Genomic DNA, 72,089 nt, shown 5'->3' with positions numbered 1-72,089 from the left:
CCAGCCACAGCACGGCCAAAGGTATTTAGAGAGGACAGTTGTGTATCAATGATAACTTCATCATTACATGTAGGACCTAATGGAGCACGTCGTTGTCGTGAAGAAGATGAAGAAATGCCAATTTGTACAGGTAGGGAAAAATAGCCAATAGCAGCACACTGATAGTTCTGAGGGTGTACATTGGTTGCATATTTGTCAAAAAAGAACCACATGTTAGGGTCCTTTAGTTGCCAGCCAGAATAAATGGATCCAGTATCAGTCATATCAGAAGCGTTAAAAATAGGAAAATTATCAGGATACATTTCAGGCACAATATTAGGCCCATACAAAGAAGAATTAAAGGTTCCCCAGAGCCAATAATAATCAGTACAATAACTATAATTCCCTACTTTCGATAAAAGAGCCTTGATAGTACAGTGGACTACGCACCCTGTTATTAACACAGCTGCCTGCAATTTCTGCTGGTTCGAATCTCTCCAAGGCTCAAGGTTGACTCAGCCTTCCATCCTTTCTAAGGTAGGTGAAATGAGGACCCAGTTTGTGGGGGCAATAAGCTGACTTTGTATAAAATATACAAAAGTATGAAGGCTATTGCTTAACGCATTGTAAGCCGCCCTGAGTCTCCGGAGAAGGGCGGCATATAAATCAAAATTAAAAAAAAAAAAATGCGTTGAGCCTTAGCATAATCATTCCAATTGTTAAACCAAGTATGGCGAGCATAACAGCAAAAACATAAACCTTTAGTAAAGTGATTAGTACGAAGATAATGCCAACGAACAGAATTAAGTTGCATTGGCGGCTTAGAAAACAACCAAGAATAATGAATGGTTTGCAGCTGTGAAACAATAAAGGAAGAAGAAGATATTAAATCAGGTATGAAAGCAACTTGACCCAAAGCCATAGGAGGCTCATAATACAGGGTTACATTAGTACCGTGAACCAAAAACATATATTGAGCATGACGAACCCAGAGATTAGAACTAAATTGTATAGGCTGAGTGTCATGCAAAGCAGTAACAGAATCAAAAGAAGATAAGAGAATACAAAAAAGAATTGTGACAGAATTAGCTGTAATAATAGCAAAAACAGCAGCAACTAGATTTTCAGGAGTCTGAGGTAGATCAGCTTGAACCAATTGCTGTTGAGCTTGGTATGTTGTGGCCTTCACTTGCCCCCATGTGATTGGAGAGGGTCGTTGATGTTTCGGAAGACGGACCTCTGTTTTGAGATCCAGATTGAAGTTGGGAATTGGGTTGTGCAGACCCTGATACCAAGCCATGATAAGGTTGAATGTGCTGAGCAGGGATCCACAAAGGTTGGCGAGTCTGGGGGAGTTCAACCGCCACGTAACCACATCCCCAAGTAATTAGATGAACAGGTCCCTGCCACTCAGGATTAGGAGCAAGGCGGTACTTCACTAGCGGTCTTGTCAGTGGTTCTATTGCACGAAAATGAACATTAACAGGAACATCTGAAAAGGAATCTACAAGAGTTAAATAATTCCAAGTAAACAAAGCAACAGATAATAAATGTTGAATTTTTCGCAAATGGTAAGGACCAGTCTCATTCTGCAGCTGTCTCTGCAAAAAGGACTTAAAAGTTCGATGGGCACGTTCCACAATAGCTTGTCCTTGAGAATTATAGGGAATGCCATGGACTAAAGTTATTTCCCATTGCTGACAGAAAAGACTAAAGTCTTTACTGATATATGCAGGACCATTGTCAGTTTTAATTTGAACAGGGCGGCCCATGATTGAAATAGCGGCTAAACAATGAGTAGTGACATCCTGAGCCCACTCGTGACGGGATGCAGTAACCCAAAGAAAATGAGAATGGGTATCAATGATAACATGCAATTTATCATATGGCTTGAAAAGGGAAAATTGTGTTACATCCATTTGCCAAATTTGATTGGCAGAGGTACCCCTAGGGTTGACCCCACTAGGGAATGGAATGGCTGACTGTTGGCAGGAGGGACATGCTCGTACAATATCCTGAGCCTGTGCCAAAGGAATATGAAACTGTTTTGCCAAAGATTTTGCATTTTGATGAAAATATGAATGACTGGTCACCGGATCAGAAAATAAAGAAGCAATTTCCTTAAGCGATTCATCTGCAATGCGGTTACCTTCAGTAAGGGCATTGTTAAAAGGAGTATGACTGCAAATATGCTCCACATATAAAGGATATTGTCGATTTTCCAAATGATGCTTAAGAGACAAAAACAAAGCTAGCAAATTTATATCTAATGACAATGCACAATAAGAAAATGGCAAAGATTGCATAACTAAATAGACATAATGTGTATCAACTACAAGATTAATTGGTTGCATAGGGAACAGTTGTAAAGCTAATATAACAGCTGCAAGTTCAGCCCGCTGGGCGGAAGTTTGAATTGACATGAATTTTGAATGCCATTGAGAATGAGCGTGCCAGACCACCACCCCTCTTTTTGGTGAACCATCTGTAAAAATTGTCAGAGCATCAATAAAAGGGGTACGGACAAAAATAGTAGAAAAAGATGGGTTTAGAGTAGTAGCAACCATAATTCTAGGATCTTTTGGTAATGAATATAAAACTTCTCCAATATAATTGGAGAAGGCAATCTGATAACTTTCAGATATCATCATAAGATGATCATGTTCAATCTTTGTACGAGTGAAGGCAATGCCTATCAAATCTTGTCCAATCAGTTGCAAAGCACGCTTTCGGCCTTTTATAATCAATTCTTCTAAAGCAGACTGGTAAGGATAAATGTTTCTAGGTGGAGTAGCAGATAAATTTAACCACTCATGAATAGCTATTTTTAATGTACTCTTAATGGTATATAAACACCCAGTAAGCAATGGAGAAGTAGGAAGAATAGCTAAGCGTAGTCCTGCTTCTATTGACTCAATTCAGTCAACATATTGTTGCTTAACTTTGTCCAAGATGAACTGTAAGCACCTTTTTTGATCATTCATCAAATGAACTGTATCACCAGGGGATTGTGCTCCTTTTAAGGGTTGGAATAAAGGTAACATATCACCAGTTGTTATACAAAAGAAAGGCCTAGCCCAGTTAATAATGCCTAGCAACTTTTGCCATTGAACTAAAGTATAAGATTTTTGTACCTTTAAGTCAGGCAATACTGGAATAGAAGAAGCTTTCAGTAACCTATGACCCAAGTATAGGTAAGGTTCAGTTTTCTGAACTTTGTCATCTGCAATAAACAACCCCTTCTGTGCAACAATAGTTTTTAATTCCTGCAGAAGGGCTATAGAATCAAACTGAGGAGCAGCTATTAAGATATCATCCATGTAATGATAAACCAAATAAGATGGAAATTTCTCACGAAATGGCTGAAGTGCAGTGTCCACAAAATGCTGGCACAAAGCAGGAGAATTAAGCATGCTCTGTGGTAAAACACACCAATGATATCGTTTGGTTGGCATGCTATTATTAAAAACAGGAACAGTAAAAGCAAATTTTTCTTTATCCTGTGGTTGAAGCGGAATAGTAAAGAAACAATCTTTTAAATCAACAACCAACAATTGTTAAAAATTAGGAATTAAATTAGGATTAGGAAGACCACATTGCAAAGGACCCATTGGCTGAATACATTCATTAATTTTTCTGAGATCATGTAATAATCTCCATTTCCCACTTTTCTTTTTAATAACAAAAACAGGAGTATTCCAGGGGCTAGTAGAGGGTTCAATATGACCAGCAGCTAATTGTTCCTGAACAAGTTGCTGTAAAGCAAATAATTTTTCCACTGAAAGAGGCCATTGCTCCACCCACACGGGGGCAGTAGAGAGCCACTTAAGGGGAAGAGCCATCATCCAAAATCAATTGAGCATTTAAAAAAGTAAGTAAATCACGACCCCAAATATTAGTATGAATATCCAAAATATAAGGTTGCAGGGCAAAGGACTTACCAGCTGCTGTGGAGAATTGAATATCACGCACACTCTGCCAGGCCGGAGTTGAACCACCTACACCCGATAAAGAAGAAACTGACTTCTTAGGCCATTGGACAGGCCACTGTAAAGATGAAATAACAGTAACATCGGCTCCAGTATCAAGCAACCCTTGAAAAGGTTGCTTATTCAAATAGAGAGTCAACAAAGGACGAAAGGAAGTAACAGACTGAAGAAAAGCCACAGAAGGAGAGGTAGAACCAAAACCAGCATCCCCACATGCCCCTGTGCCAGGACATGGGACTTGATAGGGAAGCAAAAGTAATTGAGCAATAGAACATTGAGCAGGAAGAGTTTGAGGAACGTTCACCCAAGCCTGAATAAAAAGAGTTCCAGTGTAATCAGAATCAATAACACCAGGGACTACAAAGCATCCCTTTTTATGAGCTGAAGATCGAGGCAAGATAAGACCCACTAAACCAGAGGGAAGAGGGCCTTTAAATTGAGAAGAAATTAATTTTACTTCCAAAGGAAATTTAAATTCCACAGATTCCTGAGTTATTAAATCGAGCCCAGCACTACCTGCTGTGGCTGGGACTGCAGAAGAGAGGCTGTGGGGGGAGGCATTACTACTGGAAAGGCACTCTTTTGGCTCTGGGTGGGTGCCACACCCATTGGCAAGTTTCCCGACCGAAAACGGCACTGATTAGCCCAATGATATCCTTTTTTACAAATTGGGCATTTTTTAGAAGGGCGATTTTGAGAGGCTGCAGGAGTTGAGCGTCAGTCCTTTTGAAAATGTCCAGGTTTACCACATTTAAAGCAATTGCCAGCAGGACGTTGCCCTTTTTGTATAGCAGCAGCTAAAAGATGTATTTTATAAGTTTGAGAACCAATATCCTGGCAGACCCACAGCATGTCAGCCAAAGTATAACGATTGGTAGCTTTTAAGAGCTGCAAGGCTCGCTTACAATCAGTATTGGCATTTTCAATAGCTAATTGCTGAAGAAGTTCCCCTGCAGCTTCCTGATGGTCAAATTGTTGACGAATAGCTTTAGACAATCTCTCTACAAAATCAGCATAGGGCTCACTAGCCCCCTGTCTAATGTTGGAAAAATTTGCTCATGGTTCCCCAGCCTGAGGTACCTTTAAAAAGGCACGAAATGCACATTCAGAAACAATAGTTAAGGTGGCTGGGGGAAGCCCAGTTTGGGCAGGAATTGTAGCAAATTGACCTGAGCCAAAGAGTTGTTCCACCGTGTATGCTCCTCCACCCCCCAGAGCAGCAGCCTGAGCATGTCTCATAAATTCACTTTCCCAAACAACATATTGCATTGAAGTTAAAATCATTCAGAAAACTTGCTTCCAATCTTCAGGAACCATAGTATATCCATTTTTTATTCCTTCTACCAAGCCTCTGGCGAAATTGCCACTGATGCCATACTCTGTAATAGCCTTTTTTAGTTCTCTTAGAATTTGATAAGGTAATCCTTCCCATTCTGCAATCTGCTGTCCTGCCAATTGGCCCTGGCCCTGATGATATTGAACAGGACATACAGACAATAATTCAGCAAGTTCTGCCCCAGGCATGGAAGAATCCCGTTTACAGTTTTCCACCATTTTTTGAAAAGAGGACTGAACAGCAGAGTTAGAAAGTTTAGTAATCTGACCTGTGTCATTAGGAGCCGAAGGAGACAGATAGTCAGGGGAGGAAGGGGGACAGATAACAGCATTAGAGTAACATGGAGGTGGAGAAGTTAAAAGAGACAGTTCAGTATTTCCAAATTTTTCCACTGCATATCTACATAAATGCCATACATGCAAAATCTCTACCTTAGCTCTTGGCTCAGCATGTAAAACCTTCCCAATTCTTTCCCAATCAGATAATCTTAAAGACCCCTTTTCAGGATACCATAAACACTGATTTGCAATCTCCTGGACCAGCCTTATGAGACTACGTTGTGACACATCAGTGTGATTTTTCTTAAGTAAATAGCTTAATTCTTCAGCATGCTTTCTTTGTTCCTCAGAAAGTGAAGACCCCATAACTTACAGAAACCTTTAAAAGGTTGAAGAAACCACGAGTACTTACAGAAACCTTTAAAAGGTTGAAAATACCACACGGGTTGAAGGTGCACCAAATCCTTGCCGGATGAAGTAGGGGTCCCTTGTTCAAGCGCCACTTGTAGAGACCACACACAAAGGTTGAGGATATATGTGGTAACTTTATTGTCTTACATAGTGACATTATATAGTTTGTTACTACAAGTTACAGCAGTACTTGGCAGCATCTCATTGGCTCACAGAATCTTTTAGGTAACTAGAACCATCACGTTTTGCCTAAGCACTTATAATGTTATCTAGGGTTAACACACATCCCACTTCCTATCCTCCTGCTCCTCTTGTTTATAGAGTTAGGGTCTAATGCCATTTCCTGGCGCCTACATGTGAGTAACCTTCCTTATCTGAGGTTTGCCATCCAAGATAAGGAAACAGTCCTGCACATAGCAGACTACAGGCTCCTACATGATATGGAGGGGGAAGATAAAAATAAACAGAATGGAAGTGATGTTAATATGAGTTCAGCATCATAGAAGGCTCCATTTTTAAGAATAACTGGCTTTTAATGTTTCCTTTTTATATAAGCAACTATAAATGGTTCATCATACTTACTCAGTAATGTATCCAAGTAATTCATTTTTTTTGACAGAATTTATGACAAATTTAGCTAAGACTGGCATTAAGAACAGAAGCTGGGTAGATACTAATATGCATGCAGATATCAGAAAGATGATCATAATATCATAATGGGCTGGCCAGGCAAAAGGATACTTATATATTGGATTCTTTGGTCCTTCTAGTACAGTGGTTCTCAACCTTCCTAATGCTGCGACCCTTTAATACAGTTCCTCATGTTGTGGTGACCCCCAACCATAAAATTATTCCTAAAACCATTGAAAAAATGTGTTTTCCGATGGTCTTAGGTGACCCCTGTGAAAGGGTCATTCGACCCCCAAAGGGGTCCCGACCCACAGGTTGAGAACCACTGTTCTAGTAGATGGACGATGGTGGTGTTGACTGTGGCCTTGAGATCCTTGGGTGAATAGAGAGTAGGTAGCCCTCGACTTACCACCACAATTGAGTCCAAAATTTCTGTTGCTAAGTGAAACATTTGTTAAGTGAGTTTTGCCCCATTGTACAACCTTTCTTGCCACAGTTGTTAAATGAATCACTGCAGTCATTATGTTAGTAACATGGTTGTTAAGTGAATCTGACTTCCCCATTGACTTTGCTTGCCACAAGGTTACAAAAGGTGATCACATGATCCCAGGATGCTGTGACCATCATAAATATGAGTCAGTTGCCAAGTGTTTGATTTTTGATCACGTGACCATGAGGATAATGCAACGGTCATAAGTGTGAAACAGTCATAAATCACATTTTTCAGGGCCGTTGTAACTTTGAATGTTCACTAAATGAACTGTTGTAAGTCGAGGACTACCTGTAGACTCTCTTTTGACTTTCAGAATCTGAATCAGAATAGAGCTGGAAGCAGTGGTGAAATCCGAACCGGTTTGCTACTGGTTCGCTGGCTGCGCATGCACGCTGCGTGCGAAAAGGAGGCTTGGAAAGGTAAGTAGAAGCAAGGGGGGGATCAGCTGTGGTGCGCGATTTAACTTCGTTAGAAAGCAGGATTTCCTGCTTTCTAGCAAAGCTAAAGCCCGCTGCACAGCTGACCCCCCCCGCTGTTCTACTTACCTTCCCAAGCCTCCTATTGCCGCATGCTGCGCACACGCGCATGCGCACTACATGCCAAAAGGAGGCTTGGGAAGGTAAGTAGAACAGTGAGGAGGGGGAATCAGCTGTGCAGTGCAGTTTAGCTTTGCTAGAAAGCAGGATTTCCTGCTTTCTAGCAAAGCTAAACCCCACTGCACAGCTGATCGTCAGAAATACCGGTTCGGAGGAACCGGTAGCTTTTTTTAACTACTGGTTCGCCTGAACCGGTAGTTTTTATCACTACCGTTTCACCTAAACCAGAGCGAACCAGTAGCATTTCACCCCTGGCTGGAAGGGACCTTGGAGGTCTTCTAGTCCAACCCCCTGCTCAAGCAGGAGACCCTACACTATTTCAGACAGGTGGCTGTCCAGTCTCTTCTTAAAAACCTCCAGTGATAAAGCACCCACAACTTCTGAAGGCAAGCTGTTCCACTGGTTAATTGTTCTCACTGTTAGGAAGTTTCTCCTTAATTCCAGGTTGCTTCTCTTAATTAAAATGCCATATATCATTTTGAACAGAATACAGGATGGAAGAAGCGACAGGAATGGCTCCAACTGGTGCACAGCAGCGCTCAGCCAGGGTGAACTTTGGCTGTTCGCCACCGATCAAAGCTCAAGATGCCTAATTTTCAGCAGCTGCAGTCGCTTCCCCACATCGTACAACAAAGCACAAAAAAATGAGCAGAGATGGCTTTCAAAAGAGAAATGGATAAAGTCAATCCTTCTGCAGAAAGGATAAAGCCCAAATCCCATTGCATAGGCCAGGAAGCTTCAGAAATAAAATGCTATTTGGACAAGGGCGCTCTCTAAACCATCTGTCTAACTGAAATGGGATTAGGAAACCATTTTTTGCTATATTTTGCAAATCTAGGCTTGCATTAGGAGCTTTAAACATAGTACATAGAATAACAGGGTTGGAAGGGACCTTGGAGGTCTTCTAATCCAACCCCTTGCTCAAGCAGGAAAATCTATATGATTTTGGACAAATGGCTGTCCAATCTCTTCTTATAAACTTCCAGTGTTGGAGCATTCACAACTTTTGGAGGAAAGTTGTTCAACTGGTTGATTGTTCTCACAGTCAGAAAATGTCTCCTTAGTTCTAGGTTGCTTCTCTCCTTGATTAGTTTTCATCCATTGTTTCTTGTCCTGCCCTCAGGTGCTTTGGAAAATAAATTGACCACCTCCTTTTTGTGGCAGCCGCTGAAATACTTGAATACTGCTATCATGTCCTCCCTGTCCTTTTTTTCTCTAGGTTAGCCATACCCAGTTCCTGCAACTGTTCTTCATATGTTTTAGTCTCTAGGCCTGTGATGGCAAACCTATGGCACGCAGCACCCTCTCTGTGGGCATGCGAGCCGTCGCCCCAGTTCAGTTCCACCGTGCATGTGCGCACGCCTCCCGTTGGCCAGCTGGTCTTCGGGTCTCTGCCGCGCATGCATGGGGGGCTGTGCGCTCATGCACTGGGGGTGTGTGGTGTGGGGGGGCAAGTGCGCATGCACAGGGGGCACATGCGGGGGCCGTGAGCACATTGCATTTTGGGTGTTCGGGCACGCGCGCATGCTTTGGGCACTCAGTCTGGAAAAGGTTAGCCATCACTGCTCTAGGCCTTTAATCATTCTTTTTTTTTTATTGAAAAAGTTTTTCAAATACAAATTTTTCCCCCCTTTTCTTCCCCCCTCCTCCCTAACCCCCCCTCACCCTCCCCTCCCCCGGTGGCTTCTCCAAAATAAAACCCAGATTAATAACAGATTATATAATACTTTACCATCCTTTTACACCACCCCCCATATGCTAACCATTTCTTTCTAACAATATTATTATCTCCCCCTATACTATACATTTCAGAGCAACATTCAGCTGTAAAATTATATAATAAATCCTAATTTGGCAATTTCAACTCATAATCCACCCATATCCACCCAAAAAAAAAAAAATTTTTTAATTGGGTGAATTTTATGGGTAACGGGGTTTTAAATTGGAGAAGCCTAAGATAATTTAATTTTGTTTTAATGTATTTTAATATTTGTATTATGTGTTTTTAATTTTGGCTGTTCACCGCCCCGAGTCCTTCGGGAGAGGGGGCGGTATAAAAATTTAATAAATAAATAAATAAATAAATAAATAAATATCCTCCTCCCCCATACATATATCTCTTAATTCAGGTCTTTTACGTATATTAATATAACATAACATCCCTTTTCCTAAACTAAACAATCAGTAAACTAACCCAACTCCACCCATTTTCCTACAGGTCTACCATACATAATATTTTTAATATTTTTACTCTTCTGCCCACACCACTAAAAAAAAAACATTTCCATATGTAAATAAAATCCTCAAATGACTTTAAGCTTGTAATCCATATGGTATCTTCTATAATGTCTTTCATCTGGATTGTTAATTCGATCACCCATATTAGGGTAACATCAAATTCTAGTTCCAACAGCATGTTCAGTATCTTCAATTACCATCTGCCCCCATCAATAATAAATGTTTTCGTATATAAAAAACCACCCGAGTGACTTTATATTTATATTCCATATAGTGTCTTCTGTAATGTCTTCCATCTAGATTATTAATTCCAACCACCGCGTTAGGGTAACAACCAGATCTTCTGCATGCCCCAATCCCATAATTCTCTTGCCTTGTAGCTCAGCATAAACGTAATCCATTTGTCAAAGAGTCCAAAAAAGAAAGTTCCAATCCACTCAATTTAAGGCCATCTTCCACATCCCAAAAGTACAGCACTGCAGAGATCTGTCACTCTCCTCAAAATAATATAAACCAATACTTTGCCTCAACTATATTTTCATGTATTCAATCGTCTCTTAAGTAACTGTCATTACACTGTTGTTTAGTCTAAAATTTTTTATTTTTGTAGGACCTGCTTCTTCTTTTCTTAACTTTTTGTGGTTTAGATCTCCATCCTAGTTTCCTTTCTATAAATTGTATATCAACTGATTGATTTCCATGCTGGTCTGTAACTTGATAAGTCATCACATTAGAATCCAAAGCTGCCTCTCTTGTATTTATAGGTAATCCAATCTCTGAAGGAGAATCCAAAAGCGGCTCGTCCAGAAAGGCCTCTGTAACTTGTTGTTTTTCCGTTACCTCCACCTTCATCTGCTTAGCCTGAATTTCAATCTCTTGTTGATTTTGCTTTTCTTTATTCCCCTCGTGTGTTATACATGGAGATGTTGAACCCATTTTAAGAACCTTATAGTAAAATTCTTCCGCTTTTTCAACAGTATTTAGTTGATATCTTTCTCCTTGATATCTCAATATTATACCAACTGGAACATCCCACCTAAATGGGATGTTTTGTTTCTTTAGCTCGGTCACCAAAAATCCAAAATCCTTTCTATCTTTTAAGATCTTGGGCGGCAGCTCTGTAAATCTTCCTTCCATGCATTTCAAGAGTGGAGTTAAAAGACTTTTGCACAATGTCATTTCTTATTTCTTTATCAGCAAAGTAAATCACCACATCTCTAGGCAACTGCCTTTGCTTCGCCACCCAAGAATTAACTCTGTAGGCCTTGTCAATCTTGCAGGATACCTCTTCAGAACTAACCTTTAAAATCCCAGCCAGAACTTCAGCAGACACCTTTCTCAAATCTTCTCTTTTATTTTCCTGTATTCCCCTAATTCTAACCGCAAATTCCATGAATCTGAACTGCATTATTGTGGCTTCATTTTCAATCCTTTGTTTTATATTATCTACACTGTGAGTCTTGTAATCAGCTTCCTTTATTTTTTTAAACTCTACTTCTGGGCTTTTTTCTTGAATCATTATTAAATCATTTTCAATTCTTTGTATTTTATTATCCAAATTATAAATCTTATCATCAACTTCCTTCATTTTAGACTCTATTTTTGAATTTATAACTTCATCCATCTTCATAATTACTTCTAAGAAACTGTTCATATGTTGCTTCAGAATATCATACTTTTGTTGAACCAACTCTTTAATTTCCTGTCTAAAATTTTCAAGGTTCTGCTTCACAGTCTTATCATGTCTTACCATCTCCTCCAGTACAAATTTCTTTAGGTCTGAGACGCCATTCTTCTGCATCTGCAAGCTCACAACTTGTTCATGTGATTTATAAATGGGGGAGCCCCCCCCCACAGCTTGGTTATCTGGCTTTGTCAGTTTTAGCGCCATCCTGCCACACAAACAGATTTTTTTTTTCCTTTTAAAGAAAAAGACTTCTCTCCAAACAATATCAATAACAAATCTCTAAGAAGGAAGAAGCATGAAATAAGAATTTTTCTCTTCACTTCTAACCAGCACTTTTGTTAGATACTTTGTAACGTAATAAACTATTCAAACGGAAGGACTTTCGCTTTCAGCTTTTCTCAAGCCTTGGCCAGTCGCCATTTTAAACTCTCTTTTTTCCTCCTTTCACTCTTCTTTACTTTTAAAATCAGTCTTGGGGTTAGAAATACTTGCAGTTTAGGATCCCAGATCCGGATTTCATCCTGCTAATTCAGATGATCTGTTAGTTTCGTTAATTGGTCCGGTCCCATCGCCTGGCTCTGCAAGAAGCAGAGTTCTCCCGAAGCCCGGAGCAGCGGCGAGCGGAAATAGGGAGCCACAACCTGCTTCGTCCCCAAGAGTAAAAAAGAACTCTGGGGACTTTGCAGAGGGCTCTACCTGCCCTCGCCGGCTCTATCTCACATTTCCTTTAGGAAATGGAGTTTTTTGAGCCGCCTTTCAGCTGTAAAGGCGGCTCTTTACGGGCGACGGGGCTGGCGGTCTCAAAAGACCGTCTGACGGCGACGGAAGCCAAACCGGAAGCCGGCCTTTAATCATTCTTGTTGCTCTACTTTGCACTTTTCCCAAAGTCTCAACATCTTTTTTGTAATGTGGTGACCAAAACTGGATGCAGTATTCCAGGTGTGATCTTACTAAGGATTTATAAAGCGGTACTAATACTTTCTAAAACAGTTGCTTTTTCCACATGCTGTGTTCAGGCCAGGTCTTTCTGTATACAGGTAATCCTCGATTTACAACCATTGTTTTAGTGACTGTTCAAAGTTACAGCAGCATAAAAAATGAGACTTATGACCATTTTTCCTACTTATGACCATTGCAACATCACCTGGTCACATGCTTAAAATTCAGAGGCTTGGCAACTGATTCATATTTATGATGGTTGCAATATCCTGGGGTCATGTGATAACCTTTTGCGACCTTCTGACAAGCAAAGTCAATGGGAAAGCCTAATCCTCTTAAAAATCATGTTACTAACTTTACAACTGCAGTGATTCACTTGACACCAATGGTAAGAAAGGACGTAAAATGAGGAAAAACTCACTTAGCTGTCTTGCTTAGCAATAGAAAATTTGGGCTCAATTATGGTTGTAAGTCGAGGACTACCCTTTATTCTAGAAACACTCCAGTTACTTTATTCCATGGGGAAAGAGATTTTTTTCATTTATTTATTTATTTTACTTCAAATTTATATACCGCCCTTCTCCCTAGGGACTCAGGGCGGTGTACAGCCAAGTAAAAACACATAAATACATAATACATAATACATAAATAAAGAACAGATTAAAAGGAAATATCTCAATTTGGCCCAAAATTTAAAAAGACAAATGAATTTAAAATCATTTAAAAGGATTTGTTAGGCCAGCCTGGCTTGTTGGAAAAGGAAAGTTTTAAGGGCACGGCGGAAGGCACGGAGATCTTGGATTCTCCTTATCTCTGGGGGCAGTTGATTCCAGAGGGTGGGAGCCCCCACAGAGAAGGCCCTCCCCCTGGGGGTCACCAGCCTGCATTGCTTGGCTGATGGCACCCCGAGGATTACAGGGAAAGAAGTAACATTTCTGAAACCTCTTACCATTTTAAAATTTTGTTACATATACTGTATACCAACACCAAAAAAGAAGATGTTTAAAAGCAACAAACAACTGAAATGTTTCAACAGGATACCAGAAGGGTATGATTAATCACTCTCTAAGAATGATTAATGGAATTTTACATTAGGATTAAGAGGCACAGAACACTGAATCTAGAAGATGCAGCATTGGAAAAAGGTAGAAATTAAAAAATGAGAAATATTTCCCTTCTCTACCAAGAAATTTTTATTAACGTGGGAGAAACTTATAACTTTCTGGCATTTCATGATGCCCCTCTGAACATATTTCAGCTCTAACAGCTTCTCCCAAAAGACAAAAACTACTTTCATCCTTCTCCTCCCCAACCCCTTGTCTTCTTACCTTGTATTTTTGACGTCTGAGTTTCTCCATCAGATCAAACTTCTCTGATTCTAGATGATGGATCCAATTGTGGAGCTCCTTGGCCTTTTCCCTGGAGACACAGGAAATATGATTCTCCGGTAATACCACAGCACCCTTCAGCCTAGGTCTCCTATCCACCCCACCGTAGGAATGCGATCACAGAGTTCTCCTCTGGGTCCCACCTCATCTGTTGCTCACTTAAGTTCTCTATGTTCAAAGGTTTTCGTCACTCTGCTAAGATCCAGATCTTCATTTCTTGACCAGTCTGCTGTTTTCCACATTTTTGCTCTGCTTGAAAAACAGAATAACAGAGTTGGAAGTGACCTTGATGGTCTTCTAGTCCAACCCCCTGCTCAAGCAGGAAACCCTATACAATTTCAGACAAATTGTTGTCCAATCTCTTCTTAAATACTTCCAGTGTTGGAGCATCCACAACTTCTGAAGGCAAGCTGTTCCACTGGATAATAACTGTCAGGAAATTTTTCCTTAGTTCTAGGTTGCTTCTCTCTTTGGTTAGTTTCCATCCATTGCTTCTTGTCCTGCCCTCAGGTGCTTTGGAGAATAGCTTGACTCCCTCTTCTTTGTGGCAGCCCCTTAGATATTGGAACACTGCTATCATGTCACCTCTAATCCTTCTTTTCATTAAACTAGACATACCCAATTCCTGCAACCATTCTTCATATGTTTTTTAGCCTCTTCTCTGCACTCTTTCTAGAGTCTCAACATCTTTTTTTCTATCGTGGCAACCAAAACTGGATGCAGTATTCTGTTAGTTTATTTGAGAATCACCCAGCACATATTCAAAGAATTTATTTTTTTATTTATTTACCAAAAATTTATATCCCGCCCTTCTCCCTAAGGACTCAGGGCGGCGAACACAAGATAAAAACATACAATAATAAAAGATCAAAATGATTAAAACCCAGTTAAAACAATGACAATTGAAATAAGAAAAACCCAAGGATCAAGGTCAACCCATTTGTTGAAACAGCCAGGTCTTTAAGTCCCGACGGAAGGAGCGGAGATCAGGCGCCATCCGAAGCTCGGTGGGTAACTCGTTCCAGAGGACAGGGGCATCTGGTTGAGCAGGATTCATAATATAGAAAAAAGTTCTTTATCTACAAAATACAAAAACATGATACAAACAACACCCAAGCATCTCTTACAACGTGATAGAGAGAAAAACGAACTCTGAACACAGAATAGCTAAGACACACCCAGACTAAAGCCAGCTCACATGGCTCTCACAGCAAATACTGTGTCTCAGTCAAAAAACAGTTCCCATTGGCTGGATCGTTGCCATGGCTATTCCTGTTCATAAATTCTTTATACACTGACATATTCCAGGTATGGTCTTACCAAGACATTATAATGTGGTATTAACGCTTCACCTGTCTTGATTCTATCCCTCTATAGAACAAAAAGGAACAAACCAGAACGGTCCAGAATAATGTCAGCTTGGGTGTAATGCTGGACAGGCTGCTTTCTAGGCGAGCGAGTCCAATGCCTTGGCTAACTCCTCTCCAGCTACCTGCCTTGCTCTGCCACCAGCCTCCTGGGATGAGAGCAAACCATGTCTAGGCATGCATTTCCTCTTTCTCCTTTTACTTGCTACCAGTGCCTGCCCAAGACTGCTAATCTACTGTTAAAGATGCTGTTTGGGGACCCTAATGAACTGAAGCATTAGAGCTATGGGATTCCAAACTTGCAGCAGCACCATTGAGAAGAGACCAAGTCAGACTTCCGGTTGGACTTCCAGCAATATCAGAAGCCTGGTCCATGAGCTGTGCGGCCGGCGCCGAGCTTTCCCTGTCAGAGGGTCTGAATCAGGACCATAGCCACTCCGGAGGAGTGGCAAAGCAAAGGGGGACCGCTTAGCAGGTAGAGGGGAGCCGCATCTCCCCTCCCTGACCTGGAAAGCCCCCTCAGCCAACAGCAAGGAACAGTGGCAACAAAACATGGCTGCCATGAAGCCGAAGACGACCAGAATACACAAGACTGAGCAGGAGAAGAGAAAGTGAGTGGCTTGTGAACTGGGCAAAAGAATAATTCTTTTTTGAAAGTATCCCCAAGAAATACGAGGGGGAAGCATACTGGGACTATTTGCTAGCGGCGGAATAAGCACACTTATAGAGAAAAAAAAGTTATAAGTTATATAAAAAAGAAACTTTTTAAAGGAAACTAAGTTAAAAAATTAAACTCTCAAAGTGAAGACGTGACACTGAAAGGTATTTTTTTAAAAAAATACTGGAATTTGATTTGGAATTTGTTCTTATTTTACTACTATTAAATTTTATTACGCCCACCTATTGGATTTACAATTTAAAATAATTAAAATTGGATTATCAACATTACACAGAGAGGCAAGACCAAGTTGAATTAGGAGCACCATCTGCTGCTAAGAGGAGAACTGTGCACCTATGGGATCTTTACTTTTGTTGGATTATAAAGAATTACTTTAAATTTATTTTAAACTTCAAAATTACAAAACTGTTGAATAAATAAAAGTGATTGGAAGGGACGTGGATGACCCCCCGGATGTTTTAGTTTTGTTTTTTTTTTAAACTGGACTGACTGTAAAATGGAAATAAGTGGAGATAACGATATGGAGCTGATTTACTAAGACATTAAGGATTTTATAAAAGAACAACGTAAGGAGATGATGGAACTATCTGGCTGTATGGATCGTATAGAGCAAAAACTGGAAAATATAATACAAGGAATAACAAGTAAAGACCAGGACGATGAGGAAAGAATGGAAACACCCAAAAGAGAGGAGGAGAATGCAGAATTGGGAAATGAAAAAGAAGAAGAAAACAACAAGAAGACATTAGTAAAATGGAGGGTGAATAAGGGATTAGAGCAGAAAAAACAAATCTTAGAAGATGTGAAAAGGAAATGGGAGGAACAGAAAGATAGCGGGGGAGAAGAAAAAGGAGTTAGAATAAGTAGTCACAGAAAAAAACAACGGTGGAAAAAGATGAGGGGAGAGAAAGCTAGAGGTTATATTTGGATGAGGGTGAAAGATGTGGGATAAAGGAGAATGGGGGGGGGGATGAGTGTGAAGTAATACATTTCATGAAAGTACCTTAAAAAAGTGTATGAAAATTATATAATTTGGATAATTGTTTATATGTGGTATAAGAGATAAAAAATATTTTTGAATATATGTTAGGTGTCAGGTTCCAAACAAAAAGAAAAATAAAGAAACAGCCAAACACAAACCTGGTTTGTTGCTGCCTGCTTTACTTCTTTTTTGGCACGCACTGACAATCGCAAAAGGAACTTCTTGTTAGGGCTAACCGCCTGTGCTCCCCACCACCTTTTAAACTATAAGCACCACTGTCACGAGTGTTTCCAGGATTGCTGTGGCTACTTGCCTACTCACAAACAGTATGGTTTCAATCAAGCCATCTCCTGTTTGTAATTACCTGCAAGCCTTCCCCGCCCTAGTTAATTGCAGGTTAACTCCCTATATAAGCAATGTCACAAGTAAATGCCTTATTCTCCATTATGTAAATAGTATATGAACGGGATATCAGGGGTTAATTTATTCTTCACTTCTTAATGTATTCATACTTCACCACTCCCATATCTAGCTCCACCCATTGTATATATAAGGAGCTGCACGCACCCATTCCTTGCTTCTATCTGTGAATATTCAGTGAATATAGAATGCCTTGTGTAAATAAAGAGAGATATATTTGAACTCTTAATTCTTAAATGATTTATTGAGTCTGATCCTGAAAACATTGCAACAAGCTGGTAGCAGAGGATGGTTAAATTGACTCAATAAAAACTTAAATATATCTAAGAGAGATAGGCCCAACACCAGGGCATACAGCAAAGAAATGGAAACGGATCAAGAAATAATAGATGAGTCCACAAATGCGATTTCGAGAGAATCTGAAGAATACACCACTGAAGACGAAGAAATAATAAATGAAAATGATGACCGAGAGGAAAACAAAATAGAAAACAACGAACTCAGGTCAGAGATATTAAAACTGTTAAAAAGCCAGAAGAACGATGAAAGCCTCATCGCGAACCTCCAAGATATGCTGAAAAACAGCGGAGCAGCGAGAGAGAAGCACATCGCTACTGAAAAGCCAAAAGATTCAAAAATAGTGAGTGATACGATTACAGACAAAAACGCTGTGAAGAAGAAAAACGGTGATCCCGCGCAAAATTTCGAATGGCAGCCATCTTGGTTTCAATAGACCTCCAGGGTGAGCGAAGCAGAGCCAATCAGAAAACTTGATTCAAAATTTCTGGCGCGAAAGACATTACTAGATAATGAAAATGAAAAAGAAAAGTCAAACACCTCAGAAGGATCAGAATCGGAAAGTGAAGGTGATTCAACAGACACACAAATAAAGTCAGCAATGAAAACGCTTTTTGCTGCATTTGGACCGAAACTAAAGATTACCAAAAAATCAACTAGAAAGCAAGCGAACAAGCCAACGCCTCAAAATCTACCCGCTCCCATCCTGACGACGAGAGCACCGACGCCTGAACCCAGAGAGCCCTGCAGATACCGCCCCACACCGCAGATCGATGCGAGCACCAACGCTCTCAAGAGAAGAAAAAGAACAACCGCCATCGTCAGGACTCCCAAGATCGAGCCGGAGACCGATTCATCTGAGGAGGAGCAGAGCGAGCGAGTCGCAACGACGAGAACCTCTCACGACGACTCCAGGAATGAAATGAGCAACGCGCATGCGCAAGACTACGCAGACGGTCCAGGAAGACATGAGTTGCTGAAAGGATCGTGCAGACTCGTTGCGAGCATTCCCACGCCGTTTTGTAATTTCCAGCATTTACGAGACCACAGACTACCCTCAGTTGTAAGTAATGGACCCAATAATGTCGGAAACTTGCCCAGTGACTTCCCAAAGCTGAGAATAGATGGCATTAATTTACAAGAATGGTATCAGCAGCTCCAGGTTGTCTTTATGAAAGAAAACTTACTGTTTTTTATCACTAATCCCCCAAAAAGACCTTGGACTCTAAAGTTAGACTGCTTACACCATAGAGCATTTTTCTTATTAATTTCTAGTGTATCTCCTGCAATGTATCACAGCATTAAGCAAAATCTGACTGTCTCAGAAATTATTCAATGCATGTTCAATTTATTTCACAGTGATAGTGTAGCTACTACCACAAGAATGTCTAAAGATTTCTTTTCTTCTAGGATAAAACCAGGGGTTTCCATAAGTGAACATTTAATATCTTTAAACAAAATTAGAGCTGAACTGCATTTAAGGGGGGAGGTGATTTCAGACCAAACGATGAAAAGTGTTATCATCAACTCACTTGACCCATCATGGGATAATTATATGTCACATTTAGACACAATCAATCTAGGATACTTATCCATAGAAAGTCTATCCAATAAGTTAATAGCTGAAGACAATTCAAGGAGGAGTCGCTCTAACAACCACATAGAACACAAATCATATAGAAAGGTAGCTTTTCAAGAAAGATATCATGAAACATTTAGATGCCACAACTGTGGATCCAAGGAACACAATAGGAGAGATTGCCCCAAAATTCCAAAAGAAAGACATAGGTCAGAACACAGAAATAAATACAACTATAGACAGTCTTCCATTGATAGACATAGATATAGAAGCCCACCAAATTATAAAGAGCATAGAGGGGGCAGAGATAATTCAAAGGATAGAAAATCTGGTTCACTGAATGGACTAAACAAACAAGACAACACTAACATACAGCAAACTGAGAACAATAATTGGCTTATTGATTCTGGAGCAACTAATCATACCACTAATAATAAAAGTATATTATCTTCATTTGTAGAAGATAAATTTGTAATAAAGGTAGCTAACCAAGAAAAGGTCCAAGTAATAGGTAGAGGGAATGTAACCTTACCTGGCCTAGGAAAAATAGAGGGGGTATTACTAATACCTGAAATACCTCATAACATACTAAGTGCCATAAAACTAAGCAGAGATTCTGATATTAATATTGTGTTTTCAAAAGGAAAAGCGACTTTGGAGAAAAATAAAATAGATATAGGTACAGTAATGATTAAAGGAGGCCTACCTTATTTAATAACAAAGGAGAAATGGTTACACAACATTGATTCAAATATGGAAGATTGTATTGAACTAGATAATGGAAACATTAGTAACAGTGACAATGATGAATGTAAAGTAGCTCATAATCACAAGGATGCACATAATGAGAAAAAACCAAAAATAGGTAAGCCAATTCATGATGAGTGTGCTCATGTTTTACATAGGAAGTTAGGACATGCCAGTTTTCCTGTAGTACAAAAAATGACTGAACACGCAGAAGGTGTTAAAATAAAAAATTGTGAAAACTATTTGGAATGCTCAGTATGTAAGTCTACAAAACTAAAAACTAGTCCCAGGCCTAGAAAATCAACAAGGTCAACCAACAAAATTTTTGATTTAGTACACATGGACCTGGTTGGTCCACTAACTCCATCAATCACTTATAAAAAACGTTACTTCTTAACCATTGTGGACGATTATAGTCGTTATGGATTTGTTTACACATTAAAACATAAAGATGAAACTTTTCAGAAATTTAAAGAATTTTACAAACGCGTAGAAACACAACACAATATCAAAATAAAACAAATCATGACAGATAGGGGATGTGAATTCATGTCTAAGGAATTCTCCCAATGGCTGAAGGACAAAGGAATGTTACATTACACATCTAGCCCATTTTCTGCATTCCAGAACGGAATTGTAGAGAGAAAGAACTCAACATTACAAACAATGATTAGATGCACATTGGAAGATGCTGGCTTAAGCAAACAATTCTGGTCAGAAGCCCTACAATATTCCAATTACACACAAAATAGAACTTGGTCCAGCATTGTAAATAAGACACCATATGAAGTGATGTATAATAGGAAACCAAAATTAGCACACATGCACATATTTGGAGTCACTGCAGACGTACACATACCTAAACAATTAAGAAGAAAAGGAGAAAATGTGTCTAGAAGACTTAGATTTATGGGATATGAGACAGGTACAAAAGGATACAGATTCATTGATAATAATAACAAATTTATAGTTTCCAGAACAGCTGTGTTCCATGAACAGGCCAACTGGTCTAAAATACATCTTAATGAAATATTCCCAAGCAACAACACAGATACAAAACCCCAAGAGAAAAGAACTATAGAAAAGCAAAATGACAACAAACATAGAAACAAAACCAAAACATGGACAAACAGTCAACACAAAATAAAGACAGATACATTAACAAAAAAGGAAGCAAGATATTTGCATGATAATAATAGTAAACCTGAAAAAACAATTAGAAACACCAGAAATCAAATGCCAAATAAGTACAAGGATTATATAATGCATATGAATGGAGAATCAACGACACCTAATACATATGAGGAAGTGTTAAAACTTCCTCCTAAAGAAAAAGAAAAATGGGAATTAGCAATGACAAAAGAGATGGAAAGTTTACAAGGATTAGATGTATTTACACCTGCAATTGCACCAAAGGACAAAACTATTATTGGCACTAGGTGGATATATAAAATTAAAAATTTAGAGGGAGGCAATACTCTATACAAGGCTAGATTAGTTGCACAAGGTTATGCACAGAAATATCCCGAGGATTATACTGACACATACTCCCCCACAGTAAGAACTGAGAGTGTCAAAACAGCCCTAGTTGTAGCATCAGCACTCAATCTCGATGTATTCCAATATGACATACAGACTGCGTATTTACACGCCAAATTAGATAAGGAAATATATGTAAGAGCACCTCACAGTCAATACACGAACAAGAATGAGACTTGGTTATTAAACAAAAGTTTATACGGGTTAAAACAATCTGGTAAACGATGGTATGATTGTTTAGTAAAAGTACTTAAAACTATGGATTTCAGTGCTACTACTGCTGATAACTGTTTCTTTGTTAAAAAGGGTGATGATTACATAGAATTTGTATTGATCTATGTAGATGACATTTTGTACATAGGTAAACATAAAGAAAGAAGAGAAACATTTGTAACAAAGCTAAATGAACATTTTTCACTGAAATCTTTAGGCAAAGTAAATAAGTATCTTGGTGTTCAAATTAGTAAAACTAGAAGAGGATTCAAGCTTTCTCAGAGAGATAAGATCATAGAGCTCTTGAACAAATGTAATCTAAGCGATGCCAAACCCTGTGACACTCCTATGCAGACTGACTTTCTAAGGAATGCAGATGAATCATCCCCTGAGTTCAAAGATAACACATTCTATAGATCAATCATAGGTTCCCTTCTTTACATTTCCAATTGGACCAGACCTGATATCGCTTTACCCCTCAATTTATTGTCCAGACATGTCAGCAAACCAACAATGTACCATTGGGAAGCTGTCAAAAGGATATTAAGATATTTAAAGAATACCTTAGATTTTTGTTTGATATTAGAGCCTAATAATGTCAAGGAGCCAAACCTCACATGTTACGCAGATGCGGATTGGGCTGGAGACACTTCATGCAGAAAAAGTACATCTGGTTATATATTCCTCCTTAACGGTTGTCCAGTTTACTGGTACACTGGCAAACAAGATTTAGTGGCCACTTCAACAACAGAAGCAGAATATGTTTGTCTATCTAAAGCAGCAAATAACCTTGTATGGTTTAATGACTTAATTTCTGACATTTGGAAAAAACCCGCCTTGCCTTTTGTCATGCATGAAGATAATAAAGCGGCTATCGAAATATCTAGATCTGATGCCATTGGACAAAGGTCCAGACATATAGATATAAAATTTAAACATGTGAGACAGTTATCTCAGGATGGATTTATTAAAGCGGTGCATTGTGAGACATCAGAACAATTAGCTGACATATTAACAAAACCTTTGCCATCTAAGCAACATAAATACCTGACTTCTAAGCTATATGTTTTGTATTGTTCTGAATCTGAATGTAATTGGTGTAGCATATCGAATCGGCATTTAGAGGGGGATTTGTCACAAGTAAATGCCTTATTCTCCAATATGTAAATAGTATATGAACGGGATATCAGGGGTTAATTTATTCTTCACTTCTTAATGTATTCATACTTCACCACTCCCATATCTAGCTCCACCCATTGTATATATAAGGAGCTGCACGCACCCATTCCTTGCTTCTATCTGTGAATATTCAGTGAATATAGAATGCCTTGTGTAAATAAAGAGAGATATATTTGAACTCTTAATTCTTAAATGATTTATTGAGTCTGATCCTGAAAACATTGCAACAAGCAAGGACCTTTTCGCTTGCTACTCAGGCCTAGACTCCTGGTTTAGGCCTAAATGCACAGCTCCTGCAGGAAGCTTAGTGCAATGCCGCAGATGGGAGAAGAATGCAGATAAGGACTCCAGACGCCGTTGCAGAGAAACTCCCACGGATGCTTGCCTTTTGCTGTTTTGTAGCACGCAAGCTATCATCGGGACTGCTGTTGCTGGACCTTTTTCCTCCCACAAGCTTCAAGCAATGTTTGCTGTTTGAACTATTTTTACCTCAGGTGACTTTTAGCTGTGAAGTTTGTGCTGCTCCTACCTTGATGATGTATCGACGCCGAAGCTGCTTACCTTCATGCTAGCTTTATTCTCTTGTGAACTGTTTCGGTATTGTGGAGAGGAATCTAGGGAGATAGCCTTGCTTCACATACCCAGATAAGACTTTGTTTTTAATGTGCTTTCTTAAAGACATAGTGCTTTTTAAATGTTTTAAAGTAAATTATATTTTTACACAAGACGCCTCTGTCAGAATTATTTCAGTCTCAGTGTGTTTACTCATGAGCTGGTTCACGGTCCGGGGTACCCCTCAACCCCATTTCATAACAACCACCCACCCACTCGCATGCATCTCCCTCCCACGTGACCCTGAAATGAGCAGGGGATAACACATGTGAAGAAGCCAGCATCTGCCTTAAGTCCAGCCTTCCTTTTCCTCCTTCTCTGCTGCCAGTAAGTTTTTAAGGAGGACTGGTCCTCTTCCTTCGCTGTCAGTCAACCTTTACTGCCAGTCAACCTTTACAGGAGGACCCTTCCCAGCCAGTCATCCAGGACGTTTTAGGACAGCCAGGGAAAGCAGTGGCTGCCTCCCCTCCGAATGGCAGCTCTGGGCCGGCTGGCACGCTGGAGCTGACACGCGGCCCCCTCTACCACGGAGATGGCCTCTGTAACGGAAAGAACATGATAAGTAGAGGGTGGTGGGGATGCCCCCCCCCCGGTTTCCCTGAATGTTTCTGGTGGAACCTAGTGACCAGCCGTGTGGCTCGAACATCTCTTTTGGGTACCCATGAGGCCTCAGAGAGGGGATATCCCTTCCACAGAAGAAGGTACTGCAGCTTTCCCCTGTGCCATCAGGTGTCCAGTACCTTTTCTACTTCGTAGTGCTGTTCACCATCCACCATGAGCAGCAGGGGAGGCAGAGAGATTGGCTCCCTGAGTGGGGACGAGCGGGCTGGGCAAAGGAGACTGCAGTGGAAGACAGGATGTGTTTTCCCCAGCAGACGGGGTAGCTGGAGCTGCACCGAAATGGGGTTAATCACCCATACCACTGGAAAAGGCCCAATGTACTTAGGACCCAGCTTCTTACATGGGAGGCGGAGGTTCAGGTATTTGGTGGACAGGAATACCCGTTGACTCACGTAGAAAGGGACCTGGGGCCTCCGAGTTTTATCAGCCTGCTGCTTATACTTTTCGGCTGCGTGCCGCAAAGCCTCCGTAATCGTCTTCCACATTTGCTGCACGCGGGCCATCCATTTCCGTACCTCTGGATCCTCTGTGGTATTTTGGGGGCATTCGGGTATGGGCACGAACTCCCTTCCAGTAACCACTCTGTATGGGATGAAGCCGATACTGTTGCATACTGTGTTGTTGTACGCCACCTCCGCAAACGGGAGTAGGTCAGCCCAATCTGTTTGCTGATGATTCACGTAACAACGCAGATACCTCTCCACCATCACATTGGTCCTCTCAGCTGCCCCGTTGGTGGCTAAATAGAAGGCGGACCTTAGACCCTGTTTGGTCCCCACCCTCTCTAGGAATTTCCGCCAGAACTTGGTGGTGAACTGTACCCCTCTGTCCGAGATTATTCTTTGTGGAATACCATGGAGCCGATAGACATGTACAATGAACAGCTTTGCCAATTTCCTAGCTGAAGGTAGGCCGCAGCAGGCAATAAAGTGTGCCTGCTTTGAGAAATGGTCGATAACCGTCCATATGAAGGTATTTCCCTGGCTCTCTGGCAAGTTGACTATGAAGTCCATGGCTATCTGTTGCCATGGTTGGGTTGGATTGGCCACTGGTTGTAAAAGGCCTGGAGGTTTCCCAGGCCGGGCCTTCATGGTGCTGCACACAGCACAGCTACGCACATACTCCTCGATGTCCTTCCGCATGTGTGGCCACCAGAACTGCCAGTTCGTTAAATGCAAAGTCTTTAGAAACCCGAAATGACTGGCTGGACGGACGTCGTGGCAATGCCGTACCATGGTCAGCCACACAGTTCTGGGCATGTACAGCTTGGACCCTTTCCAGGCAAACCCCTCTATTTGCATTAGCCATGTCTGGTTCCCTTGGAACCATGGATCGGTGGCAAGGGTTCCCGGATAGCTCGGTGTATGTCCTCATCAAGGCGGCTCAGCAGAGTAGCTACAGTGGGTAGGTCTGTGGTTAGTTGGGCCGATCTGGCAGGGATTATTTCCTGGACCACCTCCTCCCAGCCACTGTCGTATTGTGGTTTTCTGGACAAGGCGTCTGCTAAGAAGTTTTTCCCCCCTGGGATGTATTTCAACCGGAAGTTGAACCTCCGGAAATACAGCGCCCATCGTACCTGTTTTGGGGATAGTCTACGTGGGGATTGGAGAGCCTCTAAATTCTTGTGGTTCATTCAGACCTCAAAGGGGATACTACCCCCCTCCAACAGGTGGCACCACGTCAACAGAGCCCACTGAACCGCAAACGCCTCCTTCTCCCAGATGGGCCAACTGCGTTCAGTGTCATTCAACTTTCGTGATGTGTATGCACATGGTTGGAGGGCCCCCTCCTCATTGACCTGGAGGAGCACCGCACCCACTGCCACCTCACTGGCATCTGCCTGCACCACAAATGGTTTTGATGGGTCTGGGTGTGTTCTGTCCCCGTCTCACACACGCACCCCCACAGACAGGCAACAGTTAAAGAACTCAGCCGACAACAGTTTATCCGGTATCAGAATTGGCAGCAACCCAGTGGCTGGCTGCCAGGTATTCTTTACTCACGAGGGGGGAGTTTCTCCCTTCGTCCGGGAACAAAGCCAATACACAATAATCAACAAAGTCCAGTAAATACAAAGAAGGTCGTCCGATATCCGTTTTTTGCTTGTCACAGAGCTGAACCGGCCACCACACCCTCTTTTATACCCTGTGGGGTGTGGTCCAGTGACTCAGCCTAATCCCTGGCACGCCTCTTCCTCTCCTGCGTGCGCTTATCTCTGCGTCGCTGGCAAGGGTCCAGCCAAGACTCATCATCATTACTGTCCACCTGCGGCTGCGTGGAAGTGCTTTGCCCCGGCCCTATCTCTTGCCCTTCGGAGGACACCGGAGGCATTGCCAGAGAGGAGGGTCCTGGAGAGGGAGGCCTTGCCAACTCCTCTCCTTCACTCTCGGAGTCCTCTCCTGCCGATAACACAGGCTCAGGTAACGGAGCCACAACAGGGTGCTTTAGCACTGACTCCTTCGCAAACAGGGACTTTAACTGCTCAAAGGCCCATTGACAATTGGTTGTCGACTGGATTGGACACCCCTGTAGAGGTAAAAGGTCATGGTGTCAGACTGAGTGCAGCACACTGCCTCGCCTCGATGCTATGTATCTTGCCTGCTTGTATGATCTCATTCTGGCTCTGATTTGCATTATCTCACCTTGCCTTCTCCATCAGGATGATGGCATCTTAAGGGGGGTGAATGGTATCTACCAATTAAAACACTGTTGCTGGTTTGCCTTTTCTGCTTGTAAAAAACTGTATAAAAAGCAATAAATGCTGCGAAGGAGAGAGACATCTTCACACAGAGCAAATGACTGGACCCTGATTTCTACATCTGGTGCCCGAAGCAGGGACACCCTCCATGGGAAGCAACACTCAACATACTTATCATCGTCTGGAATAGACCCCTGGTGCACCTTCATCCTACAGGATCCTCAGTGGTAAGAATGGGTTGTAATCTATCTCAACATCAGCAAACGCATGTGCAGGAACTCAGATTACTTTTGCACAAGTCTGGTGTGACAACGTCTGAGGCTGACATAAGGAAGCTGATGACAGAGATAGGGAAACATTGTCCCTGGTATCCGGAACAGGGGACGTTCCGTTTACGTGATTGGACAAAGATAGGGCATACTTTACATTTTGAACCCCGGGCTCCAGTGCAAATATTACATCGATGGTATCAATGCTGTCAAGCAATAGAAAAATTTGGCTCTGATGCTTCAGCAGGGCAACAGTTAACTACAAGCCCTCCGCCTGATTATGATCAAGTTAAAATTGTCACCCCAAAACCATCTCCAATTGAACCATCAGCTCCTCCTGAAGGAGCTAGTTCTATTGCTGCTCCGTGGCCGCTGTACACCCCCATTAGGCAGATTTTAGAGGAACAGTTAGACAAAGGTGGGGGAAATATAGAAGAAATTGCTGATATGCTTTCTGTTTGTCCAGTACACGTTATGGGACAAGTAGATCAGAATGGGGCTCAAATATTGGAATATCATCCTTTGTCTTATGCAATTTTAACAGAATTTAGAAAAGGAATTAGAGATATGGGGTTGGGAAGTACCTATATGCAGGGGATGTTAGAAGCCCTGATGAGAAATTTATTTATTTATTTATTTATTTTTCAAATGTATATGCCGCCCTTCTCCCGTAGGACTCGGGGTGGCTCACAAAATAAAAACAACACAACAATCCAAATACTAAAATTAGTCAATTTAAAATCCCCAGACAATTAAAAATCCCGCGGCAGATCAGGGAATTTGCTGAAAAAGCCATGTCTTCAGCTCGGCGCAGAAAGTGCGGAGGTCAGGGGCCGTCTGGAGCCCGGTGGGTAACCCATTCCAGAGGGTCAGTGCGGCCACAGAGAACACCTTCATCCTGGGGGCCACCAGCCGATATTGTCTGGCCGACAGCACCCAGAGGAGGGCAGCCCTATGTGAGCACACTGGGTGGTGGGAGGCCGGTAGGAGGTGGCCCTGCAAGTACCCCGGGCCCACGCCATGAAGGGCTTTATAGGTAAGTACCAGCACCTTGAAGCGAATCCAAAGGGCCACCAGCAGCCAGTGCAGCTCGCGCAGGAGAGGTGTTACACGGGAGTAGCGGGAAGCTCCCATAACACCCTGTGCGGCCGCATTCTGGACCACCTGGAGCCTCCGGGTGCACCCCAAGGGCAGCCCCATGTAGAGGGCATTGCAGTAATCCAACCAAGAAATGATGAGAGCATGAGTGACTGTACGGAGGGCATCCCTGTCTAGGAAAGGGCCTAACTGGCGCACCAGGCGTAACTGGCGCACCAGGCGAACCTGTGCAAAAGCCCCCCTTGTCATGGCCGTCAGATGATCCGCCAAGGACAGCCGTGAGTCAAGGAGGACGCCAAGATTACAAACCCTTTCAGAGGAAGTAAGCACCTCCCTCCCCATCGGAAGTGATGGGGATACTAGATCACGAGATGCCGGTAACCACAGCCACTTAGTCTTGGCGGGGTTGAGTCTGAGCCTGTTCCTGCCCATCCAGACCCGTACCGCCTCCAGGCACTTAGACATCATGGAGAGGGCATCCCTGGGTTGATCCGGGGTGGAGATATACAGTTGGGTATCATCAGCATATTGATGATACCTCACCCTGAAGAAATCATATCTTAGTACCTAAGGATTGGAAAACTACCTTTCGCATGCTGCTTACTCCAACACAATATGTAGTTTGGGACAGTGAATTTAAACATCAGTGTGCCATGCGTGCCCTCCACTCGGGGGGAGCATTTATTCCTGATCAATTGTATGGATCTGGTCCTTTTGCCCCAGTTGATGCTCAGATTATTCTGCCAGCAGCCACTTTACAAGTTTCTTCTGAATGTGCTTATTGAGCCTTCGGAAAAGTGCCTGTTTCTGGCAAGCCTCAACAAGCCTTCTCTAATATCAGGCAGAAGGCTAATGAGCCGTATCCTGATTTTATTAACAGATTACAGGATGCTTTACGGTGACAGATAGACAATCCCAAAGCTCAGAATGAGCTGCTGCTGAGGCTGGCAAAAGACAACGCCACTTCTAAGTGCCGAAGGGCAATTGTTGGGCTGGGAAAAGATCCTGATTTGGCAGATATGATTAAAGTGTGTCAAGATATAGGAACATCCTCTTACCAAACCAATTTGTTAGCAGCTGCTTTATCACAAGGCAGCAAACCTCAAGGAAAGTGTTATAATTGTGGCAAACCTGATCATTTTAAAAGGGAGGGCTAACTGAGCCCTACCCAAGTGTGTGGAGTGTGGGGGGTCGTCAAAGTGCATGTCAAAGTGCAAGATTTCTTTCAGCTCACTTGCCTAATTCAGATTTGGTCATTCAGGTCCGCCCTTTTATATTAGATATTCATGTCAGCCTTTGGGGGCACGACCTGCTCAGTAAATTGGGGGCCACCCTCACTTTGGAGGACTGAAACTACTGCCCTCCCGCTGACTTGGATGGTTAAAGAGCTGGTGTGGATTGATCAATGGCCCATGTCACACAAAAAATTAAGGGTGCTCCACCAGTTAGTACAAGATCAGCTGCTTGCTGGTCATGTTGTGCCATCCACTAGTCCATGGAATACCCCTGTGTTTGTGATAAAAAAAGAAAAGTGGCAAATGGCGTTTTTTACATGATCTTCATGCCGTGAATGCATGTATTCAACCTATGGGCCCCTTGCAGTGCGGGACACCAAATCCTAATTTGATTCCCCAAGATAATGAGGTGATGGTCATCGACTTAAAGGATTGTTTCTTTTCCATTCCCCTATGTCCCTCTGATCAGGAAAAGTTTGCATTTATGGTGCCTGCGGTGAACCATTCAGAACCCAATAAACATTATCATTGGACGGTCTTACCACAGGGAATATTGAATAGTCCCACATTATGTCAATTTTATGTTGCTGAGGCATTAGCAAACGTCATCCATTGGTTTTGGTATATCATTATATGGATGACATTTTAATTGGAGCACCAAAAATACAATCTAACTGGCTTTCTGAAATACAAAATGATTTATGTGTCTATGGATTGCAAATTGCCCCGGAAAAAATCTAGTTGCACGCTCCTTATCTGTATTTAGGATATAAAATGTTGCAGTCTTTTTCTGCTTTGGCTTTTCCTCGTTTAAGTCTACCCAAAGTTATTTCCTTGGTTAATTTGCAACAATTGCTGGGTACCATTAATTGGGTTCGCCCATATTTTTCCGGTTGGTGACCTGCGGCAAAATGGCATTGGGTGAGTGACTGCTGCTCCTCAACCCTCTTACTCGCCATGTTTTGGGGATCCCCTCGGGGGCGCGGTGCCTGGAGAGCCCCACAGACTAGAGAGCGAGTTCGGCGAGCATGAAAGCGGAGTGCAACGCTGATCATGAGGCCGGACAGCTCTGTCAACCTAACACGCGCGAGCCAGCTGTTAATGGTTGGCCCGAAGCCGTGGAAGCCAACAACTAAATAGGAAGCATCGGAGATCGGAGGCTACAGTGAGAGATAGATTGGTGCGATTTGGAGGTTTGGAGATTTCCCCACTGTGCTGTAATTGGCCTCTGAAGAAGAGCGGCGGAAGGTGCGCAGATCCGGAATCCTCCGTATCTCTGGGGGGAGCTCATTCCAGATCGTCGGTGCCCCCACAGAGAAGGCTCTCCCCCTAGGGGCCGACAGCCGACATTGTTTGGCCGACGGCACCTGGAGGAGCCCCTCTCTGTGGGAGCGTACTGGTCAGTGGGAGGCTCTTGGTGGTAGTAGGCGGTCCCGTAAGTAACCAGGTCCTAAGCCATGGAGTGCTTTAAAGGTGGTAACCAGAACCTTAAAGCGCACCCGGAAGACCACCGGGAGCCAGTGCAGCTCGCGCAGGAGAGGTGTTACATGGGAGCTCCATGTTGCTCCCATAACCACCCGCGCGGCCGCACTCTGCGCCAGTTGGAGCCTCCGGGTGCACCTCAAGGGGAGCCCCATGTAGAGAGCATTACAATAGTCCAGACGAGAGGTGACGAGGGCATGAGTGACTGTGCGTAACGAGTCCCGATCTAGAAAGGGACGCAACTGGCGAATCAGGCGAACCTGATGAAAAATCCTCCCGGTCACGGCCGTCAAGTGCTCTTCTAAAGACAGCCGTGAGTCCAGGAGGACGCCCAAGTTACGAGCCCTTTCCGTGGGGGCCAATGATTCGCCCCCAATAGCCAGCGATGGCGCCAGCTGACTATATCGGGATGTCGGAAACCACAGCCATTCGGTCTTGGATGGGTTGAGCCTGAGCCCGTTTCTCCCCATCCAGATCCGTACGGCCTCCAGGCACTGGGACATCACTTCAAGGGCATCGTTGGGGTGGTCCAGGGTGGAGATGTACAGCTGGGTGTCGTCAGCGTACAGATGGTACTTCACCCCAAAACCACGGATGATCTCGCCCAGCGGCTTTACATAAATGTTGAACAGAAGGGGCGAGAGAACCGATCCCTGTGGCACCCCACATATAAGGGGCCTCGGGGTCGATCTCTGCCCCCCTGTCAACACAGACTGCGACCGGTCAGAGAGAAAGGAGGAGAACCACCGTAACACGGTGCCTCCCACCCCCAACCCTTCCAGCCGGTGCAGCATGATACCATGGTCGATGGTATCAAAAGCCGCTGAGAGGTCTAACAGGACCAGGACAGAGGAACAACCCCTGTCCCGAGCCCTCCAGAGATCATCAACCAACGCGACCAATGCCGTTTCCGTGCTGTACCCAGGTCTGAAGCCCGACTGGAACGGATCTAGATACGACGCTTCATCCAGGTACTGGGGTAGCTGTCGCGCAACCACACTCTCAACAACCTTCGCAACGAAGCAAAGGTTGGAGACTGGACGATAATTAGCCAATACTGCCGGGTCCAGGGAAGGCTTCTTGAGGAGAGGCCTTACCACCACCTCTTTCAGGGTGGCGGGGAAGGCACCCTCACCCAACGAAGCATTTATAATCCCCTGGAGCCAGCCTCGCGTCACCTCCCGGGAAGCCAGCACTAACCAGGAGGGACACGGGTCCAACAAACATGTGGTCGCGTTCAATCTACCCAGAATCCTGTCCACGTCATCTGGGGTCACAGGATCAAACTGATCCCAGATAACAGTCTCAAGACCTGTCCCCGTCACCCTCGCTGGATCTATCCCGTCAGAGTCCAGACCTGCCCGAATCTGAGTGATTTTGTCATACAGATACTGAACAAAATCCTCGGCTCTTCCCTCCAAGGGGTCCTCCCGCGCTTCCTGGTGGAGCAGGGAGCGGGTCACCCTAAACAGGGTGGCCGGGCGATTATCTGATGACGCAATAAGAGCAGTAAAATGAGAACATTTTGCTGCTTTTATCGCCACTAGGTAACTCCTAATATGAGATCTTACCAGTGTTCAGTCAGATTCAGAAAGACTAGCCCTCCAACAGCTCTCTAGGCGTCTTTTCCGGCACTTCATCTCTCTCAGCTCCTCGGTGAACCAAGGAGCCAGGCGAGATCGGCGCCGGGTCAGAGGCCGCAAAGGCACGACTCGATCCAGGGCTCCAGCAGCCGCCCTATCCCAGGCGGCCACTAGGTCCCCAGATGAGGCGTGAGCCAGAACCTCCAGGATTGGCCCAAGCTCCATCTGGAACCTATTAGGTTCCATCAGGTGCCTGGGGCGGTACCATCTTATCGGTTCCGCCTCTCTGCAGCGGGGTGCCGCGGTTCGAAGGTCAAGGCGAAGGAGCGAGTGATCTGACCATGACAAGGGCTCGATGCCTATATCCCCTATCTCGAGATCACTCAACCACTGTCCAGAGACAAAAACCAAGTCCAGTGTGTTTCCCCCAGTGTGCGTAGGGCCATGAATTAGTTGGGTCAGGTCCATGGCCGTCATGGAAGCCATGAACTCCCAAGCCACCTCAGACGCCTCACCCACGGATGGCAGGTTGAAATCCCCCATGACCATAAGTCTGGGGGTATCAACCGCCACCGCGGCAATAACGTTGAGTAGCTCAGGCAGGGCTGCCGCCACGTGGCAGGGAGCCAGGTACGTGATCAGCAAGCCCATCTGAACCCCGTGGCCCCACTTCACAAGGAGGGACTCACAACCAGCTGTCTGAGGTACAGTGGTCTCCCTCGGCCTAAGGCCTTCTCTAATAATAACCGCTACTCCCCCGCCCCTCCCCTGTGACCTTGGCTGATGGAATGCGTGGAAACCTGGTGGGCACATTTCTACCAGAGGGACCCCTCCCTCTGGGCCCAACCAGGTCTCCGTAATACCCGCCAGGTCCGCTCCCCCCTCGTAAACAAGATCACAGATGAGGGGGGCTTTATTTACTACAGACCTGGCATTGCACAACATCAGGCGAAGGCCCGGGCCCTGAAGGTCTGTACTACCTGGAGAACAGGTGGAGCCTTGGGGGCCGGAGCACTCTACCGCTTGAAGACAGCGGGTGCGTGCTCCCTTAACATGATATGGCCCCCTGCTCCCGCCATATCTACCTCTCCCACACACAGTACCGATGGTAAAAACACAGTCTGGACCAGCTCGACCCCCTCCGGATCCCCCACCACCCCCACCGAACGTCCTGGCCAAGCCCGACTCTCCCCCTAGTGGGTTATCCCCCAAACCCACAACCCTAATTCCAATCCCAGAACCCCTTAAAAGTTTAAACAAGGACAATTTTAAAAAACCCCGCAGCCCCCTCTTTGCGGCATGCCACCTCTCGGGACTCCAGAGCCCGTCATCGAGGTAGGCCCTCGATATAATGGAGGGCCAAGCCTGCGAGAGGGGGGAGTCTCACAGACCAAGAAGCTCCGCTGCTGAGTACATTAATCATAATGGGTGACACGACCATATCCTGAGGGTGTATATAAAGGACCGAGGAGAAGACAAAGGGATGGGGGATCTCAGAGACATATTTGCAGGACCAAGTCCCCTGTCCCCTCACAACAGAGGACATAGTCCAAAGCCAGGACGACCACAGTTCCAAGGGGGAAATAGATCCAACCACCCTCTCATGGTGGTTAGGTCAGCTGGACAGCCCCCTCTTGTGGTGGGGTGGCAGCAATGAACCGATGCATATAGACAGCGTCCGGGGGTCAGGTCCAAAAATCGCCCTCTCACGGCGTTTTGTCCGGTGGTAAAGACCGATGGTAAAGTCCCCTCGCTGGTAAAGTCCCCTCGCTGGTAAAGTGCATATATGTAGAAAGCTGGTAAAGTGCATATATGTAGAAAGCATCCCGGTTCAGCCCCCAGGGGCTTGTTGTGGCCCCGCCCTCTGAGCCTGTCCCATCGGAGGAAGAAAGCTCCGAGCATGAGGAAGAGGAGTCAGCCAGGCCTCCCTCTCCAGGCCCCTCCCCTCTGGCATTGTCTCAAGTGCCGGTCGAGGGAGAGGAGACAGCTGATTCGAATCAAAGTGATAATGAAACATCATTCCTGGACGCACGCCTCCGAAGGCGTGATAAACGTTTGCAGCAGCTTAGGAGGCGTGCTAGGGATTAGAACTGAGTCACTGGACCACACCCCAGAGACTATATAATAGAGGGTAGTGGTCAAAGGATCCTTGTGACGAACAAAGTAAACCTTGGACAGTCACTAAAGCCTCGTCCGGAACTGCTGGGAGGAATATTATTTCTGTTTGGACTTTCTTGAACGTTCGTATCTTATCTGTCTGTTTGTGAAAATAAAGTCCCTTGGCAGACGGTGTGTCTATCGCTGCCAAGAGGGAGATAAGAACTGGGTGCATTCCAAAGTGTTTCCTTAACTCTCGGCTGGCTGTGTTGTGTGTGTGTGGGGACGGGGACAGATCATCTTGTTCGTCACCCCATACTCCATCGTTAACCCACGATGGACCAACAGCTGCAGCAGCAGATACAGCAGATGCTGGAGGCCAATCAGCTTCTGCAACAGCAAGTAGCACAGCTAACTGCCCAACTTGCTTTGGGAAATGCTCCTGCAGCTCCACCTCCTCCCCCTCCCCGTCCGAGATGCCCAGTGAACGTGCCAGATAGGTTTTCTGGGCAGCAGGAGATGTTTCCGGCCTTCTTGGGACAATGCCAACTGTTTATGGCGATGAGGCCGGAGGATTTTCCGGATGACCGGGCTCGGGTGGCATTTGTTATCAGCTCCCTCTCTGGCACTGCCGCCCGATGGGCCACGCCCCTGTTGTTGCAAGATAGCCCCTTGCTCCTGGACTTTCAGGGCTTTTTACAACACCTGCGCACCATGTTTGAGGATCCCCTCCGGGTGCAGACGGCAGCGAGGCGCATCAAGGACCTCCGCCAAGGCAAGCGCCCCCTGCAGGACTATATTGCAGAGTTCCGACTGCTAGGCCAGGATTCGGCTTGGAATGAGGTGGCGCTGATGGACGCCTTCCAGGACGGCCTTTCTGACGAGATGCAGGACGAGCTGGTTCGTGTGGAGGCGCCACCGACCCTCGACGCGCTGGTGACCCAATGCCTGCGCATCGACGCCCGCCTGCAACGGCGACGGCCCCGTCGGGCTCTTCCGGAACCATCGACAGCGTCGGCACCCCCGCGTTTCGCACCGACAGCGCTCCGGACCGCACAGCGTTTTGTGGCGACGGCTGAGGAGCCCATGGAGCTCGGAGCAGCCAGACCTCAACTGACGGCCCAGGAGCGGATGCGGAGACGTCAAGGGGGGTTGTGCCTCTATTGCGGCGAGGCGGGACATTTTGCCGCCTCGTGTCCCCGGAAGCGGAGTGGACCGCTCAAGCCTGTTCCGGAGTCTCGGCGTGACCAGCCGGGAAATGGGCCAGGCCTGGCCTAGGGGAAACTCTGGGTCAGGCACGTGACCATGCCCCGCCGGAGTCGGCGGCTGTGGACTGTGAGCCCCCTCGGCACCTGATTTTGAACACCCGGGTGTTGTTGGCTAACCGGTCGGAGGGGCTCCAAGCGCACGCGCTGGTGGACTCGGGGGCCACCACGAACTTTATGGACCAGGCCTTTGTGGCCCATTACAAAGTCCCCTTGGTTCCAGTGGACCCTCCGTTGAGGGTCGAAACTATAGATGGGCGGGAACTCGTGGCGGGGCCCATCAAAACCGCTACCCAGCCCTTGCGCCTCGCCATTGGAAACCACGAGGAGGCGATCCAGTTTTACGTAACGGCGGATCTGCACTTTCCCTTGGTCCTGGGGATGGCCTGGCTTCGGGCGCACGACCCTCAGGTGGCGTGGTCGAGAAACGCCATCTCGTTCCCGAGCCTGCAGTGTGTCGACCACCTTCGCCACACCTGCGCCGGCCAGGACGTCTCTGCCCCAAACGTCTCCTTGCCTCCGGAGCTGACGCCCTTCGCCGACGTGTTCAGCGAGAAGGAGGCGGACCGCTTGCCCCCGCACCGACCCTACGACTGTGCGGTGGACCTAATGCCCAACGCGCCCCTGCCATCGGGATGCCTGTACTCCATGTCGGAGCCCGAGCTGGCCGCCTTACGGGACTTTCTGGAAAAGAACCTGGCCCGTGGGTTCATCCGGCCTTCGACCTCCCCGCTCTCGGCCCCGGTCCTCTTCGTTAAAAAGAAGACGGGGGACTTGCGCCTGTGTTGCGACTACCGGCGCTTGAATGCCATCACAGTGCGAAATCGCTAACCCCTGCCGCTGATCCCGGAGCTGATGGAGAGGTTGCGGGAGGCCTCGATCTTCACTAAGCTCGATCTCCGAGGGGCTTACAACATGGTGCGCGTGAGAGATGGGGACGAGTGGAAGATGGCGTTCGGCACTCGGTACGGACACTTCGAGTATACCGTCATGCCGTTCGGGTTGACCAACGCCCCCGCGGTCTTCCAGCACTTGATGAACGATGTGTTCCGGGACATGCTGGATCGGTTCGTGGTGATCTACTTGGATGACATTTTGATCTATTCCCGGACCCCGGAAAGTAACCTCCAGCATGTCCGCCAGGTCCTGCAGCGCCTGCGGGAGCACCAGCTCTATGCGAAGTTGGAGAAATGCTACTTCTTCCAGACTTCCATAGAGTTCCTCGGGCACATCATCACCCCCGAGGGCATCGCGATGGACCCGCACAAGGTGGAGGCCTTGCGCAGTTGGGAACCCCCGCGTCGGGTGAAGGACGTCCAGCGTCTGTTGGGATTCGCCAACTACTATCGGACCTTCATCCCGGGCTTCGCCACCCTGACCTTGCCGTTGACCCAGCTCCTTCGGAAGAAGGTCCCGTTCCAGTGGGGGCCCCCGCAGCAGCAGGCCTTCGAGGTCCTCAAGCAGGCCTTCCTCACGGAGCCAGTCCTGAGGCACCCCAATCCACACCGTCCGTTCGTGGTGGAGACGGACGCGTCCAACGTGGCGATTGGGGCGGTGCTGCTACAGGCTCCGGTGGATGGCGGCACTCTTTTTCCCTGCGCATACTACTCCCGGAAACTCAACCCTTCCGAGCGCAACTACACCATCTGGGAAAAGGAGTTGCTGGCCATCAAGGCCGCGTTCGAGGCTTGGCGACATCACCTCGAGGGGGCCCGACACCAGGTGGAGGTGCGGACGGACCATCGGAACCTGGAGCACCTCACCACGGCACGGAAGTTGAACCAGCGGCAGATCCGGTGGTCGTTGTTTTTCGCCCGGTTCAACTTCCACGTCACCTACATTCCGAGCAACCTCAACCAGAGGGCAGACGCGCTATCCCATAAGCCGGAATACTTTTGCCCCAAGGACTCCCTTCCCCCCCGGACGGTGCTGCCAGCGGACTCCTTGGCCGCGGTCCAGGAACCGGTGGACCTGCGGGCTCAGGTGCTGGAAGCGCAGCGACGGGACAACTGGTCGCAGCAGCGGAGAGCGGACGTCGGCCCCGCGTCCCCATGGACCATGGAGGAGGGCTTGCTCAGACATCGGGGTCGGCTGTACGTGCCCACGAGTCCGCTCCGAGCCCTCGTCATGAACCAGTGTCATGACAAACCCGCGGCGGGGCACTTCGGCTTCTTTAAGACTTTGAACCTGGTGACACGGACTTTTTGGTGGCCTCGGGTACGGCACGACGTGCACGCCTACGTGACGTCCTGTGTGACGTGCCGACAGGCCAAAGCCGCGTCCGTCCCCCCTCCCGGACTCCTCCAGCCGCTGCCGACACCGGAGAGACCGTGGGGAGCCATCTCCATGGACTTCCTGACAGACCTGCCCCTGTCCGCTACGTACACGACCGTCCTCGTGGTGGTGGATGCGCTCACGAAGATGGCACATTTCATCCCGTGCCGCGGCCTGCCCTCGGCCCGCACCACGGCTCGCCTGTTCCTGCAACATATCTTCCGCCTCCACGGCCTGCCGGACCGGGTGGTTTCGGACCGCGGGGCCCAGTTCACGGCCCGCTTCTGGAAAAGCCTGATGGCCGCGCTGGAGGTGCAGGTGTGCCTGTCGTCGTCGCACCATCCGGAGACTGACGGGGGCACGGAGAAGGTCATCGGCATACTGGAGCAGTACCTCCGCTGTTTTGTCAACCAGCAGCAGGACAACTGGGCCGAGTACCTTCCCCTGGCGGAGTTCGCCTTTAATACCTCCCAACACACCTCCACCCAGATGACCCCGTTCCATGCCAACGTCGGATACCATCCACGGCTTTTCCCGTTGACCATCATGGATTCCCCTGTTCCCGAGACCCGGGACTTCCTCTCGGAGCTGCAGGCGGTGCAGCAACTGGTGCGGCGGCAGCTGATCCGGGCGAAAGAGGATTATAAACGGGTCGCCGATCGCGCCCGCCGGGCGACGCCACCGCTGGAAGTAGGAGATCGGGTGTGGTTGTCCACGAAACACCTCCCCACGGACCGGCCGGTAAGGAAACTGGCCCAACGCTTTATCGGTCCCTTCCCTATCGAGGCGGTCATCAATCCGGTGGCCTACCGGTTGACTCTACCCCGCTCCATGCGGCTCCACCCTGTTTTTCATCGGTCCCTCCTGGTCCCTGAGGCCCCCGCGAGCCATCTCCGCCGCCCGCCGACGCCTGCCCCCCCAGCCGCAGCCGACGAGGACGATGCCTCGACGTACGAGGTGGACAGTATCCGGGACTCCCGTTGGCTGAAGGGGCGCTTCCAATACCTCATCGCCTGGAAGGGGTACGGGCCCGAGGATTTCACCTGGGTGGACGCGTCTGCCGTTCAGGCCCCTGACCTGGTGCGGGCTTTCCACGAACAGTTCCCGTCCCGACCCCATCCCGACCGTCAGACCCGGGGGAAGGGCCCTGCGGTGGGGGATAGTGTTGTGGCCCCGCCCTCTGAGCCTGTCCCATCGGAGGAAGAAAGCTCCGAGCATGAGGAAGAGGAGTCAGCCAGGCCTCCCTCTCCAGGCCCCTCCCCTCTGGCATTGTCTCAAGTGCCGGTCGAGGGAGAGGAGACAGCTGATTCGAATCAAAGTGATAATGAAACATCATTCCTGGACGCACGCCTCCGAAGGCGTGATAAACGTTTGCAGCAGCTTAGGAGGCGTGCTAGGGATTAGAACTGAGTCACTGGACCACACCCCAGAGACTATATAATAGAGGGTAGTGGTCAAAGGATCCTTGTGACGAACAAAGTAAACCTTGGACAGTCACTAAAGCCTCGTCCGGAACTGCTGGGAGGAATATTATTTCTGTTTGGACTTTCTTGAACGTTCATATCTTATCTGTCTGTTTGTGAAAATAAAGTCCCTTGGCAGACGGTGTGTCTATCGCTGCCAAGAGGGAGATAAGAACTGGGTGCGTTCCAAAGTGTTTCCTTAACCCTCGGCTGGCTGTGTTGTGTGTGTGTGGGGACGGGGACAGATCAGGGCTCTGACACCTGGCCACCCTCTCACGGTGGTCAGGCAATGTCTAGCCCCCTCAGCCGATGGGATGCAGCCATGTACCGGTCTCCCATTCAGGTGGAAATAGCCCTCTCCAGAGTCAGGGGGGTTCAGAATAGTAATAGAGTATAGAGTAATAGAGCATAGCGCCAATGAGTCCCACAGACTGACAGTTGGTCCAGGTGTGCCCAGTTCTAAAGAGGAACGCTGGGGGAGAGAGAAATGGGGCAGAAATGGGGCAGTTTTCTCGAGCCCCCAGCCCCCCCCACAACCACAAATTGAGGCCTCCCAAGGCCCAGAAGATCACTCCGGGTCTTTTCTGCCCCAACCGTGGTTGCAGGTCTCCCAGTCCTGTTGGTTTGTTGCCCCCCCAGCTCCTTTTCCAAAGGGGGGGGTCCCCAGCGCCGTCTGACCGTCAGCTTGCCTCCACAGCAACCGCCATCACCGCTGCCCCCGCGCCATTGTCGCCAGCCCCCGAAAGAGCCTGGCGACGTCCCAGAGATCTTCAGGGGGTGCCCGACACATCTTGCAACCCTTCGGGCAACCCCTCCGGGCTTAGAAAACTCGCCGCGCGGCGGACGCCCCCGGCACAACACCGCTCCAGTTAGTTGGTGGCCTCCGGCTGTTAGGAAAACGCCGCCGACGTTGCCGACGCCCAGCTGATCAGCCTGACGCTCCACACATCGCCCCTTCCTCTCTGCTCAGTCACGGAGGGAAAGAAAACCCTCTCCGTGCTGGCCAGGAGCTCCCCTGACTGGTCCTGGGGTCGGAGCTCTTCAAAATGACCCCCAAAGGACCCAAAGGGTAGGTCGGCGCCCCATCCTCAGATCGCGATCCCAGCGGGCGCCACCATCTTGGACATGCGCAGAAGCCTTCCCGATAAACAGCCTTAACTGTTTATGCATGCTTTTGATTATCTTTTTAGGAATCAATTAATTAATTAAGAAACTAATTTTCTACCTCATCTAAATATTTTCTTCGGTGAATTTTTATAGTGATTATCAAATTATAGTGATTCTATTATTTCTATTGTATTTATCTAAGCTATTAATTGATTCAGGCTAAAGTTAAGTAAAACTTTTCATATATAATATTTAAAGGTATAGGACTAGACTACCAAAACTGATTGTTGTTTGTTGGAAACGTTGAATTATCTTATTATATTAACTTAGAAATTAAGCATCAACAAAAGAGTTTACTGGGAAATAATTAAGGAGGTTAACAAGGGGTTAAGATAGGGCCCCTGAGCAAAAAGTGGCGAGTGCCACTGGATGATTATTTGGAGAAAGATAGAGAATATAATAAGAGACCAAAAATCGCTTTTGAAAGAAATGGCAAGTCTGACATCAACAATTGCAAAAACCGGTAAAAAAGTCCCATCCATTCCCACGTTAGCAATGTCATCCCCAGCCACCCAGAAATCAGTAGAAGGTCTCCAGAAAACAGATAAACCCCCTGTAACCCCAACGCTGCAAACGGTACAATCGTCTCTGCTATCAATACAAGAAACCATGCTTGCAATGCAAGAGAAACTTCTGAACAGCCATTCTGAATTAAAACTAGATATACACGCACTAGACTCCAAAATGAATGAGATTCAAATTTCCATTGCCAGTAATGAGAATAGAATCCAAAAAGCAGAACAAAGGATTGAAAAAAACGAGAAGAAACTGGACATAGTTGATCAAACTCTGTTGGCGCAGAACAAAGATACAGAAGACGCCCTGATACAACTCGAGATGGATAAGGCCTCGTTTTACCTTCGATTCCAAAACATATTGGAAGACAAAGAAGAGGATCTAGGAGACAAGATGGCCGAGTTGATCGCAGAGACCCTTCAACAAGACAAGCAGGAAATAATTCGAGAGATTGACGAGGTGTACAGAGTTCAAACAAATTACGTGAGAAGAAATAGGCTCCCTAGAGAGGTTCACGTTCGCTTCACTAGAAAAAAAGTGAGAGACATTCTGTATAATATAGCCCGGGAGGAAAAAATTATCTATGGGGGAAAAGAAGTGAATATCTTAAAACAAATCCCAAGGAGAGTGAGGGAAAGGAGAAAAAACTACAGATTTCTGACAAATCAATTAAACAGGAGAAGCATAATATTTAGGTGGCTCTTGCCAGAAGGAATGTTAATATCATGGCAAGGGAGGAAAATTAAAATCGACTGTTTAAGTGCTGCCCAAGACTTCCTAGATCAGCTAAGGGGAGGAGAAGAGGAACAAACTAGTAAGGAGGAAATCGAAACAGCGAATACGGAAGAAGAAACATCTCAAGAACAAAGTACAAGGGAAGATATAGAAGAGGAGAAAAAAAAAGGAAGACACAGAAGAAAAAGGGAAAAAAACTAGACCAGTAAGAGCAGTAACCTTAAAGGTAAACAAGAATTAGAGACCAGAGACTAACATCAGGAATGAACTATACAAAGATCATATCGTTAAATGTTAATGGCTTAAATGATTATAAAAAGAGGAAGATAATATTGTCAAAACTGGCAAAACAGAATCCCGATATAATCTGTATTCAGGAGGTGCATATAAAAAAAGATGAAGCCAATTATTTAAATTATACCAAATTTGGTAAAGTATTTGTTTCATTAGCTGAGAAAAGAAAAAGGGGGGTTGCTATTTATGTCAAGAAAGGATTAGAAGCAGAATGTAAATATAAGGATGAAAAAGGGAGAATACTAATAGTAGAAATAACGAGAGACAATTCTAAGATGTTATTGGTAGGGGTTTACGCCCCAAACAAAAAACAAGGGAAATTCTATTGGAAATTGCATGAACAGTTGGCAAAATGGGCACATAATGAAATATGCATGCTAGGGGATTTTAATGGAATTGTTGACCCAAATAAAGATTATAAAAGTGATATAATTAAAAAGAATAAAAGATCTCCCTTACCAAAGACCTTTTTTGATTATTTGGACGAGATAAACCTAATAGACATGTGGCGTACTTTACACCCCCAGGATAGACAATTTACATTTTACTCAATGCCACAGAACTCCTGGTCCAGAATAGATATGGTCTGGGCTACCAGGAAACTGGGCCTAGAAATTAAAAAGGTCGATATGTGCACAAATGCCTGGGCAGACCATAAGTTCCTTGAAGTTAGTTGGCACCATGATACCAAGAGAAAACAACAGAGATGGAGCTTAAGGACCAACCTGCTAAATGATAAAGAGTTTACACTGAAATTGAACGAAGAAGTTAAGCGTTTTTTTATAGAAAACGGGAACCAAAAGACAGCCAAAGAAATTGTTTGGGATACCATGAAGGCTTATGTGAGAGGGGTAGCCATCTCATATACTGCCTTCAAAAAGAAGGAAAAAAGAAAGACCAGGGAAGAGTATACCAAAAAACTATTACAAGCTGAAGACGAACTTCAGCAATGCCCGGGAGATGAGGCGATCAAACAACAGTGGTCGATGGCGAGACACAGATTGAATTTACTGGACCAGGAGGAGATGGCACAAAAAATAAAAAGATCCAAACACTATTGTTTTGAGAACGCTAACAAGTCGGGGAGATGGCTGGCGTATAAATTAAAAAAAGAGAAGGAAAAAAATCAAATATTAATATTAGAAGACTCTCAGGGTAACCTTCTGACGAAGGAAGAAGATAAATTAGAAAGTATAAGAAAATTCTACGAATGCCTATATAATAACGAAGAAATTGAGTTAAACAAGGTAGAACAGTATTTGTTGGAAGCCAGCTTACCCCAAATCATTGAAGGAGAAAAGGAAATGTTGAACGAAAAGATCACTTTAGAGGAATTAAAAACTGCCCTTTCTAAAATAAAGAAGAACAAAACCCCAGGCCCAGATGGTCTCCCTGGGGAAATATATCAAAAATTTGATGAAGCCCTGAAACTAGAACTATTAGAAATATTTAATGAGGCCTTAGCTGGTATAACAATGCCAGATACCTGGAGGGAAGCGTATCTGACGCTCATACTGAAAGAAGGTGCCGACCCGAAGTAGATATCCAACTATAGACCCATCTCACTGCTGAATGCAGATGATAAACTGTTTATGAACATAATTGCGGAGAGGATCAAAAAAATATTAAACCGGTGGATCCACAAAGATCAAAACGGTTTTCTACCAGGGAGACAGATCAGAGATAACTTGAGAATAGTATTGAACACCATAGAATTCTATGAACAACATCCTGAAAAACAGCTGGCCCTAATGTTTGTCGATGCCCAAAAGGCGTTCAACAATTTGAATTGGACTTTTATGATTAATCAAATTGACCTAATGGGATTCGGGACGAATTTTAGGAAGATGATCGAGAACATCTACCACAAACAGAGGGCAAACATATTAGTGAACGGAGACAAAACTCAGGTATTTCAGATCCAAAAAGGAGTGAGGCAGGGATGCCCCTTATCTCCCCTTCTTTATATTCTGGTGCTAGAGGTGCTACTTAGAAAGATCAGAGCCAATAAAGAAATTAAAGGATTAAAGATCAGGAAGGAAACATTCAAAATCCAAGCTTTTGCAGACGACGTAGCCCTCATAATAGAAGATCCACTAGAAACCGGTTTAAAATTAATACAGGAAATACAGGATTATGGAGAAGTGGCGGGCCTTAAACTTAATAGGAAAAAAAAACTAAAATAATAGTGAAAAATATGACAGATCCACAAAAGAAGGAATTGGAAGACTTATTAGGCCTCCAGGCAGTCAAGAAAATAAAATATTTGGGAATATGGATCACTGCGAGATTCTCCTCATTAAAAGAAGATAATTATATCCCCCTACTGCAGAAAATATATCAAGACCTTGAAAGATGGAAAAGGCTAAAATTGTCTCTGATTGGTAAAATAGCAGCGATTAAAATGAACATCTTACCTAAAATTCTGTTCCTATTTCAAAATATTCCGATAACCTTAGATAAAAAATTCTTTTTGGACCTGAACAAACACATTAGAAATTTCCTATGGGAGGGCAAGAAATCGAGCATCTCCTTTAAGATATTCCAAGGGAAAAGAAATTTGGGAGGATTTGGGCTCCTCGATTGGGAAATATATCAAAAGGCGGCAAAAATAATTTGGATCAAGGAGTGGATCCAGCTACGAAATAGGAGAATCCTGACATTAGAAGGACATGACCTATTAGAAGGATGGCATGCCCACCTGTGGGATACAAAGAACAAGAAGAAATCCTACTTTCATAAACACAAAATTAGGGAGACCCTTATTCGCACGTGGGAGGAAATTAGACAGAGGATTTATACTAAGGTACCCAACTGGCTTTCTATTATGGAAGCACTGGTGACCCCAAACAGGAGAGATGATTATAAATTGGGCACGTACAAGGATATTCTCGATGAAAAGAGGAAGCTCAAACCTTTGGATATATTGAGGGACCAGGGTTTCAACTTGGATTGGTGGAATTATCTGCAGATTAATTCAAGATTCCAAAAAGATAGAGACAAATTTAGTATAGAAGCTAAATATGGAAATTTTGATAAAATTATTTGGGGAATAGACAAGAAAATGTTAGCAAAAATATATAATTTTTTATTAGATCAGGATAGGGCAGAGACCATAGCAAAAAACCAGCTAAACATTTGGGAAAAAAACCTGGGATATAGACTAAATTTTAACGACTGGGAGATGGCCTGGAATAGGAACTATAAAATGACGAAATCGGCAACATTTAGAGAAAACCATTATAAAATGTTACACAGGTGGTATTTAGCACCGGCTAGGTTAGCGAAAATGTTCCCCAATTTCTCAGCTACGTGTTGGAAATGTGGAAAAACGGCCGGCACCTTCTATCATCTATGGTGGACCTGTCCAGAGACCAAAAAGTTCTGGTCAAAAAATCGATACTGGCTTTGTGAAATAACGGGACAGGAGATAGTTCTAGCTCCAGAAATCTTCCTCCTAGGTATAACCGGAGACGGAGATTAGCTTTTGCAAAATACTGGAAAAATAAATCCATACCCTCAGAAGAAATACTAATAAACATAATCTTAGAGTGAGCAGAAATGGCAAAATTGACGAGTGAGATAAATAATGAGGAGAAATCTAAATATTATGAAGTATGGGGAAATTGGTATAATTGGTTGAAGAATAAGACAAAAACATGATTTCAGGATATGACTTGTTACGCATCCGAAATACGAGTTATATTGTATAGAATATTGAATAGATAAAGATGTAGTTTATTTAACGTATGATTCCGTAAAATGTATAAACACTGTACCTCTGAAGGACATAGAGATTGTATATTTTCTTTTATAATGACAAAATTTAATAAAGTATATTTAAAAAAAAATAATAATTGGGTTCGCCCATATTTTTCCCTGCCTACACATTTACTTAGTCCATTATTTGATTTATTGACTAAAGGAAAACAGCCGGGAGACCTCATTATAGTTCCGTCTGTAGTACTTTCTACAGTCGAGAAAATTAATGACATTTTGACTACTCAGTTTGTGGATCGAATTCCTCATAGAGATTGTCAGTTAACTCTTTTAATATTCCCTACTAGTAAGCTGCCCACGGGAGTATTGGCTGTTTTAGAACAGCAAAAAGTACCGTATTTTTCAGAGTATAAGACGCACCGGAGTATAAGACACACCTACCTTTTTTGTTTTGTTTTGTTTTTATAAAAAGTTTTTTTTTTATTTTTTAGACAAACACACATACAAACATACAACGTATTTTCTTTGAACAGAGTATTTGGCCAGTTCACAAATTTAAACAGTGTTTAGTCATTTCAATTAAATTTACAATTTCTATATTTTGTTTTTGCCATAATTATTCCTCATCTATTTTTTTTAAAAAACAATATTACCCTTCATCCTCATCTCTAATCTTAATCAAATTCAATTTTTCCCTTCTATTCTATATTATGCCCCTTCCCATTGTCATCTATTTTTATATCCATCCTCACATTGGTTAATTATGTAATATTACAATTGATTAATACAAATTCAACATTTTAATGTAAATCAATTAGTTATATAACTATATTTTTTGTATATTAATCAATATGAACATGAATATTCCAATTATTTCCATGCAATCCAGTTTCTTACAAATCAATTAATTATATTTACCAATAATAATAAACAAAATAATTTTCCCCATATAATCCTCCAAACCACAACTTAACCATTTCTGCTTTCAACACAATATACAATTAAAAATATTTCAATCGTTACAATTTCCCTAATTAAATTTTAAAATGTTCTAGCTGTTATCCAAGCTACAACTTAATCCTTTTTACTTTCACCACCATATACCATTAAAGGTATTTCAATTGTTACAGTTTATACTTATTCATATTTCTTAAAAAAATAAAAAAATAAAAACTTATCATTGTCTAGATTTCAAAAATACAAAGACAAATATTCCAATTATTATTCATTTCATTTTTACAATCATGAGTTCCCATTTATTTCTTACTACTATTCATATTTCAGTTCTAAATATGTATTTATTTATTTATTTATTTATTTATTTATTTATTTATTTATTTATTTTTAAATTTCTATACCGCCCTTCTCCCTGAGGACTCAGGGCGGTGTACAGCCAAAATTAAAAAACATACAGTACAAATATTAAAAAACAATTAAAAGATATATAAATTTGGCCCAATTAAAACTCACTACCAATTAAAACATTTAAACATTTAAAATCAACTTTCTCTTTCATTTCTTTTTCTTTTTCTCCCTTCCCATTTTTCTTTTTGCCTTTTTCTTTCTCCTTTTTTTCTTTTGTGTTTTAAAATCTTGAACTCTCCTCTTTTGCCCTAAATTTCCCATTGTTTGCACCTACCTTTTTTGGTGAGGAAAAGGAAGAAAAAGAAATCTCCCTCTGCCTCTGCCTAATTTTGCAACGTAACAGCAAACAGCAAACAGCCTGCTTTACTTTCATTTTTGTTTTCAGCATAGCTTGATTAGCACAAGGGGGAAAAAAAATCTGCTCCAGCAATTTAGGTCTTTGCAGCAAGCAGCAGAGCCCTGAGCAAAACAGCTGAGAGCAAATCAGCTGAGAGTCGGGAGGCTGATACAATCAATTTGTACTAATTAGGCTGTGCCGAAGCTGAAAGGAGCTGTTTTTTCTTGCTGTTTGCTTGCAAGGAGGTAACTGCTGCGAGGCATGGGTCAAAGGGTGGGGGGCAGTGGGTGGGCAGGGCTACATTCGGTGTATAAGGCGCACCTAAATTTTCACCCCCTTTTAGGGGGGAAAAAGGTGTGTCTTATACTCTGAAAAATATGGTATATTGTATTGAATGGCTTATGTCAGCGTTCCAGAAAACCCCCCACTCCAAGTAAAGACGCAGAAGCAAGCATTTTCCAAAGTCCTCTTTACTAGAATAGGCAAACTGGCACATCTGGGGAAACCCGAATCTGAAAAGCCCGGGTTTTCCTTCAGTAAGTCAAAGCTCCCAAAACCATCCCCTTTTCCACCCAGTCGGTCACATGCTCCAATCAACGTCCGTTCCATCCCGATCCAGCCCCCTGACCACTCCTTCTCCAGATGCGGGAATGCCCTGACCTTGACCGACAGGAAGAATGCTATTATGTCTACTAACCCCCTCTCCTACTTTCCCACACATGAGAAGGTGGCAGCATTGGAGCTTCCAGCCTAATATGGCTTCCAAAGCTGACAGGCTTTATTTGCCCCATACACCATCCCAAAATGTTTTGCCATTTATCCAAGCCATTGCTGAAATTATTACCTTGGGGCACACTCGAGTTTGTCATAGAAATGGGACTGATTTAATAAATATTGTTCTTCCTATCCCGAAATCTGACTTTCACTTTTATTTTCAGAATAACTTATCTCTTCAGTGTGCTCTAACTGACTATGTTGGTTGTATTTCATATCATTTGCCTAAAGATCCTCGGCTTACTTGTTTAATGATTTTCTCCTTTCCTGTCTGCCCACTGCTTTCTCCTTCTCCATTATCGCAAGCTCTTACTGTTTTTTCTGATGGAGGACGAACGAGAGGAGCGATTGCTTACAAGGATCCTCATGATGATATCTGGAAAGTGTCTTACACTGCAATGCGATCTTCACCTCAACGCTCAGAATTGTCTGCTGCTATCTTGGCTTTCCACACTTCTTCTCAACAGCCTTTTAATTTGATCTCTGACTCTGTTCTGCCCCAGCTACAGACCCCAAAGAACGCAGCACACACAAACTCTATACCAAGTTTATTTTACTCAAATAACTCAGTCTTTATCAACCAAAGGCTGTTAATAAACTGTCTTAACAGCCTACAAGAATTCTAAGATAAAGTAATCACAGTCTTACTAGAGTTGGCAGAAAGCCCAGAAGCAATCCAGACACGAAGGAGAGTGAACTAAAGTTGTTCCCTACAGCTTGCTGCAAGCGGCGTTCCTCCTTAAATAGGCTAAGGGAGTGGCCAATTAGCCCCAAGCCTTACTCTGGAGGAGACCTCCTACTGAGGAGCCACTCCTGCCTTTTGGCAGCTCTGCGCGCCCGTGCATTGAGAAGAGGCTCCTCCTCTTCATCCTCTTCACTTAAAGGAGCTTTTAGAGGTTCTGAAGGCCCTGGCTGAATCCCTGCCTATGGCACCACATCTTCTCCAGCCTCATCACTGTCCGACTCGAGCGCCAGCTGCACAGGCTGCTGGCGCAGCACCACACCAACCTCCTCGTTGTCGGAATCAGCTACAATCTGCACAGGCCGCTGACGGGCCACAACAGACTCTCAGTATGTGTGTCAACTTATTTTTAATCTTCCAGGTGCTTATATCACGCCTAGGATTGACTCCAATCTTATGGCCCTATTTCTCACTTTGCAGCGACTGCCACATGACCGGAAACATTCATACTCTGTCTCTCACATATGCAGTCATTCATCCCTTCCTGGTCCTCTTTCTGAAGGCAACAGTCACGCTGATGCTGCTGTTCATGTTTTACCCACTTTGTTCACAGATCCGTTCTTTAGTCATTCTTTTTTCCATCAAAATGCCAGGGGGCTGGCACAAGCTTGCCATATTCCACTAGAGCAAGCCAAGCAAATTGTTTCATCCTGCCCCCAATGTTCTGGGGCATCCCCCTCAGGGGACATGAGAGTTAATCCCTGTGGTTTCACCTCTAATCAACTATGGCAAATGGATGTTACCCATGTTCCCTCTTTGGCTCCCTGGAAATATATTCATTTATCTATTGATACCTATTCCGCAGCGATTTGGGCTAGGCCTCAACGAGGGGAAACAGCTAATCATGTTATTTCTCATCTTTTTTTGGCCATTATGGCTTTGGGTAAGCCCTCTTCTTTAAAAACAGATAATGGGCCTGCCTATTCTTCACAGGCTTTTTTGCAATTTTGTACAACCTGGAATATTGTTCTTACTCATGGTATTCCCTATAATTCAATGGGTCAAGCCATTGTAGAGCGTGCTAATAGATCCTTTAAGGACTGCCTTCACAAACAAATAAAAAAAGAGGGCTCTCAGGTACCAAATTTGTCATGGGTAACACAACAGGTTACAAAAATATTATTTACCTTAAATCAATTGAATTTTTCAATTTCTAATTCAACTGCCTATCAGAGACATTTTCAACAAAAAACAAGCTTGCCTCCTCCTCTGGTATATTATCGGGCATTACCAGACAAAACATGGTTAGGACCGGTCACTCTGATTACTTGGGAGCGAGGCTATGCTGCTGTGCTTGCCCCTACAGGACCTTTGTGGATTCCAGCGCGTTGTGTACGCCCAGCCAAGGATGTCATGGCACCAACCTCTGAATCCTATCCCAGAGATGGCAAAGGTGACTCTACAGATGGTGCAGTGACCAATCCGATCCCATCGTGCCAGTCGTCCAGTGACATGGGGAGATGTGAAGAATTTGACCACCAAAGTGCAGGCAGTACTGCAGCAGCAACAAGTCGAACAAAAACCTAAGAATTTGTGCGCTGCCATTTTTGCGGTTTTAACTGCCAATTCCTTAGCCATAATTTGTTTGTGCTTGATTGTTAATAGCTGTACTTTGGCAACAGCAGCTGTTATTCCACCCAAACATTCTCTCGAACAACAAATGAAACAAAACCTATGGGTGCAGCTCGCAAACATCACAAAAACTGATGCCTTTTGTTTGTCTGAAGCTTATGATATGGAAAATTTGCTTTCTACATGTTTAATCCCTGTCTGTACCCCTGCTGCAGTAATTCAGAACTTTACTGGCTTGAGTGGGTTGTTGTTAAAAGGGAACTTTAACTATAAGACTATAGCTAGTTGGGGGGTAAATGCATATTATCCACCCCCTAACACAATTGATTTGCATACTCTAGTGGTGGCGGTCCCTGAAAATGTAACATGTGTAAAAATGGTTAATTGTACTTCTTCAAGCAAAAAACCTCACTGTCTTCGCGTTAGTTCACTTGTCTTAAACTGTACAGCTTTTGAAGATATTTCCTTTAACTTTGCTCATGTTTGGCTACCGCAAGGGTGGTTTTTTACATGTGGCCAAGAAACCTTTAATTATATTCCTGCTAATATTAGTGAAGCACAGTGTTGTCTTAGCCGGTTGATTCCTGTTTTGCTTTCTAAACAACAACTTCACTCGAGCCGTATTCGGCGTGGGGTCACCCTAGATGACACTTGTGACTCTGAAACAGCTTTACTTAATCAAGCAGAATGCATAGCATTGGCTGTATCTATGGTGGGTCTGCCAGCACTTGCTGTTCATGCTCATCTTAATATTAATGCTATTGCATGCAATCTAGCAAAAACCATTAATGCCACTTCTTCAGCGATTTCAGCAATCAACCATGAGCTGCAAGCTTTTAGAAAAGCTATTCTTCAAAATCGTGCTGCTGTTGATTATTTGCTTCTGCGCCAGCATTTGGGTTGTGAAAGTTTTGAAGGACTTTGTTACTTTAACATTTCAGATGAGTCACGGAACATTCAGCATCAACTTAACATTTTACATAATTTGGCCTCTGATTTAAAAATTGACACTTCAGGATCTTGGTGGGAAAGCCTTAGGTCTTGGTTACCTACAGTCTTATTGGGAAACATCCTATGTTATTCAGTCATCATTTATGCTATTTTGATTGGTGGGTGCTGTTTTGTTCAGTGTCTTCCCTCTTTTTGTAACATATGTATTACTGCATTTTGCCCAAAACCCCCTCTCACACTGCCTCAGGGTCAGGTTTATGCCTTGTATAATCAACTGCAGGGATATTCCTCTCCTGATTACAATGCCCTGACAATCAAAACAAAACAGAGTGAGATGTAGAGGTAAAAGGTCATGGTGTCAGGCTGAGTGCAGCACACTGCCTCGCCTCGATGCTATGTATCTTGCCTGCTTGTATGATCTCATTCTGGCTCTGATTTGCATTATCTCACCTTGCCTTCTCCATCAGGATGATGGCATCTTAAGTGGGGCGAATAGTATCTACCAATTAAAACACTGTTGCTGGTTTGCCTTTTCTGCTTGTAAAAAACTGTATAAAAAGCAATAAATGCTGCAAAGGAGAGAGACATCTTCGCACAGAGCAAATGACTGGACCCTGATTTCTACACACCCCAGATGTGGTTTTCTATTTAAGTTTTTAGTTCTTAACAGGTTGGTCAGAGGAAGCACCACTTGGGCAAAGGACGGTATAAACTGGTGATAAAAATTTGCAGCTGTTTTCGTGTTTTGGGGGCTTGCCAGTCTAATACAGCCTTGACCTTCATGGGATCCATTGCCACGCCCTTTGGTAAGATCCTGAACCCAAGGTAGTCCAAGGTCGTCTTATGGAACTCACACTTGGAGAGCTTGACATACAAGTATGCGTTCAACAGCTTGCAGAGCACTTGTCGCACCAGCTGGACATGTTCTTCTATTGTTCAGGTGTATATGAGGATATCGTCTAAATAGACAAGCACCCCCTCATACAAGTGTTCATGCAGCACCTCATTAATGAGCTGCATGAACACTGCCAGTGTGCCCTGCAGCCCAAATGGCATCACCCGGAACTGGTAACTCCTTAGTGGACAGTTAAAGGCCGTCTTCCACTCGTCCCCGGCCCTAATCCTGACCCTGTAATAGGCCTCCCGGAGGTCTAATTTGGTGAAATACCACCCTTCCGACAGACCGGGCCATCATGTCTTTTAGCAGAGGGAGGGGGTACAGATGTTCCACACAGACTGTGTTGAGTCCTCTAAAATCAACACATAAACATAACCCGCCGTCTTTTTTCTCCCGAAACAAAACAGGCGCCGCCACCTGGGACTTTGCGGGCTGAATGAAGCCTCTCTTGAGGTTTTTCTCAATATAGGCTATCATCTTGGCCAGTTCCTGGGGAGTCATCGAATACATTTTTGGTTTCAGTAACGAGGCCCCGGGGATGATTTCTATTCCACAATCAGTGGGACAGTGAGGTGGTAAGACATCGCACTCCCTCTTGCTAAAGACATCCCTTAGGTCAGTGTATTCCTTAGGGAAAGGCTCCTCTCCTGCTTTGCACTGGGTACCACTCCCCTTGTCGCATGCAGCCTCTGGAGCGTGGTCCCACCCCGGCCTCTGCCAGACACTGCCACGGCCCTGCTCTCTAAAGCCAGCCACCCCATACATCTCTTGTAACACCTCAATGGTTTGGTTTCCCACTGCTGTGGAATAACTCCAATTGTTGTCCTCAGAGATCCACCACTCCCGCCATTGAGTGAAATGCGCCCCCAAGGGGGTGAGCAGTGGACCCTAGGGTGGAAGGGCTCGAAAGTCCACAGTCCTGTCATTGCCCAGCCAAAAGTCCCTTGGTTCACATAACTCAGTTTCTGCTGCCTGCAGCTGGCCCTCCAGAGGCTTCTGCCACCCTGGCCATTCCTTTGGCCTGACATCTTCAGTGGCCTCCTCTGCTGAAGCAGTTGAGGCCTCCAGCACAGTAGCTTCCGTGGGGGCTACTGACTCCTCAAGGTCATCTGCCTCCAACCCTGGCACCGTGCCTTTGGCCATGGGTATTTATAAGAGCCCTAACAAATCTGTCAGGTTCCAAACAAAAAGAAAAAGAAAGAAACCCAGCCAAACAGAAACCTGGTTTGTTGCTGCCTGCTTTACTTCTTTTTTGGCACGCACTGACAATCGCAAAAGGAACTTCTTGTTAGGGCTAACCGCCCGTGCTTCCCACCACCTTTTAAACTATAAGCACCACCCACCCACTCATGCGTGCAGCTCCCTCCATGTGACCCTGAAATGAGCAGGGGAGAACACATGTGAAGAAGCCAGCATCCACCTTAAATCCAGCCTTCCTTTTCCTCCTTCTCTGCTGCCAGTAAGTTTTTAAGGAGGACTGGTCCTCTTCCTTCGCTGTCAGTCAGCCTTTACTGTCAGTCATCCAGGACATTTCAGGATGGCCAGGGAGAGCAGTGGTTGCCTCCCCTCTGAATGGCAGCTCCGGGCTGGCTGGCACGCTGGAGCTGACATTAGGAAGGTAGCAATGTAATGAATATAAGAAATGAAGGACTGGAGATAATATTGTCACTGCGTTATTTTATTTGCCAGCTGAACTCATCATTTCTGGACTGTCAGACTCTCCGTAGCTTGCCAACTTCTTATCAGTAAGCTATGTGTTTCCGTATCCACCCACATTCCTTTCACTTGCTTCACACACACTTTTTCCTTTGTTCTCTTTCCAGCAAGGTCCGGCTGAGATAGCTGGCAAGAATTACTTTCAAAAATGTAGCAATTAACTTTTCTTAGTTAGTGAGGTGTTTTATTTTCTTTATAACAAATAAATGAGTTTTATTAGAAACCTTCCTTCGCGTTTCTTTTTCGGAATATTGCAACAAGGAATAAGCCTCGATTCATCTCCTCTAATTAAACCAGGGTAATTAGTCCCAGAGCCAAACATGGGATTAATAAATGCCCTGACAATTATATACATTAAAAATGTGATTATTGACAAAGTTAGAGAAAGATTATGATTGACATATTGGAATATTGAATATTGAATAATGGAAAAAGGAAAGATCACATCTTTGATTATTAGAATGATAGGGGAAGGGGGGAAAAGAGGGCTAAAATGGAAGTAGAAAGATGAGGGGGGAAATAGTAAAAATAGATATTAAGAGGATATGAAGTGTGAAAGAATTATGAGAAGATTTAGAGTTGAAAGATGACAGCAGAAACTATATGTTAGTAAATTCAAAAATGAAAATGGACTGCAATTATTAAGAATAATATTGTTATGATTATTTATGTTGGAATGTATGAAACCCGGTAATCAAACCATTCATGAAATGAGATGTATAAAATTTTTAAAAAAATATTCAAAAAGAGAAGAGACCAAGTCTGGAATCAGGGACAGTTGTTTTTCTAAAAATGTGTAATCGCTTATATAGAACTTTCTCTAAGATGCAGCTGCTTGCCTTTTTAAAAAAGATTATTAAATCTCATGAGATGTTGACATTCTCTCATAAACTCATGCCAGAGTAGCCTTACTACATAAGATCTCAGGGGTACCTTTGCCAAAAGTCATACAATAGTGTCCATTTCTTGAAATGGTAGTTTACTCCTTAGACACTATTACAATATATATTATATTTCTATTGGGCACCTAGAGAATAAGATCAGGGTTCTACTCCCCATCATATAATCCATCAAATCAAAACCACTTGATTGTGCCCATCATAACAGATAGAACATTTCTTATGGGATTATATTTTGCAATAAAAGATTCATGTGCAGCTTCATCTTGATGTCTCCATCTGAAAGACTAAAATGAAATTGTGGTTCCCTCCCAAATGAAGCCACCACAAGCTTACCTTGATCAGGTATCCACCAAAGTGAGCTCCCATGTTGGACAGCACCAGTGGTGGGTTTCTACTGGTTAGTGGTGGCGGCGGGAGGTTCCACCCAGAAGTCATCACAGACGCTCTGTGCATGCGCACAGACAACAAACTGTGCATACAACAAACAATCAGACAAGATAATGATGAATGGAGAGATGACAGAAAAAGTTAATATAACAAAAGGAACAAGGCAAGGATGTCTGCTATCCCCACTGTTATTCGTATTGACTTTAGAAGTGTTAAATAGAAATATAAGACAGAATGAAGAAATAAAAGGGATGAAAATTAAAAAAGAGGAATATAAATTACAAGCCTTTGCGGATGATTTACTATTTATTCTGGAAAAACCACAAAAGACAGGACCTAAACTACTAGAACAAACAGAAGAATATGGAGAGGTTGCAGGTTTAAAAATAAATAAAGAAAAAACAAAAATATTGGTGAAAAATACTACAGAAAAACAAAAAAGAGAATTAATAGAAAAATTAGACATACAAATTGTGAAAAAGTAAGATATTTAGGAATACAACTAACTTCAAGATGTGCAATGATAAAAGAGGACAATTATTATAACTTAAAAAGACAAATTGAGAAAGATTTGGAAAAATGGAAAACTTTGCAGTTATCACTCATGGGGAAGATTGCAATAATCAAAATGAACATATTACCGAGATTATTGTTTTTATTCCAGACAATTCCAATAAAAATTGAAAAGACCTATTTTCAACACCTTAACAAAATAATGAGGAAGATTATCTGGCAGGGGGAAAAGGTGAGAATTAATATAAAGTTGTTACAAGATGCAAGAATAAGGGGAGGTTTTGGACTGCCGAACTGGGAATTATATTATCAGGCAGCAGCATTGACTTGGATGAAGGAATGGATTGAATTAATAAATTCAAGATTACTGACTTCCGGCGGTGACGTCAACGTATATGGAGTTAGAGAGAACGGGGCTCCGCTCTTGAAACTCCAAAATTCCCATCTAGGAAGCCGCTGTAGGTGCTATTGGTCTTGTAGAGATCGATAGAAAAAGCGGGAACTTCCAAGGACTTCGGAGGGGAAAGCAACCAACCCGAAGGTTCAGGAACAACCTCCTAATTCCAGAAGGGAAAAAACCAGCCATTTCGGCTGGCCCGAAGCATTGCAACCACACAGCAGGAGGGCGAAGATCAAACTGAAAAGATTGCAACTGTATCTAAACTGACTTGAAAGCAGATCGAAACAGAACACAGAACACGGAAAGCACTGTTATGGAGAGAAAGCAGAAATTGGCAGACAGCGAAGTTGAGACCCCGAAGAGACGGCTGAACAGCAGCCAGGAAAAGCGGTGAACGAAAAACGACAAGGGCGGAAAGAGCTGACAGGCGGTGACTGTGCGGAAAAGAGAGGCTGCTTGGAACGAGAGATTTCCAAGGATTTACGTGAGGCGATTTTGGACCAGACCTAAGATTTGGATATAACAGTGAAGAAGGACTTTCTCTAGGCTGGAAAAGAAAGCTACACAGTAGAACCAGAGATTAACCAGCAGAAGAGCATCGGATCGCCGAGAGAGTCGGAAGCCATTCATAGCTGGAAGTGAAAGTGCAAAGGAGCAAGAGTGACGCATCGGACTGACAGTGAAGAAACGGTGTTTGGACTAAACTTTAGAGACTACCACATTGGATTTAACTATTTGATAATTGTGAACAGTGGATATTGAAATTTTGAACTTTGGATAATTGGAATTTTTGGCTTTTGGGACACTTGAAAGAGAGAGACACCAAAATCAAGATTTTGAATACACAAAACTCTAGATACAAGAACTCCTACACGTAAGACTGAAAGGGAATTGTATATTAAGAGTAAACTAATTTTATATCTATGTTTGATTAAGATCTGTTAAAATATAAGTATTGATTAATACTTTCTATTGGTGAGATATTTGATAAATTGATAATTAACTATTTATATGAACGATTAATTGAATGATCAATTAAAATCTAATGAGAATAAACAACTTTAAGTAAACACTAACCTAAAAATACTAAATATTTAATCATATATTTACATTAGTGATATTTAAGCGAATAGATTCTAGTAGACTTAGACCTGACAGCCTGATCATTATATTGTATTAATATATAAACTATTAATTATTATATTGCATTGATATATAAATTATTAATTATTATTTGATTGTTATACCAAGACCTAATGAAGTGCTAGAATACTAAGTTTTTCCCTTGACCTCCTTCATCCTATATAGTCCTCCCCCCCCCCCGGTATATATTCAACTGCTTAATTAATTATTTGATTGACTACCAGAGTTCTAAGGACACGTATAGAAGTAACCTACAACCAGAAAAGATCAATCAGTGTATAAAGGCCTATATAACATAGAAGCTAGATATCATTACTGAGAACAACACCTTTATAGAGAGCAAGGTTGAAATTAAATAAGAATATTTCAGTGTATGAGAATTTGGGAAATCCTGCAAAAGAGAATTAAGATGACAAGCACCAGCACAACTACCATAACTAAAACAAGTAAGAAAACAATTCCAAATCAGACCTCTCAAACAGCATCCCCGGCACAACCAAGAACCATAGAAACTATGCTTGGATTGGAAAAAGAAAAGTCAGCCTCCATTTCCAGTATGCAAAATATCCAGTCAGTGCTGGCAATGATACAGGAATCCATGAGTAAGACCCAAGAAACGATTGCCAACAACCATGAGGAGACCAAAAGAAACCATGATGACTTGAAATCTGATGTGGGAGAGATAAATGACAATATAAAGAAAATGGATGAAAAGATTGAAAAAATCCAACAGAATATTGCCAAAAACGAACAAAGAATTGAAAAGACAGAACTGAAGATGGAACAGATGGTAAAGAAAGTGGAAATGCTGGAACAACAACAGATGGCAACCAATCGGGAACTCGAAGACTCACTCACCTATCTGGAAATGGAAAAGGCATCGTTCTATCTAAGATTCCAGAATATCGTAGAAACTAAGGAGGAAGACCTGGGAGAGACAATGACGGAGATCCTTGCTGAAGCAACACAGAGAGACAAAGACAATATACGAAGGGACATAGACGAGGTGTACAGAGTGCATACTAATTATGTACGCAGGAACAAATTACCAAAAGAAGTCCATATTCGATTTACAAAGAAAACGACAAAAGAAGAGATATACAGAAAAATGAGAGAGGATGCAATCTTTTACAAAGGAAAAGAAATAATAACACTGAAACAAATCCCAAGGCGTGTCAGAGATCAGAGGAAAAACTACAATTTCCTCACAACACAACTTAATAAACACAAGGTGATGTTCCGCTGGCTATTACCAGAGGGTATCTTAATTTCGTGGCAGGACAGGAAACTCAAAATAGATAGTTTGGAAGGAGCTCAAGAATTTTTCGACCAACATTTTGCCCCCGAAGAAGATCAAGAACCCAGAATGGAAACGGAAAATAAGAGCCAAGAGGAGCAATCAATAGAAGAAGCAGAAGATGAACAGGAAGAGAAGAGAAGATTGGAAAGAAAAAGAGAAGAGAGGGAAGGAGCAAGGGGGAAAACACAAAGGATAACAAGAAACACCAGGAAAGTAAAGACAACAAGTAGATAGGAAGAAAAATGGATAAGGAAATAAAGATGATTTCGATCAACATTAATGGATTAAACGCCCCTGCTAAAAGAACGCAGACACTTACCAAACTACAAAAATTAGGAATGGACATTATAAATTTACAGGAGGTCCACATTAAAAAACTACACCAACAGATATTAGAAAACACAAGACTAGGGAACCTCTACACCTCACTGGCTGACCAGAAAAAAAGAGGCATTGCAGTCTATATTAGGAAACATTTAAAAACAAAACAGATATACGCAGACGGAGAGGGAAGAGTTTTAATGGTTGAGATACAAACAGAATCCAAGACAATACTGTTAATCTCAATTTATGCACCAAATGAGAACCAACGTACTTTCTTCAAAAGCATACACAACAGAGTAAAAGACTTAGACTATGAAAACATTTGCATTATAGGTGACTTCAATGCAATCTCAGATACGGAAAAAGACTATTGTAGTACCAGGAAAAAAAACAAAAAAACCCTCCCAGACACTTTCAAAGAAATGGCACAGGAATTTTGCCTCCAGGATGCGTGGAGAGAAATAAATAAGGATAAAAAACAGTACACTTTCTACTCCAATCCACACCTGTCTTGGTCCAGAATAGACATGGTCTGGATGTCAACAGATCTTAGGAAAGACCTAGAAGAAATAGAAATAATGACAAACACATGGGCAGACCACAATCTGATAAAAGTAATTTGGAAGGGATATCGGAAGAAAAAGAGATGGATGATGAATACTGAAATTCTAAAAAGCAAAGAATATATACAAATGATAGAAAAGGAAATGGGAGTATTTTTTGAGATCAACACCAAAGAACAAACTTCTCTACAAAATTTATGGGACACGGCAAAAGCTTACATAAGAGGCTTAACGATATCATATCTGGCGAAAAAAAACAAAGCAAAACAACAGGAAAAAGATAACTTACTGAAGGAACTCAAGAAGTATGAATTTGAGCTACAGAATGAACCTTTAAATAAGAGGATTAAAGAAAAAATAAATTTGACTAAACATAAAATAAATTTGACCATACAAACAGAAATTGTGAGGAAAATCAAACTTGCAAAGCAAAATCACTTTGAATATGCAAATAAGACAGGCCAATGGCTGGCGTACAAACTGAAGCAAGAAAAAGAGAGAAGGACAATCCATGAATTACAGGACGATACAGGAGAGATACACTATAGAAACAAGGACAAAAAAGAAATAGCAAGAACGTTCTTCCAGAAACTCTATGAACAGGAAGAATCTTCAGAGGAGGATATCAAACAATACCTTAACAAAGTTGATATCCAAGAATTAGAAGAACCACATAGGGACCTTCTGGACAGACAGATTATGATGACAGAATTGATAGAGGCGAGGAAGAAACTGAAATTAAACAAAACCCCAGGACCGGATGGCATACCCGCAGAGTTCTATAAGTACTGCCAGCATCCAATAGATGAAATTCTACTCGGAGTATTCAACGACACACTTCTGGAAGCTACGATTCCTGATTCCTGGACAGAGGCCATCATAACATTGATACCGAAAGAAGAGACAGACCATACCCATATTAAAAACTATAGACCGATTTCACTACTAAACGTGGATTACAAACTATTTACATCAATAATTACGGAAAGAATCAAGAAAATAATCAGTAAATATATCCACCCGGACCAGAACGGCTTTATTCCAAAGAGACAGATAAAGAACAATTTGAGACAAATAATGGACATATTAGAATACTATGAAACAAATTCAGACAAACAAATGGCCTTAATCTTTTTAGATGCGCAGAAGGCCTTCGATAACCTAAATTGGAAATTCCTTACGTTACAACTAGAAGCTATGAAATTCGGCAATAAATTAATTAATATGATTAAGAAAATTTATCTTTCCCAAACAGCAAGAATAACAATAAACGGTGACCTAACAGAACAACTTCAAATAACAAAAGGAGTAAGGCAAGGGTGCCCTCTGTCTCCTCTGCTATTCATACTAACATTGGAAATTCTTTTAAGGGAAATTTGAAATACAAGGCCTAAAAATCAAGAGGGAGAAATACAAACTCCAAGCCTTTGCTGACGATGTTGTACTTATTACAGAACAGCCAATAACAACGGGCACCAAAATACTAGACAAAATAGAGAAATACGGGAGAGTAGCGGGACTCAAAATTAATAAACAAAAGACAAAGATGTTAACGAAGAACCTTACCAACCAGCAAGAAAAAGAATTAGAGGATAAATTAGGTATTCAAACTACAAAGAAGATAAAATACCTAGGAATATGGCTCACCAACAAAAGTATATCAATTAGAGAAGACAATTATGATAAACTTACAGGACAAATCAAAAAGGACCTAGAAATCTGGAAAAAATTACAACTATCTCTACTGGGAAGAATTGCTTCAATTAAAATGAATGTCCTCCCCAGAATGTTATACCTATTCCAAGTGATTCCAATAAAGCCGGGGAAGAATTTCTTCAAAGATCTTAACAAATTAATAGCGGACTACATCTGGCAAGGCAAGAAAGCTAGAATTAAAATCAAATACCTACAAGACTCAAGGGAAAGAGGAGGACTTGCGTTACCGGATTGGGAAACATATTATAAAGCATCAACACTGATTTGGACTAAGGAATGGATGGAACTAAAAAACAAAAGATTGCTAAATTTAGAAGAATTTGATCTTCAGCGAGGGTGGCACGCATTCTTGTGGGAGGGCACCGATAAACAACACGGATACTTCCAGAGACATACCGTCAGGCAGGCACTATACCACACATGGCAGGGCATCAAAAAAGCACATTATTACAAAATCCCGGAATGGCTATCAACCATGGAGGCCCAGATTTACCCAAACTCCATGGATAGCACCAAAATGAAAGCCTATAAAGACCTACTAAATAACCAAGGAGAGCTAAGAACGAGACAAGAACTGCAGGAGATGGGTACGGACATCGACTGGTGGCCTTACTTACAAATAAAATCAAGATATCAGAAAGATTTGACACAATTTGAATTCCAAAAAGGCCAAAACGAACTAGACAAAATTCTACAAGGACCACAGGACAAATTAATAAAAAAAGTTTATAACTATCTACGAGCATATAAATTAGAAGAGGAGGTGGTTAAAGACAACATGCTAAGCTGGGCAAAGAACTTCGGCCACAACATCGAATTAGACAAATGGGAAAAACTATGGACAATAAATTACAAATTGACAATGTCTGTACCCCATAAAGAAAACCAGCTCAAAATGTTTTATAGGTGGCACCTTCCCCCGGCCAGACTGGCAAGAATGTTCCTGAACACATCTCCAACATGCTGGAAATGTAAATTACACAAAGGAACTTACTATCATACATGGTGGACCTGCCCAAAGGCAAAACAATACTGGCGAATGATCAAAACGCAAATAGAACAAATCACACAACATAGAATAGAAATGAAGCCAGAAATCTTCTTACTAGGTATTATATCTGGACAATATGAAAAGGAAATAAAATATTTAATAATCCATATAACAACGGCAGCACGTATAGCTTTTGCACAAAATTGGAAGAGTAATGACATACCAAGCGAAGAGAAAGTAATTAGTAAAATCATGGAATGTGCAGAAATGGATAGACTCACAAAGGAACTTCAAGATAAAGAGGAACATGATTACTATTTAGTATGGGACAAGTGGTACAATTGGTTGGAAGATAGGAAAAGGAAAAAACAGGACTAGGAGGTAGCCAGTGGAACCCAAGACAGCTATAGAAATACATATTACTCAATATAGGCCAATAGGGACTTAAAAAATTTAGACACAATGTAAAAGACCCAATTAGGGAGGAGTCAAATATACAAATGAGAATTATATAACAGACTACAGTTGTGATAACTTTGACATGACTATATCTGACTTCTTTTTTTGTTTACATGTTCTGTATGTTTTGTTGTTACTTGTCTTGTCTTGTTTGTATTTTTAAATAAATAAAAAAATATTTGTAAAAAAAAAAAAAGAAATTCAAGATTACTAACTTTGGAAGGACATGATTTACAATTGGGATGGCATGCATTTTTTTTTTTTTTTTTTATTGAAAAAGTTTTCAAATACAAATTTTTCCCCTTTTTTCCTTCCCCCCCTCCTCCCTAACCCCCCCTCGCCACCCATCCCCCCGTGACTTCTTCACACCAAAAACCTAATTCATAACAGATTACATAATATTTTACCATCGCCTTACTCTCTCCTCTATATACTGACCCTTACTTACTAAAAATATTATTAATATTATTACTTTCCCCTTTTACCATACATTTCAAAAAAAAAAAAAAAAAAAAAAGCAGTCTGCTATAACATTGTATGATAACTTCTAGTTTAGCATAATATTATTATAACCCCCAATTTAGCAATAATCTACCCTTTTTGTCCTCCCCAAAACTTATATCTATGTATTGTTACAACATTTCAAAACAACCTTCCACTTTAAGACTGTATAATAAATCCTACTTTAACATTTATTCTTTGTGTATATTAATATAACATTTCAAAGCAGCCTTCCACATAAGTCCTAATTTAACATTTATTCAACTCTGTCCATTTCCTCCACTACCCTAAATATATCACTTAAACATCCCTTTTCTTAAGCTAATCCATCAGTAGACTAACATATTTCCACCCACTTTCCTACAAAATTACCATACACAACAATTCAATTCTTAATATCTGCCCACTCTACTAATATATATATATATATACATATATTCCGTTATTTAAAAAAAAAAAGACAATAACTTTAAATTTATAATCCATATAATATCTTCTTTGATGTCTTTCCACTAGATTGTTGAGTCCCCCATCCATAATTGGGTAACATAGCATCCTGGTGCAACAGTTTGTTCAAAGTCTTCAGTCTTCATCTGCCCCCATCAGTAATGAATATCCTCATATATATATAAAAATAAAAACAACCACCCGAGTGACATTATAATTGTATTCCATATAGTTGTAATTGTGGCTTTCATCAGGATTATTAATTCCCATCATCGTAATGGGTAACAACCAGATCTTCTGCATGCCCCAACGTAACTCTCTTGCCTTGTAGCTCAGAATAATTATAATATATTTATCAGTACAAGAAAAGAAATCCAAAATAGATAATTCAAATCCAACAGATTAAGGCTCTTTTCACATCCCAAAATTACGGCATTGCAGAGGTCTGTCACTGTCCTCAGGATGATATTAACCAATACTTCGCCTCCACTATCTTTTCACATATTCATTCATTTTTTTTAAAATCACTGGCTTCACCGTTGCTTAGTTTAGAAATTTCTGTTTTTATGAGACCTATTTCTTTTTTTCTTTTCTTTTTGTGGGTTTGATTTCCATCCTGTTTTCCTTTCTACAAGTTGTATATCAACTGATCGGTTTTCATTCTGCTTTATAAACTGATCTTGTTGGATCATCACGTTGAAATCAGATGCCGCTTCTCTCATATTTGTAGATAATCCAGCTGGAGTATCAAGAGAATCCAAAGACAGTTTGTCTACCACAACCTCTGTAATTCGATGTTTTCCCTTTATTTCCAACTCCTTCTGCTTATCCTGTATTGTGCCTATAGATGTTAAGTTCATTTTCAAAATTTTTTGATAAAATTCTTCCGCTTTTTCAACAGTATCTAATTGGTATCTTTCTCCTTGATATCTCAATATTATGCCAACTGGGGCATTCCACCTAAATGGAATATTTCTGTATTTTAACTCAGTCACCAGAAAACCAAATTTCTTCCTTTCCATTAACATCTTGGGGGGAAGCTCTTTGTAGATCCATATCTTCCTTCCATACAATTGCAAAGTAGAATTGAAGGAATTTTGCACAATTTTATTCCTAATTTCCTTGTCTGTAAAATAAATCACCACATCTCTAGGCAATTGCCTTTGCTTTGCAATCCAGGAGTTTATTCTGTACACTCTATCAATCCTACAAAACACTTCCCCAGGTTGAACCTTTAAAATCCCAGCCAGAATTTCAGAAGATATTTTCCTTAAATCATCTCTGTTATTTTCCTGTAAACCTCTGAGTCTGATCGCATATTCTGTAAAATTATAATGCATCATTAAGACCTCTCTTTCAATCCGTTGTTGTAAATTTTCTACATTACAAGACTTTTGTTCAACCTCCATTTTAGATTTTTCTTCTGAGCTATTGTCTTGAGTATTTGTCAAATCATTTTCAATTTTTTGTATTTTATTATCCAAATTGTCCTCAATTTCTTCCACTTTAGACTCTAATAAGTTAGTATTTTCATCCAACTTAGTCATAAATCCTACAAGATCATTAGCCATTTTAATAATCTTTCGATTCAAAATATCAAACTTTAATTGCACTAATTCTTTAATTTCCTGCTTAAATTTTTCAAAGTTCTGATTCACAATCTCATCCCTTCTTACAATCTCCTCCAAAAGAAATTCAATTATATTAAAATCGGTTTTCTGAGACTGGAGCTTTAAAACTTGGTTACGTATTTTGTTAATGGGGGAATCCCCCCCCATTGCTTGTTTGTCCAACTTTAATGCCATGTTTCAACACAGACAAACTATTTTTCTTAAAAAGAAAAGAGAGGCAGCAGAGAAAAAAAAAAACCTCTTTCCAACCAAGATGAATATCAAATCTCCAGGAAAAGAAAAAACACAAAAGTAGAGCTTTATTTTAAAGTGTAGCCAAAAATATTTATTCAGCTACTTTGTATCTCAATAAGAAACGGAAGGACTCTCCCTTTCAGCCCCTTCTCAAGCCTCGGCAATCGCCCTTTTTAAAGATTCTTTTTTCCTTTTCCTTTTCCTTCTTCAATAATTGTTATAAAATAAGTGAAATACTTGCAATTCGAGGTCACAGATCCAGCTCAAATCCCTTCAAATGTAACCAGGAGCATTTATTCTGCTATTTTGTAACTTAATAAGAAACGGAAGGACTTTCTCTTTTCAGCTTCCCTGCTCCAGTTTCGGCAATCGCCATTTTAAAAGGTCTTTTTTACTTTGTTGAATATCCTTTGTAAAATAAGTATTAATACTTGCAATTTAGGGTCACAGATCCAAATCCAAATCTCATCATCTTTAGTTAATCTGTTAAATATCTTAAAAGGCTTGTCTTCGTAGCCTTGTTCTGCAAAAAGGCAGAAGTCTCCCAACGCCCGGAGCGGGTGGCAAGTGCTATAGGGAGCATTCCTCCGCCCGCCCCCAAGAGTAAAAAAAAAAACCCCTGGGGGCTACGGAGAGCTCTACCTGCACTCACCTGCTCTATCCCACATTTCCTCCTGGAAATGGGGTTTTTCGAGCCGCCTTTGCGCTGTACAGGCGGCTCTTTACAGGCGAAGGGGCTGGCGGTCCCAAGAGACCGTCTGGTGGCTACGAAGAGCCTGATGGCATGCATTTTTATCAGAGGTGGGTTTCAGCAGGTTCTGACCAGTTCTGGAGAACCGGTAGTAAAAATTCTGACTGGCCCCGCCCCCATCTATTCTGTGCCTCCCAAATCCCATCTGATCAGGAGGAAATGGGGATTTTGCAGTAACCTTCCCTTGGATTGGGGAGGGAATGGAGATTTTACAGTATTCTTCCCCTGGAGTGGGGTGGGAATGGAGATTTTACAGTATCCTTCCCCTGCCACGCCCACCAAGCCACACCCACAAAACTTGTAATCACTTGTATGACAGATTCCCCCCCCTCTTTATATACTGACAGTAAACCAAATTGCTTCCTTAGATTTTGTCTCTTATTTTCAAATATTTTATCAAAAATACCTATTTCAAACCTCTTAATCATTTCTACTAAAATAATAAACCAACAGACATTTCATACCATACATTTTCTTAGATCTTATTCCAAATAATACACTTCAACTTCTTAATAAAAATCAATTACTCATATAACAATTTTCCCCTTTTTTTGCAAGGTCGTGCTGAGGATTTTGCGCATTATCTGCACGATAAAGTCGCTCAAATTCGGGAAGGCTTGGACTCCGACTGGGTAGGTACAGGCGGGTTGTCCGAGGTCTGTCTTGAGACGGTTATCTGGGATGAGTTTGACCCTGTGACTCCCGAGGACGTGGACAGGATGCTGGGGAGGTTGAACGCAACCACATGTTTATTGGACCCGTGTCCCTCCTGGTTGGTGCTGGCTACCCGGGAGGTTACACGAGGCTGGCTCCAGAGGATTATAAATGCTTCCTTGAGTGAGGGGTTCTTGCCTCCCGCCTTGAAAGAGGCGGTGGTGAGGCCCCTCCTCAAGAAGCCCTCTCTGGACCCAGCTGTTTTAGCAAACTATCGTCCAGTTTCCAACCTTCGCTTCCTGGCGAAGGTTGTTGAGAGTGTGGTTGCGCGACAGCTCCCGCAGTACCTGGAGGAAACCGTCTATCTAGATCCGTTCCAGTCCGGCTTCAGGCCCGGGTACAGCACGGAAACGGCATTGGTCGCGTTGGTTGATGATCTCTGGAGGGCTCGGGACAGAGGTTGCTCCTCTGTTCTGGTCCTATTAGACCTCTCAGCGGCTTTTGATACCATCGACCATGGTATCATGCTGCGCCGGTTGGAGGGGTTGGGAGTGGGAGGCACTGTTTTACAGTGGTTCTCCTCCTATCTCTCCGACAGGTCGCAGTCTGTGTTGGCTGGAGGGCAGAGGTCGACCTCAAGGCACTTGGTTTGTGGGGTGCCACAAGGGTCGGTCCTCTCGCCTCTCCTGTTCAACATTTATGTGAAGCCGCTGGGCGAGATCATCCGTGGTTTTGGGGTGCAGTGCCATCTGTACGCTGATGACACCCAGCTGTACATCTCCACCCCAGACCACCCCAACGATGCCCTTGAAGTGATGTCCCGGTGCCTGGAGGCGGTGCGGGTCTGGATGGGGAGGAACAGGCTCCGACTCAATCCCTCCAAGACTGAGTGGCTGTGGCTGCCGGCGTCCCGATATAGTCAGCTGGTGCCATCGCTGACTATTGGGGGCGAGACATTGGCCCCCACGGAGAGGGCGCGTAACTTGGGTGTCCTCCTGGACGCACGGCTGTCCTTAGAAGAGCATTTGACGGCCGTGGCCAGGGGGGCTTTCTATCAGGTTCGCCTGATACGCCAGTTGCGCCCCTTTCTGGATCGGGACTCCCTATGCACGGTCACTCATGCCCTCGTTACTTCCCGCCTTGACTACTGTAATGCTCTCTACATGGGGCTCCCCTTGAGGAGCACTCGGAGGCTCCAACTGGTGCAGAATGCGGCCGCGCGGGTACTTATGGGGGCGGCATGGCGCTCCCACGTGACACCTCTCCTGCGCGAGCTGCATTGGCTTCCAGTGGTCTTCCGAGTGCGCTTCAAGGTGTTGGTTCTCATCTTCAAAGCGCTCCATGGCTTAGGACCCAGTTATTTACGAGACCACCTTCTGCCTCCGATAACCTCCCACCGGCCAACACGCTCCCACAGAGAGGGTCTCCTCAGGGTGCCGTCTGTCAGGCAATGTCGGCTGGCGACCCCCCGGGGAAGAGCCTTCTCTGTGGGGGCACCCGCCCTCTGGAATGAGCTGCCCCCAGGGATACGACTAATCCCGGACCTCCGGACCTTCTGCCGGGCCCTGAAGACTTTTTTATTTCAGCAAGCCGGGCTGGGTTAAAAAAAAAAAAAAAAAAAAATTAATTGGTGAATTTTATGGGTAACGGGGTTTTAAATTGGAGAAGCCTAAGATAATTTAATTTTGTTTTAATGTATTTTAATATTTGTATTGTGTGTTTTTAATTTTGGCTGTTCACCGCCCCGAGTCCTTCGGGAGAGGGGGCGGTATAAAAATTTAATAAATAATAATAATAATAATAATAATAATAATAATACTAAAAGAAAACCAAGTTGCTTCCTTAAATTTTGTCTCACATTTTCAACTACTTTGTCAATATATATATAAAGAATTGTCCTAAAGATGCGAGTTCCAGGTATAGTTATAGAAGAGGCGATAGACATCACGATCTCCGGAACGTTTAAATGTTTAATTTTTTTTATTTTAAAACTTGTGCTAAGCTTTCGTCGGCCCCTACCAACTTCGTCAGAGTATAAAAGGAGCACGCAGCTCCTCAATGGGGATTTTATACTCTGATGAAGTCGGTAGGGGCCGACGAAAGCTTAGCACAAGTTTTAAAATAAAAAAATTTAAACTTTTAAACGTTCCAGAGATCGTGATGTCTATCGCCTCTTATATATATATATATATATATATATATATATATATATATATATATATATATATATATATATATATATATATTTCAAACCACGTCTTAGTCATTTCTTCTTTTACCACAATCTAATTAATTCATACTACAATATCATTTCCCCTTATTTTATTTTCTTCTTTCTCCCTTTCTATTTTTTTCCTTTTCTTCCCCTTCTTTTCTTTTCTTTTCTGTATTTCCCATTATTTCCCATCTCTTGCCATTATTAAACCCAATGTAATCATTTTGTATTTTAAAAACATAAGCTCTTCTATTTTGCCTTGCATTTCCCATTATTTTCCATCCCTTTTCCCTCTTTCCTGTATTTTCACTGTTAATCCCAGTGGAATCATTTAAGTTTTTTAAATTCTTTCTATACCACCCTCTTTTCTTTCTTTGTCTCTTTCCCTTTTTCCTCTTTTTTCCATTGTTAATCCCAATGTAATCTTTAAACTTCTCCTTTTTGTTATTGCTACCCACATAGTCATTTAATTCTCCACATAATCTTTCTCTTTCTCTTCATCTTTCTCTTCTTCATTAATAACCTCTTTTTCTTGCTTCCCATTTGTTGTTTCCTTATCAACTTGGATGTACTCTAACTCAGTTTTTAAGTCATCAGTTTTCAATTTTCCCTGCAGTATTGTAGTCATTTCCCTTATGTCCATTTTCAGTGAAAAGTACATCATTTTCATCATTTCCTTAAGTTCCTGCATCTTTTTTTCTTTCTAAATTAATATTTATTCCAATTTAAAATTACATTATAATCCTCCTTTTTTAACCATCAAAGTCAAATTGCTTACAAACAAGCAAGTCTTCCTTAATCCTCACAGCTGTTATTCCTTTCAAAGTTCAAGGTCTTTTCTCACCATTATTATCTATTGGAACAAAAACAAAGATTCAATGTTGTAATGGTCCTTTTTCTCCTGAAGATGTCTCTCTACAATCCACAGTTCCAATCAGCAACTAGAAAGAGTATCCATTTTATTTAAACTCCACTTTCACAAATTTTAGTAATCTCAATTCTTTTCCTTTTTCTTCTTCTTTTTTTATGTTTTGTGTACACCAAATCAGTTTTTAATCCAATATAAATTTATAATGACTAAACTCCACTTCTATTCAATCCAATTTCAAATCTTTAGCCGGGTTTCTCTGTTACAAGCTCCCCCCCCCCTTTAATCTTCTTTTAAAAGTTCAAGAATTTCTAAACCGTTATATCCAATTCTGTTCCAAAGAAGTTTTTTGGGGGTTTCTTTTTCTTGTAATCAAATTAATCTCTCCAAATTCAATATCCTGAAATAAAATTTGAGTATACATTTCCTTTTTGGGCTTTAGTGTTTCTGCTTTCTCTCTTCTCAATCAATTATTTCCCCTCAACGCAATTTAGCTGCTGTTTCCACGCCGGGGTAATTTTAATGCTTCCAATTTTTTCTTTTGTACCTGTGAGGTAGCCAATCACTCACCCGGTAGCAGTACTCCGTCCATATATATATATATATATATATATGTATATATATATGTAGGTCTTTGGTTATTCAGGTCTTCTCCCACGTAAAATTGGAAGTGTCTTGGCAACGTTTCGACGAAGTCTCATTCGTCATCTTCAGGCTGGTGTTCTCGGCTTCGTGCTTCCAGGAGCAATGTGAGATCGCAGCTGTCTCTTCCTTTTAAGCCGAGAACACCAGCCTGAAGATGACGAATGAGACTTCGTTGAAACGTCGCCAAGACACTTCCAATTTTACGTGGGAGAAGACCCGAATAACCAAAGACCTACATACAAACACCTGCGAAAACCTGAGAAAACAAATATATATATATATATATATGCTTTATTAGTTTTATAGTTACAAAAAGCATCAAGTCTCTACTAAAATCAGAGGTGCAGTGTTTGTACATATTTACAAAATATACATCAGGTATACTTCAAACTTAAATTGCAAGAAATAAACATATCCTGAAATCATGATTTTATCCTGTTGTTTAACCATTCGTACCACTTTTCCCATACTATATGGTGTCTTGATTTCTCATCGTTATTTAGCTCATTTGTTAATTTTGACATTTCTGCGCACTCTAAAATTTTGTTTATTAATATTTCCTCTGGTGGTATGGTTTTATCTTTCCAAAATTTCGCATAAACTAGTCTGGCCGCTGTTGTTATATGAATTATGAGTTGAATTTTATCTTTGGTAAACCCATCCCTGATTATTCCCAAAAGAAATATTTCAGGGAATAAATCTAATTCCTCTTCAGTTATTTCCCATAGCCAATTTCGAATCCTAGACCAAAACCTTTTTGTCTTTTGGCAGGTCCACCACATATGATAGAAGGTGCCGACATCCTTACCACACTTCCAACAAGCTGCTGAAGCGTTAGGGAACATTTTCGCTAATCTGGCTGGCGCTAGGTGCCACCTGTGGAGCATCTTATAATGATTTTCCCTGTATGTTGCTGCTTTAGTCATTTTATAATTTCTGTTCCAGGCCTCTTCCCAATCGTTAAAATTTAAACTATATCCAATGTTTTTTTCCCA

The sequence above is a fragment of the Pituophis catenifer genome, unplaced genomic scaffold (assembly GCF_029215685.1).
Source record: "Pituophis catenifer annectens isolate HBS135680 unplaced genomic scaffold, rPitCat1.0.hap2 SCAF_5, whole genome shotgun sequence".
Classification (NCBI taxonomy): Eukaryota; Metazoa; Chordata; class Lepidosauria; order Squamata; family Colubridae; genus Pituophis; species Pituophis catenifer.
This window is presented reverse-complemented; position numbering follows the sequence as displayed.